At 43.6% G+C, this 72,089-nt stretch overlaps 1 protein-coding gene across 3 annotated transcripts; it reads left to right on the top strand.

Moving 5' to 3' along the window:
• The first annotated feature begins 1,532 nt into the window (after positions 1 to 1,532).
• LOC110493665 lies at positions 1,533 to 39,668 on the top strand. 3 transcript variants are annotated; one of them, XM_036949665.1, is made up of 5 exons: positions 1,533 to 1,663; positions 34,088 to 34,266; positions 37,315 to 37,401; positions 37,535 to 37,870; positions 38,808 to 39,668. In XM_036949665.1, the coding sequence occupies exons 3-5, from the start codon at positions 37,338 to 37,340 to the stop codon at positions 39,182 to 39,184; spliced, it is 777 nt and encodes a 258-aa protein (XP_036805560.1). In that variant the 5' UTR covers positions 1,533 to 1,663; positions 34,088 to 34,266; positions 37,315 to 37,337; the 3' UTR covers positions 39,185 to 39,668. The 3 variants fall into 3 exon arrangements, with proteins under 3 accessions (XP_036805560.1, XP_021423738.1, XP_021423739.1); XM_021568063.2 differs by having other exon boundaries at positions 1,541 to 1,659; positions 34,083 to 34,266; XM_021568064.2 differs by having other exon boundaries at positions 1,541 to 1,659.
• The last annotated feature ends 32,421 nt before the right edge of the window (positions 39,669 to 72,089 follow it).

A 72,089-nucleotide genomic window follows, 5' to 3' on the forward strand; every position in this document is an offset into this window, starting at 1 on the left:
CCATCCGATCAACCAGACACTCTTCTTTAAGAAGTACGCCATGCTCAACCATCCGATCAACCAGACACCCTTCTTTAAGAAGTACGCCATGCTCAACCATCCGATCAACAAGACCATCTTCTTTAAGAAATACCACCACCGCTTTATTCATCCGGGATGCATAAGTAACATTCTAATAGCCTACCTTCTCTCCTACGGCAACCAGAAACTCCTCCACCGTGACAGTAGCTTCAGCAACACACCTAAAGTCGTTCCGAAGTGACAGGGACGGCATCCCCATTCGGGCTGCCATCCCTGCCAAAATCAGGGTACTTTCGATACGAAAAACAAATACTTATTTCTACCACAACAAAAATAATAACCTTAATCATGCACAGAAGAAAACCAAAAAAAGCCACCAAGAAATAGAAAACCAAAAGAAAATTGGGAATATCTAACTCTCCACAACACACGTACTCCTTTGCTCATACAGTTCCCAGCATGCAGAGAGAGAGAGAGAGAGAGAGAGAGAGAGAGAGAGACAGAAAGAGAGAGAGAGAAAGAGGGGAAAAGAGTGAGAGAGAGAGAGTCAGAGAGAGAGAGAGAGAGGAAGAGAGTGAGAGAGAGAGGGGGGAGAGAGAGGGAAGTGGAAAGGGAGTGAAACAGACAGGGACAGAGGAGCATGGCTAAAAGGATTGATAACAAAACGCGGGCCACCGAGGAGAAAGGGAGGGAGGGATTAATAATATATTTTCTTCAGCGTTGAATACTGAGCATTCATCAGTGACTAATAGCTTTGTAAAGCATTATAGAAATTCAGCTCTATAGAAATGCTGTATGACTGACTGACTGATTTGAGCCGGGTTGTGGCATCAATAAATTGTCCTTGTTGAAGCATGACACACTACTGCATTCTTTACACCGGGGTTATAAGGTTTCTCATATTTTCAAGCAGTTGCACAACACTCTATAACAACTATGCCACTAAAGCATGTCTGTGCCCCAAATGGCACCCTGTTCACTGTGTAGTGCACTACTTTTGACCAGAACCCTATGGGTTCAGATCCTTACTATATAGGGATTGAGGACCATTTGGGACGCATCCATGTTTTTACTAGACCACTGAAAGAAAAGCGTCTATGTGGCCCTCAGTGAAGCAGATCGATAGTTTATTTTAAATATTTAGGGACCCATAATGCTCCTGGCAATAACAGAAGCTTACTTCAGCTCACTGAGTTGCTATGAGAGGGAATTAGTACACAGACATACACCTATTCTCTACTTATCCTCTGCCGTTCTATCTCTAGGGTGTAGTGATTTCTTGGGGTAATGTGAGAAGTGGAACTCTTCTCCTTAGGCATTATTGCCTGGTCCTAGATCTCAAATGTTTTTTTTCCAATGCCAAACAACACTATACAGCACGAATATGTATATATTTATATACAGGGTATAATCACAAGGAGGGTGACGTAACCAACAGGGGATGTCCACTTTCCAATAGAGAAGTGACTTCGTGTTAAGACGTGGTAGGTGTTAGGCAACTTCCTGTACATGAAAGGGAAACAGGCACCATGGAAAGGGTTACAGGAAATCCCCTATTGAAATAGCAGTTTGTTAAATAAGGAAAGCAAAACTGAGAAGCAATCCGTTCATATTTCACAGGCAGCCAGGCAAGACAAGGTTTGTACGTGGAATGCTACTTTCAATATTAATGAATGGTTCTAACTGTACAGTAGAGCAACAGTAAGATTACTTTTATAGTTGCTGTACTTGGTGTAGTGTGCTGTATGGTCTTAACAATAGCTGAATGTCTGATTGCTAGCAAGAACTGATGATCATCTGTGGATTCATGTTTCAGTGCTGGGGTGAGTGAGAATATGCATTGTTAGGATACTGTTTCCCTGCAGTTATAGATACTTCTATGTCTGCACTGTGTAGCAAAGAGAGAGCAAGAGTATGGTTGCAGAACTCCACTTTCCCAAAATTCTGAGGTTTTCCAGAAATACTTTTGGGAAAGCTACAAAAATGTTGCAAACCCTATTCAACCCTAACCACCAGTGGCGACCTGCTTTTTGAGCCCCACATTTTTAGGAACAAAAAATATATACATACTGTATATACAGTTGAAGTCAGAAGTTTAGATACACTTAGGTTGGAGTCATTAAAACTCGTTTGTCAACCACTCCACAAATTTCTTGTTAACAAACTATACTCTTGGCAAGTCGGTTAGGACACCTACTTTGTGCATGACACAAGTCATTTTTCCAACAATTGTTTAGACAGATTATTTCCCTTATAACTCACTTTATCACAATTCCAGTGGGTCAGTTTACATTTTTGGAGAAATGTCCTCTGGTCTGATGAAACAAAAATAGAACTGTTTGGCCATGATGACCATCGTTATGTTTGGAGGAAAAAGGGGGAGGCTTGCAAGCCGAAGAACACTTGCCCAACCATGAAGCACGGGGGTGGCAGCATCATGTTGTGGGTGTTTTTTGCTGCAGGAGGGACTGGTGCACTTCACAAAATAGATGGCATCATGAGGAAGGATTTGGTCTATTTTCACCAACGCGGTATTGTACACACACCGTTTGTGGCCGGTGTGTGCTTGTTTCGTACAGCTTTGACAGTGCAAATGATAGTAGTTGTGGCGCTTGGCTTGCACGTGCAAATTCAGCACACACAACATTCTATAATAGAATTGTGTTATTTGGCGTGTCAAGTTAAAAGCTTATTTAACGCGTCAAATAGTGATATATGTATCATTTTTGACAAGCAAAGACCCAAACAGCGTTCAATGTGCCTCACCTTAATAATTGGGTCTATTTTCACCTCTTAATTTCGCATACTATTCTAACTTGGTGGTGCACATGTAGCCTTTAACCTGTTTTAGAGAAATGTCAATGAATATTGTAAGAGCTTTCATTGTGTTTATATGCCCCATTTATTGATCCTATAGTTCTAACCTGTTGTACAGAGAGTACACTGTAAAAATGGCCCATGTTCTGAATTCTGTCGCTGTACATTTCAAAAGTGTGAACAACTAGTTATATTGACTACGTCTGTCGTCGCTCGCTCATTAATGTCTTAATCGAAATTACAGATTGCCTCTTATGCCATAGTTTGTACATCTCAATTGTCAGTAGAAACCACATTTGTTTAAGCAAGTCAGCCATATCAGCTATGTTTTTTCTGTAAAGAAAGTAAATGAGGCTGAAATAACTGTTTCGCTGCCAGACAAGGCTCCGCTGATAGCCAGTTGTAACAGTGGTAAGGCGTTGGGACAGCTTTATGTAGGCCCTAACAGTTTGTGGGCACTGTTTGTCACCGTTATAGTGCAATTAATGTATTGTTTAATCTTGTGTTGTGGCTTCCTGGCATGCATCCCACATTTTGTTTTTGTTTGCCCCACCAAGATGTACATGCTAAAATTGCCTTTGCTGTGTTGGTGGTGTATGTTTACATGTTGTGTAGCTTCAGGCCATCATACTGAGCAAAATTGTCAAAGATGGATGTGTTACTTTGTTGCCTTCATCTTCTGCGGTAAACCTTCCCTATAATAACGTACCCTGGTTGCCCAACAGTGATTGAGCCCTCAGGCCATGTGAGTAATGCCATTACAAAACGGCCGCCTCGGCACCCCAGAAAACATGTCCACATTGGCCTAATGCGGGCTAAAATATTGGCCACATGTAGGCTGCCAACATTTCTATTTTATAGAAATGTATTTGAGTTATTAATTACAATTTAATTAAACATCTGTATCAGAAACACAACAAAGTTGTTGCTATCATACATATATTTTTAAAAGAGAAACTTAAGTTTTTCATACGGGTCTTTATAAATAATGGGGCCAATATGCGACATTCAGAATGGTTTCAAACCCACCAAATTATTATTTTTATGCAGTTCCACATACAGTACCAGTCAAAAGGTTTAAGGGTCATTTAAGGGTCGCTCATTTAAGGGTTTGTCTTTTATTTTTTACTATTTTCTACATTGTAGAATAATAGTGAAGACATCAAAACTATGAAATAACACATATGGAATCATGTAGTAACCAAAAAAGTGTTACACAAATCAAAATATATTTTAGATTATTCAAAGTAGCCACCGTTTGCCTTGATGACAGCTTTGCAGCTTTTGACACAATGCCCACTTAACCTGGAAGCCAGCCGCACCAATGTGTCAGAGGAAACACCGTACGCCTGGCGACCGTATCAGCGTGTACTGCTCCCGCCCCCCACAGGAGTCACTAGTGCGGGATGGGACAAGGACATCCCTGCCGGCCAAACCCTCCCCTAACCCGGACGGTGCTGGGCCAATTGTGCACCGCCCCATGGGTCTCCCGGTATTGGCCGGCTGCAACAGAGCCTGGACTCTGACTCAGAATCTCTAGAACAATTTCAAAGATTTTACTGAGTTACAGTTCATATGAGGAAATCAGTCAGTTGAAATCAATTCCGTAGGCCCTAATCTATGGATTTCACATGACTGGGAATACAGATATGCATCTGTATTTGTGTTCGTTGTCCGTAGTGTATGCCTGCCCATACACGTGGTCTGCGGTTGTGAGGCCGGTTGGACATACTGCCAAATTCTCTAAAACTATGTTGGAGGCGGCTTATAGTAGAGAAATTCACATTAAATTCCCTGGTAACAACTCAGGTGGACATTACTGCAGTCAGCATGCCAATTGCATGCTCCCTCAAAACTGCTGTGGCATTGTGTTGTGTGACAAACTGCACATTTTAGAGTTGCCTTTATGGTAGAAAATGACAAGATCATGTTTTAATACTGTTTATGCATCGAATAAGGTTTCTCAGGACTCCCTCATCTGTGTCTGTGTGAACTGAGCTGGGTTCTGGGATTTAGGCTAGCAACTGATTCCATAGATTGAATTGGTGTTAGTGTACTGTGAGGTCCCAGGGAGGAGATGGCTCTGGTATGGGCAGCTGAAAAGAAGAACCTTGTCTTAGGGGCCAAACTCTGCTTTATATACAATTAGAACAGTTTTCACAGCAAATGCTATCTGGCTGGGAGATATTCCTTTCTCACATACAAAACCTCACCTTTGACCCATTCCACACATCTGTAGTTTGCCATGTACTCAGACGGATGTGCTTAGTCTATAAAGGCTGTATCCCAACTCTGCTCATTGGGTTACAACCTTTTTAGCAGATGTTATTGCCAGTGTAGCGAAATGCTTGCATTCCTAGCCCCAACAGTGCATTTCGTGCAGGACACGAAATGTTACATAGTTACACTGCATTTTGAAGATCTCTATACAAATAACTGTCTGACAGCTAGATCCAGGATTCTTACAAGGTTCAATGTCTAATTTAACTGATTAATGCTAAATATATGATATAACGACAACTTACACTGCCATAAATGCAAGGACTGAAAAGTTATGTTTTATGTCACACGATTTTGGACAAATCCGTCAAAACACCAACCATGATAAAGGGTTTTAAACTAACTTGTAAATTTTATTGAGTTTAGCTATGTCGTGTCTTTGGCTATGTCGTGTCTTTGGATTAAGTGATATGACATGCTCTTCTATAAAATCCTTTCTCTGTAATTAATATTACCTGATTGAGCTAATCATGTAAATGTAATTAACTAGATAGTCGGGGCACCACAAAATTATATTGATAGAGCAGTTATCTTCCGAATAAACTCTTAAAGACCTAGTAATATTTTACATCAATAGCAGTCAATATTAATCTTCATCTTAATTCAGTCTCATCTGAAAGTTGTAAATTCTTGGTTATCTTCACGAACCCTGGCTAACAAGTTGAATCAGCAATACAAAATTGGGTTAAATTGTTTATTTACTAAATACCTAACTAATCACACAGAATTACATATACACAGAATGAACCATACATTGATTACAAATTATGTCATAAAGGAAAACGTCTCTAGCGGACGGAACAGATATGACAGCTGGTTACCCAAAGAAAGTGGGTTGGGTTTGAGTGAAAGAGCGGGAAGACTGAAGAACAAAGGGAGAAGCGATGTCTCTATCGGGCCGTAGGCAGATACTCTATCTTAAATACAGAATCTTATGCATTCTGAATTACCGCCCATTTGGAAAAGGAGAATGCAATAAATATTTACTCTGAGCTGCGCTTGTAGGTTGGTCGTAGATGCTGGTCGTGTTGGCCAACAGAGATATTCATGTCCTCGGAAGAATGTCTCTGGTGGTAAATTGGATATGTTGTATTAACGTCGTTGTGTGGTAGACGGAATACTCTGTTCGTCATTTCCTAGCCCACATTTACAGTGGCCTCTACTAACTCAACAGCTAGGAGGTATCACTTCTGTAGCGAATAAGAGTGCAAAGTTCATACCATTCACAACCAAAGCTCACGCTGAGGTTGGCTTCATTCTGTAGTTATTATCTGAACCCTTCTGACATCGGATCGTCATTCTAATGTACCCGGAACAGAAAGTTATATTGTCGTCAAGGCTTTATATAGGAAGGGAGAGGAGGGCGTGTTTCATAGAGTCAAGAGAGAGGGAAGAGAGAAAGGTATTTATGGGGGGGAGGGGGGGGGGGGTCATAAACCTTACCCACAGGCCAACGTCATGACAGCTATAATACCCCCTTATATCTTAATAATGACTTTGGCATTATTACAGCTGTAACAAGTTGTCCATAGTAGAAAATCCTCACAGGCACACTAGTTTATAGAAATTTCACACACACCTTTTAAAGACTTCATCAGCATTGTACAGAAAAATTGGGCATCGCACAACAGAGAACTTAAACTGGAATGACACACTCAGTAATGGTTGCACAAAAGTAATGTGTACAAACCACGCCTCCAAATATTATAATGAGGCCCTGCCTCTAGCTGGGCTTGGTGTGGGCTATCCGGAGCTGGACTTGCAGGCTAGGCAGTGTTGGCATTATGTGGGATTTCTGTGGACTAGTCTGTGTTGGGCAGGCATGGACTTGGTGTGGGCAAGCCCTTGCCCACCGAATACCCACATGGGGTCAATAGGGTCATGTTTGCTGGGACAGTACACAGTTTCCAAGTTCATACATGAAATTGGTATCTCACACTGTGCCAAAGTTGTAAAAAAGAGGAATCGAGAGGAGAATTCAAAAAGTTGGGCAGTGTGTGCACCCTTTATCTGTCATTGTCGGTAAATAGACAGATTAGGCAGGTTGAAACAGGGCAAAGGGAAAGCGGTATTATTGTTGAATTAGCCAATCCTCCGTTTGTGCTCTGTAAAGTACTGTGAAGTAGGCATGATCTTCTTGGAATGTACAAGAGACTCCCTGCAGCTGCATCCTTCCTTAACCAGACACTATAGTATAAGGGAAACAGGAAAGGACAGGAAAGGACAGGAAAGGACAGGAAAGGAAAGGGGAGGGGAAGGTAGCACTTAAACAAGCAAAATTCCTCCAAATATGTATATACAGTATCATTCAAAAGTTGGACGCACCTACTCATTGAAGGGTTTTTCTTTATTTTTTCTATTGTAGAATAATATAGAGGATATCAAAACATATGGAATCATGTAGTAACCAAAAAAAGTGTTAAACAAATCCAAATATATTTTAGATTCTAGATTCTTAAAAGTACTCACCCTTTGCCTTGACAGCTTTGCACGCTCTTGCTATTCTCTCAACCAGCTTCACCTGGAATGCTTTCTAACAGTCTTGAAGGAGTTCCCACAGATGCTGGGCACCTGAGGATAGGTGATTGTGGAGATCAGGTTTATCAGATGCAGCATTCCATCACTCTCCTTCTTGGTCAAATAGCCCTTACACAGCCTGGAGGTGTGTTTTGGGTCATTGTCCTGTTGAAAAACAAATTATAGTCCCACTAACGCAAACCAGATGGGATGGAATATCTCAGCAAAATGCTGTGGTAGCCATGCTGGTTAAGTGTGCCTTGAATTCTAAATAAATCACTGACAGTGTCACCAGCAAAACCCCCCCACACCATCACACATCCTCCTCCACGTTTCACTGTGGGAACAACACATGCAGAGATCATCCATTCACCTACTCTGCATCTCTCAAAGACACTGCGATTGGAACAAAAAATCCCAAATGTGTACTCATCAGACCAAAGGAGAGCTTTCCACCGGGTCTAATTTCTATTTCTCATCTTTCTTGGCCAAAGCAAGTCTATTCTTATTATTGGTGTCCTTTAGTAGTGGTTTCTTTGCACCAATTTGACCATGAAGGCCTGATTCACACAGGTTCCTCTGAACAGTTGATGTTGAGATGTGTCTGTTACTTGAACTCTGAAGTATTTATTTGGGCTCCAATCTGAGGTACAGTTAACTCTAATGAACTGGGATGGAAAAATTACGTATTTACCAGATTTGTTTGATGTTAATAGTTAGCCATTAATACTTAACACATAGGAAGATATTTCTGTCCTGCTTATGCTGTGCTTTTATTGTCTCCAATCTAGTTCCCTGCAGCTAATCTGGGAGTATGGTCACTAGAGATGGCTTGAGATGACAAATGAGTTTGACTGTATTGCATAGACACAAATGTGTTTAACTAGAGATAGCTAAGGAGTAGAACAATCTCTCGTTGTCTCAAAATTATCCTTGCAACTGGGAAACTAAGCCAGGGTGGGGTTAAGACAACCACCCCGTGCAGATAACGACTGGATGAACCCAGAGTGGCAAATGATGCCCCAATCTGCATGAGGGGTGGAACCAACCATGACTAAGCATTCTTTGTGTCAGCTATATAAATAACTCTGCATTTGTGTACATACTGTTGGGTTGACTAGTTTTGTTATTGCGAAAATTAATCAATATTAAATACAGATGATTGTCTGAAGAAATTACAAAGTCTCTCTCAGTATGAATTTCACAGACAAAACTTATCGTCTACAGCAGAGGTAACTCTGGGTCTTATAGCGCTTGATTGTTTTTGCGACTGCACTTGAAGAAACTTTTTTTTTAAAATCCTTATTGATTGACCTTCATGTCTTAAAAGTAATGGACTGTTGTTTCTCTTCATATTTAAGCTGTTCTGCCATAATATGGACTTGGTCTTTTAACTAATAGGGCTATCTACTGTATGCCAACCCTACCTTGTCACAACACAACTGATTGGCTCAAATGCGTTAAGAAGGAAAGAAATTCCACAAATGAACCTTTAACAAGGCACCCCTGTTATTAGGAATGCATTCCATGTCACTACCTCATGGGGCTGATTGAGAGAATGCTAAGAGTTTGCAAAGCTGTCATCAAGGCAAAGGGTGGCTACTTTGAATGATGACATTTAATACACTTGTTGGTTACTACATGATTCAATGTGTTTTTTCATAGTTTTGATATCTTCACTATTATTCCAAATGTCGAAAATATATCCTGGAATAAGTAGGTGTGTCCAAACTTTTGACTAATACTGGATATACAGTTGAAGTCGGAAGTTTACTTACACCTTAGCCAAATACATTTAAACTCAGTTTTTAACAATTCCTGACATTTAATCCTAGTAAAATGTCCCTGCCTTAGGTCAGTTAGGATCACCACTTTATTTTAAGAATGTGAAATGTCAGAATAATAGTAGAGAAAATTATTTATTTCAGCTTTTATTTCTTTCATCACATTCCCAGTGGGTCAGAAGTTTAAATACTCTCGACTAGTATTTGGTAACATTGCCTTTAAATGGTTTAACTTGGGTCAAACATTTCGGGTAGCCTTCCACAAGCTTCCCACAATAAGTTGGGTGAATTTTGGCCCATTCCTCCTGACAGAGCTGGTGTAACTGAGTCAGGTTTGTAGGCCTTGCTCGCACACGCTCTCTCAGTTCTGCCCACAAATCTTCTATGGGATTGAGGTCAGGGCTTTGTGTTGGCCACTCCACTACCTTGACTTTGTTGTCCTTAAGCCATTTTGCCACAACTTTAAGTATGCATTGTCCATTTGGAAGACCCATTTGCGACCAAGCTTTAACTTCCTGACAGATCTTGATGTTTCTTCAATATATCCACAAAAGAAACATCCTCTCACTGTCAATTGTGTTTCTTTTCAGCAAACTTAACATGTGAAAATATTTGTATGAACATAACAAGATTCAACAACTGAGACATAAACTGAACAAGTTCCACAGACATGTTACTAACATAAATGGAATAATGTGTCCCTGAACAAAGCAGGGGTCAAAAAAAAAAGTAAGTTATTATCTGGTGTGGCCACCAGCTGCATTAAGTACTGCAGTGCATCTCCTCCTCATGGACTGCACCAGATTTGCCAGTTCTTACTGTGAGATGTTACCCCACTCTACCACCAAGGCACCTGCAAGTTCCCAGACATTTCTGGGGGGAATGGCCCTAGCCCTCACCCTCTGATCCAACAGGTTATTCGCTGGCCATGGCAGAACACTGGCATTCCTGTCTTGCAGGAAATCACGCACAACGAGCAGTATGGCTGGTGGCATTGTCATGCTGGAGGGTCATGTCAGGATGAGCATGCAGGAAGGGTACCACATGAGGAAAGAGGATGTCTTCCCTGTAATGCAGAGTTTAGATTGTTTGCAATGACAACAGGCTCAGTCCGATGATGCTGTGACACACCGCCACAGACCATGACGGACCCTCCACCTCGAAATCGATCCCGCTCCAGAGTACAGGCCTCGGTGTATCGCTCAGTCCTTCGACGATAAACGTGAATCCGACCATCACCCCAGGTGAGAGAAAACCTTGTCATCTTGTCAGTGAAGAGCACTTTTTGCCAGTCCTGTCTGGTCCAGCAACAGTGTGTTTGTTCCCATAGGCGATGTTGTTGCCGGTGATATCTGGTGAGGGCCTGCCTTACAACAGGTCTACAAGCCCTCAGTCCAGCCTTTCCCATCCTATTGCGGACAGTCGGAGCACTGATGGAGGGATTGTGCGTTCCTGGTGTAACTCGGGCAGTTGTTGTTGCCATCCTGTACCTGTCCCGCAGGTGTGATGTTTGGATATACTGATCTGGTGCAGGTGTTGTTACACGTGGTCTTCCACTGCGAGGATGATCAGCTGTCCGTCCTGTCTCCCTGTAATGCTGTGTTAGGCGTCTCACAGTACGGACATTGCAATTTATTGCCCTGGCCACATCTGCAGTCCTCATGCCTCCTTGCAGCATGCCTAAGGCACGTTCACGCAGATGAGCAGGGACCCTGGGCATCTTTCTTTTGGTGTTTTTCAGAGTCAGTAGAAAGTCCTCTTTAGTGTCCTAAGTTTTCTTAACTGTGACCTTAATTGCCTACCGTCTGTAAGCTAATAGTGTCTTAATGACCGTTCCACAGGTGCATGTTCATTAATTGTTTATGGTTCATTGAACAAGCATGGGAAACAGTGTTTAAACCCTTTAAAATGAAGATCTGTGTCACGACTTCTGCCGAAGTCTGTTCATCTCCTTGTTCGGGCGGTCGATGTCACCGGTCTTCTAGCCATCGCCGATCCATTTTTCATGTTCCATTTGTTTTGTCTTGTTTTCACACTCACCTTCAATTCCCTAAATTACATGTTGTATATTTTCCCTCTGTTTTCCCCCATGTCCTTGTCAGGAATTGTTTGTTGTATGTATTGGTGCCAAGTATGTTATGGTGTGCGACGGGTTTTTACCCACTTTCTTAATTTTGTATGTTGGTTTTCGGAGTTTGTAAGCATTTATTAAATAACTCCGTTTATACTAATTTCGTTCTCCTGCGCCTGACTTCCCTGCCACCACCATTACAATCTGTGAAATTATTTTGATTTTTACGAATTATCTTTGAAAGACAGGGTCCTGAAAAAGGGCTGTTTTCTTTTTTTGCGGAGTTTATATTGTAGAAGTATGCACATGGTGAAATACACACGTACACACACTCAGTTCCCATATACAATTACCTGAAGTGCAGTGCAGGCTTGGTAAATGGATATGTTCCATTTGTTTGAGCACAGCATGCGACTGTTGAGCCTCTCTGGGATAGGTTACATAGATCTGTATGTCTGTCTCTCATTCTCTGATGATATCTACGTTCAAGCCTCTCCAAACATAAACCTACAGTTTGCAGAGGTTTGTGGTATTTCTAATATCAACCCAGCAGCAGCCTGTTGGTGTTTATCTCACCTCAGCCGTGTGAATAGCTCAGTGGATGGCCTTGGCAGCCGCCCAACGCAAAGCTCTGTTGATGTGTGTTCCTCCGACTGTCACCTCAAGCTTTGCTCAGCAACAAACCTCGTTCTGACAGGGAGACAAACCCCACTGGCTGCTGTTGAACTAGTTGAAGCCCGTTTCTGACAGGTTGTGAAAGTCAATTAGACACTTTGAGGTTGTTCAAAGCAGGAGGTTGTTCAAAGCAGGAAAGATAAATTGAGCGTGTGGAACGACAGTGACAGAATGTTTCAGGTTTCATTTTCGATACCTATTGAAAAGGATGTTTAATTTACTCCACCTACTTCCTAAGAACTACATCTAAGACAATAGAACAGTTACCAGATAAAGAGTGTGTGCTTTGGCTTGTGTCTAGGAGAGGGAAAACTTCCTCTAGGCCACTTACGTTTCACGATCTAGGCCAAGACGTTTCACGATGCTAGTATCTAAGCCAAAGTAGATCATTTTATAGATAGGCTTACAATTTCATATTGAAGCTTATCATGAAAGGGCACCCTTGTAACTGTGTGCCTAATGTAGCAAAATGTTTTCCTTGGGGTAAGTTGAGCCATTGGTTGAGCCAACGACAAGTTGAGTAAAAAGTGTTTCCTTTCCAGGTGTAATGCAAGACATTATCACTGGGATATGACGTAACAACAGGGCCTGGCCTATGTTATGTTAAAAAAAAGTACAACGTTTTTGTTACTGCAGGTGTTAAGCCTCTGCTAAAAGATGCTTAAAAGACACAAAAAAAAGCAATTGTGATTGTTTTGAATTGTGTTTGGGAAATTAAGATAGACATGGTTTTAAAAAGGTGAGTGGTAATATTTAATTCAGTACATACATTTTTTTTTTTACTTATCCCCATACCCTGGAGAAGTTGTGCCAAGAGACCACTTCTTTTTTGTTTTCAAAACGAATGTTTATATGAATTCTTGTTATTTCCATGGATACACAACACCTTGAAATATATGTAGATATCTGTTAGAAAAAATACTATATTTACCTTGATGGAATGATGCTGAATGTAAAATTGGTTCAACTTACCCCACTCTCCCCTATGTACAGTAGGAGATATATTAGGATGAACTATGCCAAGAATATAGTACATACAGTGAGTAAACAACAGTATATAAACAGAATGTGAGGTGACCAGTGTTCAATGAACATATACTTGGGGCAGTAGTTTAAAGGTGCAGGGCTGAGTACCGGGCAAGTGATGGCTTTTCAACAGTCTGTCTGAACTGTCCAATCCATTAGAGTGAACGAGTACACACTTTGTTGAAGGGTAAATATGTTTGTTTTTTAACTAGGCAAGTCAGTTAAGAACAAATTCTTATTTTCAATGACAGCTTAGGAACATTGGGTTCTGCCCCTTGTTCAGGGGCAGAGCAACAGATTTTTACCTTGTCGGCTCAGGGATTTGACCTCGCAACCTTTCGGTTAGTAGTCCAATGCTCTAACCACTAGGCTACCTGTCACCCCTGCAGACTGCAGCCAACTATCAGACTGCAGCCAACAAGATGCACCACGCATCAACGTGTCACGGGTTTTACTTTCCCCCTTCAGGAACCCATCTGAGCTCAAAACAAGAACAACACGCTTTTAAACCCCAGTGGAGTGCCGTTGTCATCGATTAGGGTGTAATATGTTTGTCCTGGCGTATTTGTTTTGGTTGCCTACACCAGGGAGATATTCATAGATAATAAACAACACTGCTGATGAAAGCAGCCAGCCGCTCTCCTGGGCGATGGCTTCAGTCTCAGGGTCACAAATGGTGTGGGAACATTGATGGAGCAGGGAGGCCATTTTCTCATCAGCAGCATCCCTGGGAGGAAACAGCTTATCCTAATGTGATGTTCTCTCTAATGGACAAGTTCATCAATCCTGAAGGGTAATAGTTTTATTAGGTGCTATGAAATGGGCTAACGAGCTGCCCGGCACTTTGTTAAAAGGAATCTTGCGTGCGAGGTGACATTGTCACCTTGCCTCACCGCCGTAACGAGCTACTTTGCAGTGGTGACTTGAGGAGATGATCAGAGCGGCGTGTTGGTGGAGTGAGTAGTGGTGAAAGTCATTTGCGGGTGGCTGGCTTGGGGAGTCTTTGAGAGAGGCGACACTTGGTCGCTATTCAATCACAGTTGGTATCCAGGTTTCCAGAAAAAGTTGAAACCATTGTTCTTTAACAAAATTAGACTCAATTGTATATCAAAGAAATAAGACAGTGTAGACCCCACTCCAGACACAAACATTGACCAAACACCAACACCTAATCGGACTGTTTGCTTTTCTTGGCAAAGAAAACAAATCTGTGTTGTCTGTGGTGATACAGTACTTTGATACAGAGAAGAAGTGAGGTATATCTGCTCCTGTCTGCTGTAATCAATAGAGGAACTGTCTGTCTCACTAGTCCTCGGTCATGTCTACACTTGACACTTACATGTGACTTCTGCTATCAGAATCAAAGATCGCATTGAAAAGACTGGTCTAGACGCACAAAAGTCGCTTTGTTGTCTGATTGATCAGATCTGGAATGCATTGGGTACAGATTTCTCCTCTGTCTGGATGCAGTCATGCTACTAAAAGCGCATACAGTGGGCAACGTCATCAGCACCCCTCCCACAATTCTCAGGAAATTAGTTTTGGGGCCCGAGAGGCTCATTTTCATCATAACGTTGGAGGAAATACATTCTTAGCCTGTGAGGAACATGTCTGCTGGCCTGAAATGCAAACCCGTTTGCAATCCCTGCTAGCTTGATACAGAGGTTAGCTAGCTAGTTAGCTACAGTAGTAAGCTACTGCCATCAGTTGTGTTATCATATTTAGCCCATTCCAGTTTGTAGAATGCATACTGGCATTTGAATATAGTGCGGGACAAGGGAATCCGGACACGGTAGACACATTTAGATGTAGACGCATGATGCGTTCGGAATGCCATGATCAGAATACTAAAGCTGAATGAACGGTTAAGTCTAGACTTTGTTCTTTTGAAAGTAAAAGTGAAAGCCTTCTGCGGTCACTCTGTAGTGTAGACTCTGCCAGCTCTGCACATCTTCACGTTCCCTCTGAGTCGCCCTTTCTCCTCCCTAACAACATCTGCAGGGGTGAAATCAGAGTGTTGCGAACAGAACGCCTCGAGGAGTATCATGGAGGACTGTTCACTTTACTGCACCATTTGGCCATATTCTATGGGTGAGATCATGGCTTGTGTCTGAAATGGCAGTCATCTTCCCAGGTTAGTAATTTGTAGATCGTGTGTGATGCCAGCAAACAAGCATCGACACAGATTGCGGACACTGATTCAAATGAATTGCGAAATGATATTTGTAATTGGGAGTAAGGTTTACGTCAATAGCTCTCATTCCTGCCAAATTGTCACGGTACCTTAAGAAGATGGCTTATGAATCCGAGAGGGTACGTCATATATATATATATATATATATATATATAGAAGAAACGGACTAGGACGGACTGTAAGATTCAGGACTGTTGCTGCTACCATGGCACATCTGTCAGAATGCAAATTAAGTGGATGGTTAGAGGTCTCACACACACATACACACAGGGCTTGTAGGTATGCAGGTAGGGTGGGTGGGTTAGGAGTTGTGGCTTGTAAGGCCTTGGAGATTGGATGTGGATAACAAGGATGTGGTGGTCTGGAAACATTAGGAACACAACATAAAAGGTGCAGGCATGACAAAGTACTGCCAGGTGACTATTACAGGAAATGGGACAAACTAAGGAGGCTGCCAGGACAAAATGTAAAAAGGGCATTAGCATTATCAAAGTAAGCACATGCATATACAAAAGAGATAACATAGCGCAAAGGCAGCATATGCACATAGTATCTCCAACAACGTAATAACTAGTCACTTAAAATGGCCGCCCCATGGCATCACCAGGCATGACCCATTACTGGTGCTCAGGTAGAAGCTAATATGGGGGGGTCAGATGAGTGAAAAGGGTAGAGGAGAGGTGATTAAAGGGATTGGGAACAGGTGTGTAGAGAAGGTGCGTGGCCTGGTGTAATTGGAAGCAATTGGAGTCCATGATCCTTCACAACATACTGTATACAAAGTAATAAAATGATCAGTTAGAAAACAGCAGTTTTGAAATTGGCTGTTTTGACTATGGAGATGTCTCCTAGCTGTGACTAAAGTTTTGTGTAGCGCTAAACAGCTGATGAGGGGGTGTAAACTAAAGCATTTTAGAGGAAAAGACATTTCATGGCCAAGGATACTCTTGCCGAATTGTTATAATTATCAAAATCTTATAATTGAGGAGAAATATCCACTTTAGAGCTTGGGCAATAAAAAAATGCTCCACTTTCTCCTATTAGCTCTGAATATGTGAAGTGGACATTGAGTGTTGCTCATCGCCCCCGGGTCAGTCTTTTAGCCGTGGGAGTTTGCTCTGCAATAAATCATAAAACCACCTCCAACCGTCACCTGAACAGCATTTATATCCAGGAACGAAGCCAGAACTAGGGCTATGGCTGTGACCAATATGGATATTGCAACATCAGGGTTGTGGGTTTGAGTTCCACAGGGACCAGTATGAAAAAAAATATGAAAATGTATGAACTCACTACTTTAAGTCGCTCTGGATAAGAGCGTCTGCTAAATGACAAAAATGTAAAATAGTGCACTACTTTTGAGAGCCCTATGGTCAAATAGGGAATTGGGTGCTATTTCCGACACACCTATGTTTGACGCAGACCAGAGGGACAAACATACCAAGCCAGCAGGTAGATTAAACAAAGTGCGGGCAAACACTATGGGCTATAATCCTCTATCTCAGCAAACACTGGCCCTGGGTTTGGGTATGGCTGTGCATCTTAGCAGGTAGCTAACGTTGTTTTTGAGCCAGATTAGCATCCCTGATCCCAACACAATGTGTCCCTGATCCCCTGCGAGCTCATTTTCCGAGGGATAACCCTCCTTCAAACATGAGTTTAACACTGATATCCTTCATCAAAGCTTCACTATGGGGATTATGATGTGTGCGTGTATGCGTGTGCGTGTATGCGTGTGCGTGTGTGTGTGTGTGCTTGCATCCGTGTATGGATGCATGCGTCTGTGATATTCTGTGGGCAAACATGGAAGCCATTTACAATCTAGAGAGGAGACAAAGGACAACAAGCATCTCTGAGATGGCCACTCCTCCATAGGTTAGAAGGGGAGTACAACAACAGAGCTGATTCTGATTAGAGAGAAAGAGGGATGGGGGGGGTGACTTCAGTGGGATGAGTACAGCCTGGTTAGAATCGATGAGTCCTCCTCATATCACGTCAAGGCTGGAGAGACGAAGTGAAGTGGTCACGATGACGCTAATAATATCGCTCTTGGATTTCTCAAGTCTAGTGGCAAAACGTTGAAGTGATAGTTCACTCCAATGTACACCCTCAAAACGTGGTCAAATGTCGAGTCCACATCGCGGACCATTCTGTTTTGGTCCAGCTACGTTTTTCAATTCCAGATGAGAGGGAAAGATCGAATTCGCCTTAATCATATGAAAGTTAAGGCATGTAGCTGTTTCTACACACCAGATGACAGGGGATTTGCACCAATATCAACGTTGGACTGCTTCTGAGGTCTGAAAGAATCTCGCAAACTTCGATTTTGGAGTGAACTATCCACGTTTAACATGTGGTCACCCTCTCCATACGGACAGAATTGTGCAGAGCGACACATCAGTGCATCAAAGGCACAAAATGCCAGCCACCTCTCGGTGAGAGCTATCTTTACTTCCTTGAACTGTCATGATTAGAAAATCAATACAGTGGCATTTCAAACATGAGGCCAAATGCCCTTAGCAATTAGTCAGCTGGTGAAAGAGAGACAGCAATTTGAGCCTGTCACTTTGTCCTAGCGACATTTATTAGACCATTTTTCTTGTCAACAATCATTCCAAAGCTCTCTATAACTATAAGTATATAGGCAATCTGTATAGGCAGATAAGTCTTTTGGCTGCTGTGTTGGCTATGGCTATTGTCCAGCTAATCATCATTTTGAGAGACTGAGGGTTTTGTTATTCTAGTGATGGTCAGCTGTAAATGGTTCGCTGATAACCATTGATGAAACTATTATGATGAGGCCACAGATGGTGGGGTTAACTTAATCGAGCGCCTTTCAGTCCCTTTATGGTCGTACAGCATCTGTAGCGTCGCTATCGGCCCTAGGCTAACTGCTGTGACGATGCTGCTTTAATATCAATCGATATATCCCCTTCCAGTTTCTGACAACGGTGTTAATTCCAATCAGAAATGTGTTAAGTGGAGCGATATGACCTTCAATGACAGCTAGAGACTGAGAATGGATCAATGGTCCCATGGACAGATAACAACGGGAATTTTGCATTGATTATGAAGCTCTATGCATTGTATATCCACAGAAGAATCAAATGTTTACTGAACAAAAATAGAAACGCAACGATTTTACTGAGTTACATTTCATATAAGGAAATCAGTTAATTGACAAATTCTTTAGGCCCTAATCTATGGATTTCACATGACTGGGCAGGGGCACAGCCATTGGTGGGCCTTGAGAGCCAGGCCCAGCCAATCAGTATGAGTTTTTCCCCAAAAAAGGGCTTTATTACAGACAGAAATACTAAATTTCATCCGCTGTCCGGGTGGCTGGTTTAAGTCGATCCCGCAGGTGAAAAAGAAGGATGTGGAGGTCCTGGACTGGCTACACATGGTCTGCGGTTGTGAGGCCGGTTGGACGTACTGCCAAATTCTCTAAAACGACGTTGGAGGCGGCTTATGGTAGAGAAATGAACATTCAATTCTCTGGCAACAGCTCTGGTGGATATTCCTGCAGTCAGCATGCCAATTGCATGCTCTCTCAAAACCTGAGACATCTATGGCATTGTGTTGTATGACACAACTGCACATTTTAGAGTGGCCTTCTATTGCCGCCAGCACAAGGTGCACCTGTGTAATGATCATGCTGTTTAATCAGCTTCTTGTTATGCCACACCTGTCAGATGGAAGGATTATCTTGGCAAATGATAAATGTTCACTAACAGGGATATAAACAAATTAGTGCACAACATTTTAGAGAAATAATATTTTTGTGTGTATGGAACATTTCTGGGATCTTTTATTTCAGTTCCTGAAACATGGTTGCTTTTATATTTTTGTCCAGTATAATATTTAATGAAGTCTAAGGTCAACTGTACGTTACATGGATAGCCATGATTATGATCTTCATTCATATATCAAAAGAAGGATGTAAGTGTAAGTTCAATAGCAAGTGACATGGATAGAACATTTTAAGGATGCCCCCTGTTTGCCAGTTGGCCTCTCCTGTCTAAATGTCTTCACTGGGCTTTCACTGTTCAGTTTAACACCAACCCTTACTGGGACATGTCCCCTTCTCCTCTGTCAGGAAAAGACAGGAAAGTCTGAATCATAAATATTCATAAATATCTCTTATACACTTTCAGGGATTCAGGTCCCCTCGAAAAAAAAGTGACAGACTACTTGATGGAAAGTTGAGTAGACTTTTTTAGATGAAAATAAGAATATAAAACTTCACTAGGTCTTAAAAACAGATCAAAACAAAGAGCCCAATATTAACCTATGGGCATTAGGCAGTGACATCAAGATAGAAACAATATCAAGAGAGGGTTTATGGTCCAAACAACCTAGCAAAGTCATTCAATACCAACATGCAAGAGCTTTTGCCTTAACAAGTTCTGACAAAGACTGCATAATGCAGAAGTACATCGACCCATACTACCATTTTACCACCCCACTTTAATAACAGGAGAAAGATAGTCTTGCTGTATAACAGCACAGGATGATAGAAATGCCACTATCTGACATGACAGAAATAACAAAAGTCATATACTTTTAATGAGATTATGTCCATTCAAGCATGGCCATCAAGTGACAGTCAAATGAGAGGGAGCTCGGGCTAAAACACAGTATTTCCTCATCTACTCAACCCCCCTCTATGTCTGATCTGATTGCAGGCGCCTGTCCGCAGTCTCAGTGCGATCTCTGTCTTTATGCACTGTGGTACAGGCGCTGGGCTGCCTTTACGATAAGTAGCGGTGTAGAGGCGGGTGGCTCGTAAAGCAGATAAATGACCGTCGCAATCAGAGGTTAAGGTGTCCTCAAAGTTTAGGGGCTTAGAGACGGAGAGGCCTACAGTTAGGGCCGATTGGCCCTTGGGGTTGTATGTGGTTGACAAGTGCATTAGTGGTCCGTACAAGCCCTAGAAGCCTAGTCCATTAGACCTGTGTCGCTAATGTATTTGTGTCCCTAGCTGGAGTAAACAAATGCCAAATCTGTCATTTCTCAGTGAAGCGTGCATGCATGCACAAAATGTACAGTATGTGCTTCTACGTACAGTGTGTCTGTGTTTGCATGCATGTGTGCACACACACACACACACACACACACACACACGTCTCCACAACCACAGTCCCTACTCTCCAGTGAATAAGATATGGACCATGGCGTCAGTGGATTTACATTATTGATCAGGTTTACTTCAGAGATTATTATCCTCTCAATGAAGCATACTGTGCTTTCAGAAAGTATTCACACCCTTTGACTTATTCTACATTTTGTTGTGTTACAGCCTGAATTCAAAACCGTTACAGAGTCCAATGGCTGTGATGGGAGTAAACTGAGGATTGATCAACAACATTGTAGTTACTCCACAATACTATCCTAAATGACAGAGTGGAAAGTAGGAAGCTTGTACAGAATAAAACATATTCCAAAATATGCATCCTGTATGCAATAAGGCACTAAAGTAAAACTGCATAGAATGTGGCAAAGAAATGTACTTTATACCCTGAATACAAAGTGTTACACTACTGGTCAAAAGTTTTAGAACACTTACTCATTCAAGGGTTTTTCTTTATTTTTTACTATTTTCTACATTATGGAATAATAGTGAAGACATCAAAACTATGAAATAACACATAGAATCATGTAGTAACCAAAAAAGTGTTAAACTAATCGAAATATGTTATATTTCAGATTCTTCAAGGTAGCCACCCTTTGCCTTGATGACAGCTTTGCACACTCTAGTCATTCTCTCAACCAGCTTCACCTGGAATGCTTTTCCAACAGTCTTAAAGGAGTTCCCACATATGCTGAGCACTTGTTGGCTGCTTTTCCTTCACTCTGCGGTCCAACTCATCCCAAACCATCTCAATTGGGTTGAGGTTGGGTGATTGTGGAAGCCAGGTCATCTGATGCAGCACTCAATCACCCTCCTTCTTGGTCAAATAGCCCTTACACAGCCTGGTGTGTTGGGTCACTGTCCTATTGAAAAACAAATGATAGTGAGACTAACTGCAAACCAAATGGGATGGCATATCGCAGCAGAATGTTGTGGTAGCCTTGCTGGCTAAGTGTGCCTTGAATTCCAGCAAAGCACCCCCAAACCATCACACCTCCTCCTCCATGTTTCACGGTAGGAACCACACATGTGGAGATCATCCGTTCACCTAATCCACGTCTCAAAAAGAATCAGCGTTTGGAACCATAAATCTCACATTTGGACTCATCAGACCAAAGGACATATTTCCACTGTTCTAATGTCCATTACTCATGTTTCTTGGCCCAAGCAAGTCTCTTCTTATTATTGTTGTCCTTTAGTAGAGGTTTCTTTGCAGCAATCAACCATGAAGGCCTGATACACACAGTCTCATATGAACAGTTGATGTTGAGATGTGTCTGTTACTTGAACTCTGAAGCATTTATTTGGGCTGAAATTTCTGGTGCTGCTAACTCTAATGAACTGACCCCCTGCAGCAGAGGTAACTCGGGGTCTTCCTTTCCTGTGGCGGTCCTCATGAGAGCAAGTTTCATCATAGCGCTAGATGGTTTTTGTGACTGCACTTGAGGAAACTTTCAAAGTTCTTGAATTTTTCCGGATTGACTGGCCTTCATGACAAAGTAATGATGGACTGTCGTTTCTCTTTGTTTATTTGAGCTGTTCTTGCCATAATATGGACTTGGTTTTTTACCAAATAGGGATCTCTTTTTAATACCACCCCTACCTTGTCACAACACAACTGATTGGCTCAAACACATTAAGAAGGAAAGAACTTCCACAAATGAACTTTTAACAAGGCACACCTGTTAATTGAAATGCATTCCAGGTGACTACTGTACCTCATGAAGCTGGTTGAGAGAATGCCCAGATTGTGCAAATCTGTCATCAAGGCAAAGGGTGGCTACTTTGAAGAATCTCAAATGTAAATACATTTAGATTTGTTTGGTTACTACATGATTCCATGTGTTCTTTCATAGTTTTGATGTATTCACTATTGTTCTACAATGTAGAAAATAGTAAATATTAAGAAAAACCCTTGAATGAGTAGGTGTTCTAAAACTTTTGACCAGTAGTGTATGTTTGGGGCAAATCCAACACAACACATCACCGAGTACCACTCTTCATATCTTCAAGCATGGTGGTGGCTGCATCATGTTATGAGTATGTTTGTCATCGGCAAGGACTATGGAGTTTTTTTAGGGGAAAAATAAAGGAATCTTAGAGGAAAACCTGGCTCAGTCTGTTTTCCAACAGACACTGGGTTACTTACCAAGACCAATCACCTGAGTGGCCTAGTTACTGTTTTGGAATAAATCGGCTTGAAAATCTATGGCAAGACTTGAACATTTGGAATAAGTCAAGGGGTATGAATACTTTCTGAAGGCACTGTATATGAATGGACAAAGCCATCAATCAAGTGACACCATTCATATGTGAAGATTCAATAGCACATTGAAGCCAAATTAAGTCGGTTAAAGGTGAACGGCACTCACCTTTTATGAACGTGTTTCTTACGGTGCTCATTACGAAATGCAGCGGCCATTACTGAAGCCCAAACGAGAGTTGTCTTTAGGGTGTGGTATAATGTGGGTGTTTATTGGGTGTGTCTTTGCCATTCAATCACAACAAACAAACAAGGGCAGTAGTGAGTAACGTAGTGACAGCAAGGTAAGCTAGGCTAGCTTTGCTATGGAGAGAAGTTTTGAAGTTGAGGACGTGTTCCTGCTAATTCAGATCTGCTGAATTGAGGACGTGTTCCTGCTAATGATCTGCTAATTCAGTTCTATACAGTATGTCGGCTAAAGCCTTCACAAACCTTGTGTTTAGCCAATCTGACAGCAGCTAGCTAGCTAGCATAGCTTGGGTATAGCCTAGCTAGCTAGCTGATATTTCTGTCAAATCACAGTTATGCTAAGATAGCAAAAAGTACAAGTGTCTGGAATGTGTTTCATGAGACACTCGTTATACAACACCTTACTGCGAAAGTAGCTTGCAACTTGATTATTTATTTTATGGTCATGTAAAGGCATGTTACCGTGGAAATGATATCAACAACTGAAAGTTGAATGACCAGGTCTTCAGTCAACTCAGCTTTCAACATATAACTAGCTAGTTTTGTCTCGTCTCATCTCTCCTTATGTCCACTGTTAGGACAAATCCCAGAACTAGTATTCCAACAGGTGTAGGCTACATGTGGACATTGCACAAACATGGCTATCTTGAAAGTAGCTACATTTATCAACAACAACAAAAATCGATGGGTGTGTTTGTGTTACAAAGACAAACCATGTTCTGATGTAAATAGGCTATCATAGTAATTTGCTTGTAAAGACAGTATGCCTACACTACCTAACAAATGAAAATAAGTTGTGTATAGAGTACAACCACAGAACAAGGAGCATAAAAATCGTTGGTACAACTTCAGCTGTCCCAGAACTAGCATGGCATTCTACACGATGTCTAGTCTAAGGATTTGGCTGTCTAACCACACACTGACATGCACAGCTCCAGCGGGTGAGGAAGTCCCCTTCATCTATGTGATTTATTACAGGTTACAGACAGGTGCAGATAGGTGGCAGGAGGGGTGGAGTGTCTGACATTACATCCTGGATATGACAGTTCAATGAATACAGGCAGATATGAGATGCAGGAAGATGATCTTATCATTGCACCCTGTATGTACTGGCCTAGCTTCCTGCAGGAGGAAGCTTTGACTCGGACAGTAGCCTACAGAGTAATATGAGAAGTGTGTAATTGCTGAACTTGTGTAGATATTCTAAACAAAGTGTTCTGATGACTTTCAAGTGTAATAGTTCCATGTAGAATAAACAATCCTTCACGTAATACTGTAGAAGTGGTGTCCTGCTAATATAACAATGTGCAAATATTACACTTGTCTTTCTTCCATCATTCACAGCCGATACAGATACCTATCAGCATTTTGTTTGGTGGAACATGTTAGTCATCATCCTTTCGTATAGTGTCTCATATAAGACAGTTCCCCCGACCCCATTCAATTCAAAAACAACAAAATACGATGAAAAGTGATAGATGGCTCTTCTATAATTGTAATGCTGAGTGTATCAATCTGTCTTTTAGTCAGGGGACTCCATGACAAACCTATCTTGTCCTTCATCGGTAGAAAAGCTAGGTAAAGTTGATACACACAGCACTATATTATCAATGGTTGTTAGGTGAACTCCAAGACAGACGACTGATTGTATTGTGACGTTGTCACGAGAATTTTCAATCCCAATGATGATAACTAATTAATAATTTAAGCTTTGACCAATCCCCGAGGTTTGTAAGACCCTTGGTTTAATAATTAGGCAAAGACTCAGATTCTGCACAAGGTTTGTTGTTCTTTATTCAGAGAGCTCTAAAGTCAACCAAAATGTGAACAGTCTTTATAACCCCCCCATACACACACAAACAGTAGGTGGGCTGTAACTTTTTCCACAGTTCACTTTCCTCGTTTATCACTATTCTACCAGCCTGGCAGTTCCTCTCCGTTCCTTTCCTCCCTAGATTAGAGGGGCCTTGGCAGGTCCTCTTTTCTGTCGTAAGTTTTTTAGAGTTACAACCAGGTCATGTGTAGTTCAATTGTCCTCTGTGTTTTCTCAACCACACCCTTAACTTGTCTCAACCATACATTATTGGATAATAGTCTAATAATTCTAATACATTTCACATCGTTAATTACGTTTCAGGGTGGAATTCTTTAGTCATTACTTTAAACATATAAATTCCTTTATCAGACGTATAGCCAGATCCAATGTGACCAACCTGATGTGAGACTGGTGCATGGCCACGTACTGCCTCAGCCTTCTGCTCCTGATGGGGTTCCCACGACACTGCTGAACAACAAATCCACCAGGTTATGTATAGCCTGTGAATTAAAATAGATATCATTATTCCAACAATCTAACGGCCTTGAGACAGAAGCTGTTTTTCAATCTCTCTGTTCCAGCTTTGATGCACCTGTATTGACCTTGACTTATTGATGGAAGCGGGGTGAACAGACAGTGGCTCGTGTGGTTATTGTCCTTGATTATCTTTTTTGCCTTCCTGTGACATTGGGTGTTGTAGATGTCACTGTCTGTGTGGTTGGAACATTTCAGTTTGTCGGTGATATGTACACCAAGAAACTTATAACCTTCTCCACTGCTGTCCTGTCGATGTGGATAGGAGGGTGCTCCCTCGTCCACGATCATCTCTTTTGTTTTGATGACATTGAGTGAGAGGTTATTTTCCTGACACCACACTCCGAGGGCCCTCACCTCCTCCCTGTAGGCTGTGTTGTCGTTGTTGGTAATCAAGCCTACCACTGTTGTGTCATCTGAACTTGATGATTGAGTTGGAGGCGTGCATGGCCACGCAGTCGTGGGTGAATAAGGAGTGCAAGAGGGGGCTGAGAACGCACCCTTGTGTGGCCCGAGGGTTGAGGATCAGCGGAATGGAGATGTTGTTTCCTAACTTCACCACCTGGGGGGCGGCCCGTCAGGAAGTCCAGGACCCAGTTGCACAGGGCAGGGTCAAGACCCAGGGACTCAACCTTAATGATGGGTTTGAAGGGTACTATGGTGTTGAATGCTGAGCTGTAGTCAATGAACAGCATTCTTACATAGGTATTCCTCTTGTCCAGATGGGTTAGGGCAGTGTGCAGTGTGATTGCGATTGCATCGTCTGTGGACCTATTGGGGCGGTAAGCAAATTTAAGTGGGTCTAGGGTGACTGGTAGGGTTGAGGTGATATGGTCCTTGACTAGTCTCTCAAAGCACTTCATGATGACAGAAGTGAGTGCTATGGGGCGAGAGTCATTAAGTTCAGTTACCTTAGGTTTCTTGGGAACAGGAACAATGGTGGCTATCTTGAAGCATGTGGGGACAGCAGACTGGGATAGGGATTGACTGAATAGGTCTGTAACCACACCAGCAAGCTGGTCTGCAGCATGCTTTGAGGGAGAGGCTAGGGATGCAGTCTGGGCCGGCAGCCTTGCGAGGGTTAACATGTTTAAATGTTTTACTCACGTTGGCTACGGAGAAGCAGAGCCCACAGTCTTTGGTAGCGGGCCGCGTCAGTGGCACTGTATTGTCCTCAAAGCCTTGTAATCTGTCATTCTCTGTAGATCCTGCCACATAGGTCTCGTGTTTGAGATTCAGGCCAGTGGCCCTGACATCGTTACTATGCAACCAGATGTGTATTGTTCCTTTGCTGTATACTTGCTGACACATATTTATAGCATGTTAGCTAAAAAGACTGGTACTCAGGCTAGACAGGTACCATCCTTTATCTTTGCGCTAGACAATACACAATAGACTTTCACGAGAACAGGCATGTTGTTTTAGCACTAGAAGCAAACGAAGCCCCTGAATGCTAGCTAACGTTCGCTGGTTCTAACCTAGCCCTTGATCCTGACTCCCAGTTCCATTACAGTAAAGGCAGAATGCCGACAGGGTCTGGGTTATCGAGAACGAGTGCTAACCCAAACAACCTGCCTGTTCTCATAAAAGTAGCTCGCTACCTAACTTGCAAATCAGTTTAGGTTAGTTATCAATATCAGGTTAGCTATCAATATCTTTGTTATTTATCAACATCAGGTTAGTTATCAATATCTTTGTCCGAGTTGAAATGAATTGGCTAGCTAGATAACGTTAGCTAGCAGGGATCTTCTTAGCTAGCTAGTTCGAGTTGAAACATTATTGATAGCAAGCTGGTTAACGTTACATCCTATCAAACCTTATCGTCAGGTGTTGCACCTATGCAAATCTTCCTCTCTATGATAATACATAAAATTACACATTAGGGAGAGGGTGGGTATAATTTGTTTAACGTTCCAACAGGAATCTGTTCCAAAAAAGGTTGCCAACAAATAACGTGTACAAAGCTGTATAGCTGTCGAATAAGATGCCAGGTAGGGAGTTGGCTTTCATTAAGTTTTTCACTCACCACGTTTATTCCAAAAAATGTCTGTCCTCACTCTGGTAGCCTATGGACAAACATTAAGAATAAGCTACGTGGTGAGGGTATGCCTATTTGGCAGTAAGCAAGATGAATTGATTGTGCTACTTTGTATGCGTTGTTTGTTGGCAACCTTGTACTTTACAAAGTTGTTGGAACGTTCCATATACCCACCCTTAGGGAGAGGCTATTTATTTAGCTAGATCCCAGTATCATGGCTATCTAGCTAGTTACTCACCACACACCAGTCACAGCTGTCGTGTCGTACGTTTGTTGTATGTAATACATTCTTTGCCATCTTGCGCAACATTGTTGAATGTATTAGAAGTTTGCACCAACTTTATGGAAGCCAATTTTCACTATGCTGAGCAAGTGTCCATGCGTTGCAGACTTGACAACATGTCCACAACACATGGCAGCTGGGGGCGGATCCCACCTTGTTGTCTTTTTGCAAATTGGACATCATTATTGGACATCATTAGCAAAAGTGGGCAAGTATATGTAAGTTATTTTTATTTTTATTAACAACAAATCAATACACAAAGCATATAGATTACAAACAATGGACAATCGAGCTAGGGGGTACAATATCACATTACAATTACACAAGGACCTTAAGGGACATAAGTACATATACTTACAATTCTAACAGCTTTTTTGTTAGAGCATTTAACCGTCTTAAAAAACAGTTCAATTTCTTTTTGTAGGGTATGAAAATGTGTTTTTCTGTTTGTAAATTTACATTTGTGTATATGAAATTTGGCCAAAAGAATAATGAAATTAATTACATAAAAATGTTTCAGCTTATTTCTATTGTATGTAAAGAATCCAAACAGTACATCTCTCCACAATAGTGTCAAATCTTCATAAATGTGTTCAATTATAAACCTACTGATGTCTTGCCACAGTTTTCTTACATGCATACAATGCCAAAAAAGATGCAACACTGTTTCTGGGTGGTCATTACAAAAGGAGCAATTTGAGTTGATGTTTTCCTTAAACTTCTTCATATAGTGGTTGGCAGGATAATATTTATGAATCATTTTAAAGGAAACTTCCTTCATTTTGTTAACAAGTAGGTATGTGTGTGGCACCATCCAAACTTTTTTCCAACAGATATTATCAATAAATCCATTCCAATAAGGCATGACATAAGGTATAGATAGATACAACATCCTGCTGAAACAATGTTCGTATCGCTCTGTTGTTGAATGGACCAAAAGAGAAACAAATCTTTCCTACTGATGAGTCAACAGGGTCAATAGAAGGTAGGCTCTGAGGGTCAGGTCTTGACATGTTCCTGAAAACATAGCAACACCTGAGGGAATGGCATCTAAAACAATTGCAAAATCTTTAGGTGTTACAGGGACCTTGTAAAGTGATAAGAATTCTTTAACTGGGAAAAAAAGACCCTCTGCATTTACCAGTTGGCTCACCAATAGGATATTATTTCGGAACCAATATTCTAAAAACAAAGAGGTATTTTTATACAATATATCCCGATTTATTCCATATATAATATCTGTGTGGAGAAAAATTGTGTTTATAAATGAAGGACCATGACAAGAGAACCTGCAGATGAAAAGCAGAGAGTTTCACTGGAACTTTGTCAATATTATAATTGCCAAACAACATGAAGTTAAGGCCACCAGAAGTAGAGAAGACAGAGAAGACATGATGAGGAATACAATTCCAGATAGAAGTGGGTCTTCTTAGGAATTGTTTTATCCAATTGATCTTCAAAGTATTATTTAAAGTAAAGTAATAAGTCCAGAAAATTCAGTCCGCCATTCTCATAAGTGTTCATTTACAACAGTTTTCCTAATGTAACGGGTACGGTTTCTCCAAAGAAAGTTGAAAAGCATCTGGTCTATCTCCTTGCTTATTTTACCGTCAAGATATAAAGATAGAGCACCATATGTTAGTCTAGAGATACCTTCAGCCTTGGTTATTAGGACTCTACCTTTTAAAGATAAGTCCCTCTGTAGCCATTGACTTAGCTTCTATATGTAAGTAATCCATACCCAACCCATACTCGTCATGACGCACTCACATCCAAATCTCGTTTTTGGACGAGACTGACTTTACTGGTCTTATTTACATTTTGTAGTCAATTTTGACACTATAATTCATGTTTCTGACTCATATCGATGCCACACGGGCCGTTTATAACCAGCGGAGTTGGATCTAGGTGGCAGTTCCCCTTTATTAAGATGGCATCTCATGGAGACATAACCTGCGCCGTTTGAGTTACTCCAGGAAGTGACATTTCAGGCTAGCTCAGTGCTGCCCCCTCATTGAGTAACTCCCATTAGTTACAAAATGATTCTTAGAACTTCTTCTGTGTGTGATTTAAAAAATAATTGGTTCAAGGACATACATCTGGTGTATTAGAAGCAGTTATTGTTGCCATGATTGTCTTTGATTTTGTATTTTATTTACACAAAGATTTATCACGAAGATCGCCATTTGTCTATTCACTATAATGGGAGATCCTATTTTCTGCAAACAATGCTTGCAGTACCCCGGTCACCCTTGAATTTCCATGGTGTCAATGAGAGGGGGCAGAGGTCAAATCAAACTATACGTCATTGTCGTGCACCTCTCAAATTTTGTAACAATGCGGAGGGCTCTGTATAGTTCCACATTGACATGATTGGTTGACGGTACGTGGGGGCAGGAGTTCCTGTATGAACACAAACTTATTTCCTTGACTACTTCCTTCACAATAGCTCTGCGCTGCTCCGCGAAGTGCAAGAAGTAGGAATGCAGACATCGGATTGACCATGCAGCTCCTTTTAGTGGCACTGAGTGCTGCTGTTGCTTACTGTGAGTAAAGGAGCCTGTACAGAACTTTGGGTATATCTCAATAGTGTAAAGTGGCTTCCTCTCCCATTTATCTGCACTAGGATGAAAATACAGCGCAGGCAAGAGCAACATGGTGGGTATTTTTTTGTGTGGAATCTTTCACCAGTGGAGTGGATGAGGGAAAGGAAATGTGGAAAGCAGCTGCTTTAGAGTATTGAGATGCATCTTCTATGAGAGAAAATTAAAGCCATGTGGCCATCTATGAATGTCAGTTCCTCTGTGTTACTTTGTGTAACAGTCGGCCCAGCATGCCCATTCTTCCACCATGTGTCAATGACTCCCATCCAACAGATATAACATTGTCTGTCATTGGGTTATTGTGGTCGCATGAGGGAGTTGAAGTGGAAGAGATAAGGTCTGATGGGATGTCAAATGGCTTTTCATTGGCCTTTTGATGGATACAGGCAGGAGAAAAGTTCCCAATAGTCCTCATTCGTAATGCCTCACACGTGATGACTCACACATGATAACAATGCTACATTTCGATGTTAGATGTTGTGGTGTAGCTAAATGTTAGATGCACAGGAGAGTCCAACCTTGCTGTGACTGGTATGTAGAAGTTGAAACAATGCATTAAATTAAAAAATGAGAATTAATTCCTTGGGTCAAAGTTTATAAGGCTGTGCCAAACCTTGACACATGCAACAGAAATGTTCTGACGAGCTGCTGCAAGCCATAGAATAAACGGCCTATTCATGGGAAAAAGGGGAAAGTCCCAAATGTTCTCATATTCTTTCATTGAAATATAGTACAACCCATTTCCTTTAAATTAGCGTTCCTCTTTGAAGAGTTGTTTTCACACTATTGTTTGAGTTCTTAGATGTTTGAAATCAACTATTTTGTGATGAAAAGGTCAAAAAACACCCCTGAGTACAGTAACCTGCTGAGGAACTACCTTTAGAAAGGGGCATACAACACATATAAATGAGAAATGGTGATAGGTACAACCAACTCTTTCTTGGCTTACCACTCACTCCATCACTTCTCCATGAAACATAAAAAAAATACCCATTTCTTTTCTTGTAGCCTTCCAGGCTTGAGTGGGTAGGGAATGTGGTGGGAGTTGGTCAACATTCCATCTCATTTCGAAGATGCCCCTGTGCCCCTGAAGTGGACAAAGCACTGAGAAAAGCTCCATGGAGAGATGGGGATGGAATGGAGAGGGAGAACAGTTACTCGCTTGCCCTTTAGTTAATGGACTAGGCCTAAAAGCTCCTTCTCCTTTCAACTTCTCAGAGGCAGACCGAGTAAAGAGGTCTGGCAGCTCTGCAGGTCCCATGTAACAGCTCTGTCTGTGTAAGCTAACCATCCCCTTTTATTCTTGCTTTGTCCAGTCCTAAGAGAGAGAGAGAGAGAGAGAGAGAGAGGGAGAGAGAGAAAAGGGACAGACATTAGAAGACCACTTAAGAAATTCAGCCAGAGAGTATGACCAAAAGATCATTCATTGACCTGTCACTGCTCAGAGGAGCTGAGCTGGTCTGGTTTAAGCACAAAACTGTAGAGTTTGGAAAACTGTCCTCCAAACTATTGGTGCCAACTTGGTGCCCATCAGAATTCTACATATCAAACCAAGTTAGCTGAACTTTGCAGAAGATTTGTATAGCTTTGGCTTTAGTCATAATAGTCAGGGCCTAAGGAGTTGAATAACAATTGGTACTTTGGATTGTACTTTTGACTTTGTCCCTTAGGACTCTGGCTCATGATATATGGGAGAAGTGTGATTCATACAGTAAGCTGACCTAGTACAAGCTTAAAACAGCCAGGCAAGGATATCTCCAAAATGCCAAAAGGGGAGAAGGATGAGGCGGAAGGGCATAAAGTATGTGCTTGGTACCGATAGGCCGCTGTCACCTCTGGTCTAGGATTACCACGGAAATGCGATCGTAAATCCACCTGACTAATAACCATGACAACTGCCCAGAGTGCAGAAAGTCATGCCACAGCCTCTCTCCCAGTGTGGAATTAGTGTCAACTTTTGAAAATGTTAACTTAACGACTTTACGAACTACCTCGGCAAAGTCGCATGAGTCACTCGCATTAGAGCCGGATCATTTTAGACACCATTACGGGGACAAAAACTCAAAAGCATTTTGGGATAATCTGGCCCAACAGCAATTAAGTATTGGATGAGTGTCGACAAGCTGTGAAAATAAACTGTAACGCAGTGTGTCGTGCCAGGGCGAGAGAGACAGAGATAGAAAGAGTCACCGCATTCTGTCATTTGCAGGGAGACGGTTGGCTGAAAGTGTGAAATGCAGCGTGGCATTGTTGGCAAAGATTTCCTGTTGTCGGTGGCGACAACACAGTTATTATTAGACTTCATGTTTTATTCAAAGTTGCTCTTAGCACATGGCTTGTTTCCCATCACATAAGGTTGCTGTGCTGGTGGCAGACCAAACAATTGAGCATTAAAATGCAGATGCACTGAGGAATATACACACCTATCAGAGGAGAGGCATCCAAGCAGCACGTTGCTATATCAACACGGCCTAGTGTGGGGTACAGCACAAAAGGTCAGAACACGGCAGAAAATCTCTTCGTCTCACGCTACCACCATGTTCAATCTCAAACGTAAGCACTGGTAGTGGGCTGGTGATGAAGCAGGCAGAGGCTCTCTGTTCTATAGCGGTGTATTGTTTTAGTGGAGATGTAGCCTTCATGTTACTGGAGCCTGCAGCGTCTCCTATATCTTTGTTGTTGGCAGCTACTGCAGTGCTGATGTGGGAGGAGAACTGATGCCCTAGAGCTGAGACAGTCAGCCTGAACACACACGCACACGCACACACACACACACACACACACAGACGAGAGTACACCATATGCAGTACATACACAGACAGAAGAACTGCAGCACACACACACACACACACTTGCACGCACACACCACTTCCACACAGCAGACCACATAGGTCCAACAGAGAGGTCAGCCCTGTGGGTCAGCCATCAGTGAAACCCTGCCAGGCTCCTCTCTCTTTGCTGTTGTCTCCCACCCTGGGGTGTTCCACTAGACGTCATCCACCACTGAGGGGTCAAGGTATAGTCAGAATTCTACATGCATATTGAGTTGCCTCACACCCACAACACTCAAGGGACAGTTTGGGGGACCTGACCTGTTCCCTCAGAGTAGAACTGTCACAGCTTACATACAAGCTCGGCGCAGGAGAAAGGCTTGTCAGGTACAGTGGTTAGTGATTTACTTTGTCCATGGGCGTTTTGTAAACTGACTATCTAAACGGCACTTCGGAGTGATGAGTGTAGGTGTGTGTCACGCTAGCGCAGAGGGTGATCGTTTTTTTTTTTTTAACTCAGGAAACAAAGTGGCATGAACACTCACTAATGAAGTCTTATCTGTCTGACTGTGTGATGATGATAGATGACTCGAGCAAAAAAGGGTTCAAATGTTTTTGAACTTCGCAAACCTTCGAAAAACTTTATAACACACTCTCTGAGATCCTGTTACTGCAGGATCATTTGCAGAACATCTGTGTTTTCACCCTTGTTCTACAACATGAATACATTGATGAGTTACTTGAATATGCTGTCTGTGAGATTAAGATGTCAGTCAAAACACTGTCATAAACTTATAGTACCAAATGTAAAGACACATTCTATCCATTTGACCATGTCTAAGCGATGACGTTGAAAAAGTTAACGCTGAAACCTATCAAGTGAAAGCACTTCCTTATTATGAATGAGCCAATGACGTGAGTGGGAGTGATTTCTGCAACAACACTCTCACCCTTTGATGTTGGCACCCAATCAGAGCAACATCTCCTATTATATGACATTTTCCCTTGACTTATCATTAACCCATCACTCTCTCTGTCACACACACTTTCTCTCACTCTCTTTCAGAACAGCAGCAAGTGGTAGTTATGAGACATACCCTTCTCAGAGATAAGTACAGCAGCCCCACAAAGCCTCCTTACCTTGCTAAAGGAACCTACAAGGAAATGGGAGGATTTATTTGAGAAGTAGCTCAGAAGGACTCAGAAACAGTTACTCAAAGAAGCAAGGGAAAGCACTACTTCACATTGGGGTGAGTCAAGTTTGCTTCTGTATCCGTCAGACCTATCGCAATATAACTTATCTAGCTGTACTTTTAAAGGCCTAGTGCAGTCAAAAAAGTGATTTTTCTGTGTACAAAACACTCTTTCCATGACAAATTGACCAGGTGAATCCAGGTGAAAGGTATGATCCGATATTGATGTTACTTGTTAAATCCACTTCAATCAGTGTAGATGAAGGGGAGGAGACAGGTTAAATAAGGATTTTTAAGCCTTGAGAAAATTTAGACATGGATTGTGTATGTGTGCCATTAAGAGTGTGAATGGGCAAGACAAAGCGCCTTTGAACAGGGTATGGTAGTAGGTGCCAAGCACACCGGTTTGTGTTAAGAACGGCAACGCTGCTGGGTTTTTCACGCTCAACAGTTTCCCAGTCTACCACCCAAAGGACATCCAGCCAACTTGTCAAAACTACGGGGTGGGATGGAGTTTTGGCCTTTCCATGGTGACATCACATTTATCAATAAAACCGCTATTCGTTTTTAAAATAAAATTCGATTTTTGTCAACAAAAATCTATTATAATCGAGACACGGGTGGAATAAATCATGTTTATCTTGAACAAATATAAATGAAACAAGGTTTTCATTACGGTTTATGTGTGGTTGAACTGAACAAATTGGAAAGACTAATTCTACATACAGAATTTTATGGAAATGAGCCCAATTGAATCAAATTAAGGCCGGTCTACACACCACATGAGGGACAGAGTTTTACTGTGTGTGTGTTGCAAATGTATTTCTTGCTCTTGATGTGTACTGTCTTCCTGTCCTTCTTGGGTCCACACACATCCCAGCTCTTCTTCTTGTTGCCACCGGCTGCCATATAGAATGATTAAAACATTTAGTTCAGGAATTTTACTTAACATATCACTAACATACAGTTACAGCAGGCCAAGGTAGGAGAGTCAGACACACACACATGCAACAACATCACTCACACTTACTTCTGTTATTGGAGTTGTTGGGTTCTGTGGGTCGGGTGGATGGGGCACCACCATCCTTCTCCTGAATGTAATAACATTCTGCAGATTCCTACTAGATGGTGTGTAGTTTCACACACTGCAAAGGGTAAAGAGTGCGAGAAAAGCGGGAGACAGGCAGACAGGCAAAGAGACAGACAGGGTATTGATGCTATGCTGAAGAGGAAGACAGAGTGAAGGCACATAGCAAACCTTTTTGTTCCATTTAAAAAAAAAAAAAAAGTTTTCACCTACACACACACTTTTCCACACGTGTATTACCCCCGGGTCCAGTCGACCCAAACACCACATATGTAATGTACAGTACCAGTCAAAAGTTTGGACACACCTACTCATTCAAAGGTTTTTCTTTATTTTACAATTTTCTACGTTGTAGAATTGTCACGCCCTGACCGTAGAGAGCGTTTTATGTCTCTATTTTGGTTTGGTCAGGGTGTGATTTGGGTGGGCAGTCTATGTTCTATGATTTTCTATTTCTATGTGTTTGGCTGGGTGTGGTTCTCAATCAGAGGCAGCTGTCTATCATTGTCTCTGATTGAGAACCATACTTAGTTAGCCTTTTCCCAACTGTGTGTTGTGGGTAATTATTTTTCCGTGTGTGTTTGTGTGCACCTCGGTTGCGTCACGGTCTTTGCTGTTTACCTGTTGTTGTTTTTTTTGGATTGTTTCGGTTTCACTTTCATTAACTGATGTGGAACTACATGCACGGCTGCGCCTTGGTCGATTTATGACAGGGAGTTTGAGGATAGCGAGCGTGACAAGAATAACAGTGAATACATCAAAACTATGAAATAATACAAATGGAATCATGTAGTAACCAATAAAGTGTTAAATAAATCTAAATATATTTTATATTTGAGATTCTTCAAATAGCCACCCTTTGCCTCGATGACAGCTTTGCACACTCTTGGCATTCTCTCAACCATCTTCATGAGGTTGTCACCTGGAATGCATTTGAATTAACAGGTGTGCCTTCTTAAAAGTTAATTTGTGGAATTTATTTCCTTCTTAATGCGTTTGAGCCAATCATTTTTTATTGTGACAAGGTAGGGGTGCTATACAGAAGATAGCCCTATTTGGTAAAAGATCAAGTCCATATTATGGCAAGAACAGCTCAAATAAGCAAAGGGAAATGACAGTCAATTACTTTAAGACATGAAGGTCAGTCAATACAAAACATTTCAATAACTTTGAAAGCTTCCTCAAGTGCAGTCACAAAAACCATCAAGCACTATGGTGAAACTAGCTGTCCTGAGGACCGCCAGAGGAAAGGAAGACCCAGAGTTACCTATGCTGCAGAAGATAAGTTCACTAGAGTTACCAGTCTCAGATTGCAGCACAAATAAATGCTTCACGGAGTTCAAGTAAGACCCATCTCAATATCAACTGTTTAGAGGAGACTGCATGAATCAGGCCTTAATGGTCGAATTGCTGCAACAACAAAAAACACTACTAAAGTACACCAAGCAGAAGAAGAGACTTGCTTGAGCCAAGAAACACGATTAACGGACATTAGACTGGTGGAAATCTGTTCTTTGGTATGATGAGTCCAAATTTTATATTTTTGGTTCCATTTGCCATGTCATTGTGAGACGCAGAGTAGGTGAACGAATGATCTCTGCATGTGTGGTACCCACCGGGAAGCATGGAGGAGGAGGTGTGATGGTGTGGGGGTGCTTTTCTGGTAACACTGTCAGTGATTTATTTATAATTCAAGGCACACTTAACCAGCATGGCTACCACGGCATTCTGCAGCAATATGCCATCCCATCAGGTTTGCGCTTAGAGGGACTATCATTTGTTTTTCAACAGGACAATGACCCAAAACACACCTCCAGGCTGTGTAAGGACTATTTGACGATGTGGGAGAGTGATGTAGTGTTGCATCAGATATGTACTTTTCTTCTAAGGATCCATCAGTTGCATGAATAAGTGCACTGTGTTTGCAACAGGTAAAGGTGAATATCCGGTAGACTGAGTGCGAGGGACATACTGTACTAGTTTAACATGACCAATGTGTAACTTATGTCTCTCTATAGGAGATTAAGTCAGGAGACACAAGATGAACCTATTCACCCAGCAAACTGTGATACTTTGGCTCTGTGTTGCTGTCACGCTCACGACAGGTAAGCAAATCAAGTTGAAACACTTCATAACATCAAATGGAATGGTTTAAGTCAGGAACAAGCATTAGTAGAGCACAGCCATTCCAAGAGAGCTTAGTGAAGAAACTAACTCCAATATCTCCTTAATCCACAGAGCTGGTGAAGCTAAGCACTGATGGCTCTCTGATTGTGCCATGTCACCAGAGTGTTAGCCTCCAATGCAGAATCTCCACTTTCCAGGAGGGGCTGTCAATCAATCATCTGGCCTGGGTCGGGCAGGACGGGAAGTGCCTGTGTGATGTTAACGCGACTGGAGTGATGGGGACCCACCCAGGGAACACACCTAGTGCCATGGAGTGTAGTTATACCCCACAGACACAGCTGACCCTGACTCTGCTGCAGGTACAGCCACTGGAGCAGGGAAATTACTTGTGCAAGCTGCGCTCCAATCAAGGAGTAAAGGAGGTCACCACAACGGTGAAGCTGCAAGGCGAGTGTCCCTTTATTCTCTTTATTTATTTATTTTATTTAAATTTTTACCCCTTTTTCTCCCCAATTTCGCGGTATCCAATTGTTGTAGTAGCTACTATCTTGTCTCATTGCTACGGGCTCGGGAGAGACGAAGGCTGAATGTCATGCGTCCTCCGATACACAACCCAACCAGCTTCTTAACACAGCGCGCATCCAACCCGGAAGCCAGCCGCACCAATGTGTCGGAGGCTACACCGTGCACCTGGCCACCTTGGCTAGCGCGCACTGCGCCCGGCCCGCCACAGGAGTCGCTGGTGCGCGGTAGGGACAAGGAGATCCCTACCGACCAATCCCTCCCTAACCCGGACGACGCTAGGCCAATTGTGCGTCACCCCACGGACCTCCCGGTCGCGGCCGGTTACGACAGAGCCTGGGCGCGAACCCAGGGATCTGATGGCACAGCTGGAGCTGCAGTACAGCGCCCTTAACCACTGCGCCACCCGGGAGGCGCAGTATTACTCATGTAATACTGTCATAACCTAGACATCTGTCAAGCATGTATTCCCGAAGACTTTGACAAGAGGCTGGTGGGAGGAGCTATAGGAGGACTGGCTCATTGTAATGGCTGGAATGGGTTAAATGGAATAGTAGTCACTGTTCCATTAATTCCATTCCAGCAATTACAATGAGCCAGTCCTCCTATAGCTCCTCCCACCAGCCTCCTCTGCAATTGGTATTTTGCACTGTTTGTCAATATTGCATATAGGTCAGTGGTAGCAAATGGACATTGCCTAACCACCAGGAAGTACAAGGCACTTTATAGTGCCTCCACTGAGCAAAATGTATGACTAATGGTGTCAGGGGGCTTACGGAAGCGCATTGCACCATTTCTCAAGAATCCTCCACCTCAGCCATATTCTTGGTGTTTAAAAAAAACTTGCTCTGTTTCCATTCAGAGTGCTACAGGGAGGCCCAGCCCAGCGTCAGTGAGGAGGGCCCAACCTGCACCTTCACTGAGGTCTACCCTGACGGAGAGGTGCACTGGTTCCAGGGACACAACAATGTGACTGGGGACCCTAAAATCAAAACTAAACAAGTGAAGGAAGGAACATTTTTTACAATAACTAGTTCCCTGAATAGAAAGACCATCTCTGGGGAAGGGGCCTACAACTGCTCCCTGTGGATCCCCAGTACCGGAGCCTACCTGACCAGCAGCTTGGTACCAGAGCATGGTGAAGCCAGGGTTGAGGAGCCCAATGCCAACGGGGCAGGGGCCATTGGTCCTGTGTGGAAAACCTTTTTAGTCCTCCTGAGTACTCTCTTCCTCGTGTGATGTCTGAAAACGAACATTAGCAAATGGACCAGGAAGCGCCAGGATCAATTAATACAAATATGGAAGAGCCATTGTGTGAGGTTCCTTTCACGGTCCAAAAGTTTCCTTGGCTGCGTAGAACAAGGAAATGATGTCCAGATGAGAGAGGCTGATAACCTGGTGCAAAACGGGTAGAACTGTCAACCTATTGTGAACGCACCCTTGTTGGTCTGCCAGTGCCAGGTGTATGTGATTGTTCATTAAAAACGGCAAGCAGCAGTAGAAACAATAACAAAGCTTACTTCACCCCCATTTCGGGTAAAAAGCTGATGGATGGGGCTGGAGAAATGTAACCATTTAAAATTCATAGAGAGAGCTTTGGATGCATGGACCCGCAAAACACAAGTCTCAACGTCAACAGTGATGAGGTGACTCCGGGATGCTGGCCTTCAGGCAGACTTCCTTTGTCCAGTGTCTGTTATTTTGCCCATCTTCATATTTTCTTTGTATTGGCCAGTCTGAGATATGGCTTTTTCTTTGCAACTCTGCCTAGAAGGCCAACATCCTGGAGTCGCTTCTTCACTGTTGACGTAGAGACTGGTGTTTTGAGGGTACTATTTAATGAAGCTGCCAGTTGAGGACTTGTGAGGTGTCTGTTTCTCAAACTAGACACTCTAATGTACTTGTCCTCTTGCTCAGTTGTGCACCGGGGCTTCACATTCCTCTTTCTATTCTGGTTAGAGACAGTTTGCGCTGTTCTGTGAAGGGAGTAGTACACAGCGTTGTACGAGATCTTCAGTTTCTTGGCAATTTCTCGCATGGAATAGCCTTCATTTCTCAGAACACGAATAGACTGACGAGTTTCATTAGAAAATGCTTTGTTTCTGGCCATTTTGAGCCTGTAATTGAACCCACAACTGCTGATGCTCCAGATACTCAACTACTCTAAAGAAGGCCAGTTTATTGCTTCTTAAATCAGAACAACAGTTTTCAGCTGTGCTAACATAATTGCAAAAGGGTTTTCTAATGATCAATTATCCTTTTAAAATGATACACTTGGATTAGCTAACACAACGTGCCATTGGAACACAGGAGTGATGGTTGCTGATAATGGGCCTCTACGCCTATGTAGATATTCCATAAAAAATCTGCCGTTTCCAGCTACAATAGTAATTTACAACATTAACAATGTCTACACTGTATGTCTACACTGTATTTCTGATCAATTCTATGTTATTAAAATGGACAAAAAATGTGCTTTTCTTTAAATAACATATATATATATATATATATTGAGGAATGGACCAATGGACCAGACAACATGATATATATATATATATATATTATTTTATCATGTTGTCTGGTCCATTCCATTCCTCAATAGATGGCCTGTCACAAATATATCTTATACTACTTATACTAATATCTTATACTAATTGAGGTGTTCCCCCTCATTAACAGGAACTTTTAGTAGTCTGGTAATTGTGCCGTTTTAGGTGTCCCTAGTCAGCAAGTGTTCAATATACACTGGGTGTACTAAACATTAGGAACATCTGCTCTTTCCATGCCATGGACTGAACAGGTGAAAGCTGTACACACTTATCGATGTCCCTTGTTACATCCACTTCAATCCGTGTAGATGAAGGGGAGGAGACGGGTTAAAGGGTTTTGAAGCTTTGACACGTGGGTGGTGTATGTGTGCCCTTCAGAGGGGGACCGGGCAAGACACAACATTTAGGTGCTTTTGAACAGGGTATGGTAGTAGGTGCCAGGCACACCGGTTTGTATCTAGAAATGCAACGCTGCTGGGGGTTTTCACGCCCAAGTTTCCCGTGTGTATCAAGAATGGTCCACCAACCCAAAGGACATCCAGCCAACTTGACACGACGGTGGAATGCTTTTGACACCTTGTTGAGTCCATGCCCTGATGAATTGAGTCTGTTCTGAGGGCAAAAAGGGAGTGCCACTCAATAGTAGGAAGCTGTTCCTGATGTTTTGTACACAGTATACCGCACAGGTGATTTCTGAGCTGAGCTGGCTGTGTGCATACAATAAATGACCTCGTTTGCATCTTGGATCTAAAACAATAGGTGTTTAGTAGATATAGAATGTAAAATATTTTATAATCAATTACTTCAACTGGACAAAGAAATACAGGGACTACCAGTGGGCAAACTGGATCGCTGTGTTGAATCTGTCTCTTGTTGCCAAATGCTGCTCTCTGCTGGAGTCTATGCTGCAGCAATTGTGGCCAGCTTCACATTCAGTATGAGTGATCAAAATACACAGACTAAATATGAGTTTACTGTAAGAAGGGAAATAGATGCTTTGGGATATACCCCTAAATAAGAACCTCTCCCCATATCTCCTCTGGCCCCTGTGCCACGTTCATGTGCTAGTCGGAACTAGGAAACAAAAAAAATGTCAGATTGCTAACGGGTTGTATTTATACAAGTGCCTGATCATCCGGTTAGCATGTTGAAAATGTCCTTGAACACGCCATTAGTATGGGGTCCAAAGGTTATCTACACACAGTGACCCATCTCACCCTCGTGGGCTAAGTGCATTGTTTCTCATAACCTTTGGGGCAAAACACTTCTTCATCCATTTAAACAAGGTTTTTGGGAGGCTTTTCAAGACTGCCCGCTTTGCTCAAATGGTCCAGTTCAAGTCAACGCTAGACGGGGTCTGGCTGTGCTTTTAGTGAGACAGGTTAAAAATGCCCTCTGTCAAGACTGGAATATTAGGGTCATGCTGTACTGGGAAAGTTCTGTCAATGTCCTGTCAACACACACACACACACACACACTTTATTGTCACTGAGGAACCTAATAGTTCCTCATGAGAGATGCAATGTGTACTCGGTAATAATCATCAGTCCAAACAACCAACGTTTCTATTGGAGAAACTCAGGTAGTTCTGTCCCCGTTTCGTTCTGTTTGCTTCTGTTCAAGAAAGATTTGCAACAGGATCTGCATAATGAACACGCCTCCTGGTCTGTAGGTTTGGCCACAACTCTATATCTATGTGGCGGATGGTTCATATAATGTGAACAGGGTAAGCAGTTGAGTGAAAACATGTACTTTAGACTGATTTCACATGTCAGCTATCAGTGTGATTCTCATATAGACATTAACACTGCATGCTAAAGGTGTCAGAGGTTCCTGCATGTGGTTAACATTTGACAGTCCACCGGATTTAAAAATGTACAGTAAAATAACACTAATCATCATCCAATCCCATTAAGTAACGGATGCTATGAATGTATATTAAGAGCTGTCTGTGTTTTCATTCTCAACTGTCCGATATAGATTTGGTAGCTACCCGAATTCCATGTTCCACATGCAATAAAACTATAAGATATTCAAATAAAGACACTGTCATCATCACAAATCGTCATCATGAAAAATTATTATTTACACTGCTGACTAAACTCCACAGTGAAGGAAGTTTCTGTTGAACTTCATCAACGACGTGGAGCCGAGACTTTGTCAAATCCAGCTCCGATTACATCGATTTGCCCAAAGGTCAATACTTCAAAACATGTCATTATGAAACGCCAACCTCGTACCTATATTTGTCATCTTTGGTTGCTGAAAACAATACTTTTTCAATAAATGTTCAAATACCACCACCAACTGGTTCCTTGTTGAGATTTAATGGGGATGAGCATTTGCACTGAGTTGTGTGCAAACATTCAGTAGCTGTATATGATTAACGTTTATTGAAAAAGTTTGGATTTCAGCAAACTAAGAAAGGCATGCAACTGCAGAGATAAAACATTGGTACACGGTGGGAGTTTCATCATTTAAATGTTTTGAAGAATTTACCTTGGGCGAATAGATGTAGTCAGAGCTAGATTCCACAAAGCCTGATCTCGACTCCACACAGTTGGTGAAGATCATCATAAACTTCCTTCACCATGGAGTGGAGTTTAGTCCACTACTACTAAAATGTTTCTTTGTGGTTAATTTCTGTTCAGAGTAAGAGCAGCATTTCAACCACTTCCCCTTTCCACCAGAAGAGGGGGAGAGTGACACACTAACTATGAGAGATTGTGAGTATCGGTTTGCCTGAGTCAATTCAACCATACACACTATATCAGGACTGCAATCCTCGTACATATAGGGTGCTTACCAAATGGCACCCTATTCTCTAAGGGGCACTTGTGAATATTCAACATATCATCTCTTAGCAGTGATTAGAAAAGGCCTCAGGAGAGATGGAGACTAACATACCGCAGAGGAATAACTTCAGGCAGCGTGTCACACACCCACATAGTAGCTCCCCACCAGTGGTGGCTGGTGGGAGGACCTATAGGAGGACAGGCTCATTGGAATGGCATAAATGGAATGTTATCAAACACATAAAACGTATGGAAACCACGTTTGACTCCGTTCCATTAATTCCATTCCATCAATTACAATGAGCATGTCCTCCTATAGGGTCCTCCCACCAGTCTCCACTGATCCCCACAGTACCATGGGGGGCCTATTCAATTTAAAGAAATGTTTTCTTGAGTGCATGAGAACCCCTTTGATTGAAAAGAGCTCCTGTGGATGCATGTCATCCTACGTTACCATGAAAAACCACCCACTGTGATTTGACACTAGATAACCCCCTTCCTCACTATCTGAAATGTCTTGCTTGTCTTGTTACATCACCACACTAGTGTTTGTTTGAAGATGTACCGGATCCTTCCCTTGAAAACACTACATACCCAAGCCAGCAGAAAGAATTTGGAGGAGTGAAAGAGTTCAGAAGTGAAGTGGTTAGCCATAGCAACTCTGATCTCTGTCTCTAAACACACACACACACTTTTTCTCCGTCACACACACACCCAACCCAGGGAACACAGTGGGGAATGCAGCCCCGGTGCCATGGGGACCAGAAGCCCTCCGATGCCTCTCTGCCACGTGCACGCACACCGAGAGGGGCCGTGTGTTCCTCTCCCTGTCCAATTAGCCAGCCACTGTTTACTCCTCTCAGAGTGGTTTACATTACAGCCTGCTGGTCGATGGTCAGGTGAGCTATCCTATCCACAGCTGGCCATATCAACATGGTGACGAGGGCCATTCTGTCAACACAGGCCTGGGATTTACGTAAAGAACAGGTAAGTGTACGAACAGGTAACGCTAAAATGGCAGTTGGCTTTGGGACTAATAGCCTTGGGAGTAAATAAAAGGGAGAAGAGGCATTGATTTGTTATTATAAATGGGCCTACAATTATCATAACACAGTTTCTCACCAGATTATTTTGGCCTTCAAAGGGCAAAGAAAAAGGAGCCAAAGTTCAATGAAAGGGCATAATGGAAATGGGGAATGTTTTCTGTTGTGAATCTCATAGGGATAGATAGACTTGTGTGTACTCTATGCAGACAGAAGGAGAATTAGATATTCTGTGCTTATATAACGCTATTGCTCTGGAAATCAATAAAGTGAAAACATCGCAGAACGGAGTCGTGCTCGAGCTACTTTGATGTAAACAGTGTTGAGACTCTAGCTCTGCTTGACACCAGAGGTTGCAGTGTAAGAATAGAGAAGAAAATCTTCCATCAAAGCGAAAAGCGTAATTGTACTGAACCCTGCTCTTTTGACAACATTCTCCTTCGTATCGTTTGATATAGTCGAGGACTATCAAGATTGCAGAGGCAAAGTCTTTTTGAAGATAAAGACGCGAGACCAAAACATAAGACTTGTTTACCTGGCACAGATGGCGACATCTCCTCACAACAAGCGGAGCTACCTCGCATCCAGAGCGAGGCCAGAGGAGTAGCGTGCTCTGTTCTAGAATCCCCATGAGCAGTACACGCATGCAATTCTCTTTCCAATTCTCATTTCTGATGGGACAGTGGTTCATTTTACCCATCAGGCACGACAATGTCCGAGCATCATTTAGCTGTACCAAATCAAATCAAATTAATTTATATAGCCCTTCGTACATCAGCTGATATCTCAAAGTGCTGTACAGAAACCCAGCCTAAAACCCCAAACAGCAAGCAATGCAGGTGTAGAAGCAAGGTGGCTAGGAAAAACTCCCTAGAAATGCCAAAACCTAGGAAGAAACCTAGAGAGGAACCAGGCTATGTGGGGTGGCCAGTCCTCTTCTGGCTGTGCCGGGTGGAGATTATAACAGAACATGGCCAAGATGTTCAAATGTTCATAAATGACCAGCATGGTCCAATAATAATAAGGCAGAACAGTTGAAACTGGAGCAGCAGCATGGCCAGGTGGACTGGGGACAGCAAGGAGTCATCATGTCAGGTAGTCCTGAGGCATGGTCCTAGGGCTCAGGTCCTCCGAGAGAGAGAAAGAAAGAGAGAATTAGAGAGAGCACACTTAAATTCACACAGGACACCGAATAGGACAGGAGAAGTACTCCAGATATAACAAACTGACCCTAGCCCCCCGACACATAAACTACTGCAGCATAAATACTGGAGGCTGAGACAGGAGGGGTCAGGAGACACTGTGGCCCCATCCGAGGACACCCCCGGACAGGGCCAAACAGGAAGGATATAACCCCACCCACTTTGCCAAAGCACAGCCCCCACACCACTAGAGGGATATCTTCAACCACCAACTTACCATCCTGAGACAAGGCTGGGTATAGCCCACAAAGATCTCCGCCACGGCACAACCCAAGGGGGGGGGGGGGGGGCGCCAACCCAGACAGGACGACCACATCAGTGACTCAACCCACTCAGGTGACGCACCAAACCCAGGGACGGTGTGAGAGAGCCCCAGTAAGCCAGTGACTCAGCCACTGTAATAGGGTTAGAGGCAGAGAATCCCAGTGGAAAGAGGGGAACCATAGGGCCAGAAACAGGAGTTAGTTAGGACATGCAACAGAAAACATTCAAATACGGGAAACCAAAATGAGCATTTTTTTAAATCGGATCATGTCCAAGTAGTCCCTCCCTGTTGTCTGTATCCTTCCGTTTGGTGCCTAATGAATACCACCCAGAGGGACTGTCGACAATGTTTGGCACAACCTGTTTAACATCCTGAATGTCACCTCAAATCAACACCCAATGGATAGACTTCATCCAGTTTGCTGAGTAGAGTATTGGAAGCTATTTTGTAGATGACATCGCCAAAGTCGAGGATCGGTAGGATAGTCAGTTTTACGAGGGTAAGTTTGGCGGCGTGAGTGAAGGAGGCTTTGTTGCGAAATAGAAAGCCGAATCTAGATTTGATTTTAGATTGGAGATGTTTAATATGAGTCTGGAAGGAGAGTTTACAGTCTAACCAGACACCTAGGTATTTATAGTTGTCCACATATTCTAGGTCGGAACCGTCCAGGGTGGTGATGCTAGTCGGGCGGGAGCGGGCAACGAATGGTTGAAAAGCAAACATTTGTTTTTACTAGCATTTAAGAGCAGTTGGAGGCCACGGAAGGAGTGTTGTACGGCATTGAAGCTCGTTTGGAGTCTAATTAGCACAGTGTCCAAGGAAGGGCCAGAAGTTTACAGAATGGTGTCGTCTGCGTAGAGGTGGATCAGGGAATCGCCCGCAGCAAGAGCGACATCATTGATATATACAGAGAAAAGAGTCGGCCCGAGAATTGAACCCTGTGGTACCCCCATAGAGACTGCCAGAGGTCCGGACAACATGCCCTCCGATTTGACACACTGAACTCTGTCTGCAAAGTAGTTGGTGAACCAGGCAAGGCAGTCATTAGAAAAACCAAGGCTATTGAGTCTGCCGATAAGAATACGGTGATTGACAGAGTCGAAAGCCTCGGCCAGGTCAATGAAGACGGCTGCACAGTACTGTCTTTTATCGATGGCGGTTATGATATCATTTAGTACCTTGAGCGTGGCTGAGGTGCATCCGTGACCGGCTCGGAAACCGGATTGCACAGCGGAGAAGGTACGGTGGGATTCGAAATGGTCAGTGATTTGTTTATTAACTTGGCTTTTGAAGACTTTAGAAAGACAGGGCAGGGTGGATATAGGTTTGTTACAGTTTGGGTCTAGGGTATCACCCCCTTTGAAGAGGGGGATGACCGTGGCAGCTTTCCAATCTTTAGGGAGCTCGGACGATACGAAAGAGAGGTTGAACAGGCTGGTAATAGGAGTTGCAACAATGGCGGCGGATAGTTTTAGAAAGAGAGGGTCCAGATTGTCTAGCCCAGCTGATTTGCACGGGTCCAGGTTTTGCAGCTCTTTCAGAACATCTGCTGTCTGGATTTGGGTGAAGGAGAAGCTGGGGAGGCTTGGGCGAGTAGCTGCGGGGGGGGCGGAGCTGTTGGCCGGGGTTGGAGTAGCCAGAAGGAAGGCATGGCCAGCCGCTGAAAAATGCTTGTTGAAATCTTCGATTATCATGGATTTATCAGTGGTGACCGTGTTACCTAGCCTCAGTGCAGTGGGTAGCTGGGAGGAGGTGCTCTTGTTCTCCATGGACTTTACAGTCCCAAAACGTTTTGGAGTTAGAGCTACAGGATGTGAATTTCTGCTTGAAAAAGCTAGCCTTTGCTTTCCTGACTGACTGCATGTATTGGTTTCTGACTTCTCTGAACAATTGCATATCGCGGGGACTATTCAATGCTATTGCAGTCCGCCACAGGATGTTTTTGTGCTGGTCAAGGGCAGTCAGGTCTGGAGTGAACCAAGGGCTATATCTGTTCTTATTTTTGCATTTTTTTTAACGGGGCATGCTTATCTAAGATGGTGAGGAAATTACTTTTAAAGAATGACCAGGCATCCATCCTCTACTGACGGGATGAGGTCAATATCCTTCCAGGGTACCCGGGCCAGGTCGATTAGAAAGGCCTGCTCGCAGAAGTGTTTTAGGGAGCGTTTGACAGTGATGAGGGGTGGTCAACGGACCCATAGCAGATACAGGCAATGAGGCAGTGATTGCTGAGATCCTGATTGAAAACAGCAGAGGTGTATTTGGAGGGCAAGTTGGTCAGGATAATGTATATGAGGGTGCCCATGTTTACGCATTTAGGATTGGGTTCCTTGATGATTTGTGTGAGATTGAGGGCATCTAGCTTAGATTGTAGGACTGCCGGGTGTTAAGCATATCCCAGTTAAGGTCACCTAACAGAACGAACTCTAAAGCTAGATGGGGGGCGATCAATTCACAAATGGTGTCCAGGGCACAGCTGAGAGCAGAGGGGGGTCGATAGCAGGCGGCAACAGTGATAGACTTATTTCTGGAGAGGTTAATTTTTTTAATTAGAAGTTCAAACTGTTTGGGTATAGACCTGGAAACTATGACAGAACTTTGCAGGCTATCTCTGCAGTAGATTGCAACTCCTCCCCCTTTGTCAGTTCTATCTTGACTGAAAATGTTGTAGATGGGTATGGAAATCTCAGAATTGTTGGTGGCCTTCCTGAGCCAGGATTCAGACACGGCAAGGACATCAGGGTTGGCGGAGTGTACTAAAGCACTGAGTAAAACAAACATTGGGAAGAGGCTTCTGATGTTGACATGCATGAAACCAAGGCTTTTTCGATCACAGAAGTCAACAAATGAGGGTGCCTGGGGACACGCAGGGCCTGGGTTCACCTCCACACCACCCGAGGAACAGAGGAGGAGTAGGATAAGGGTACAGCTAAAGGCTATCAAAACTGGTCACCTAGAGCGTTGGGGACAAGAATAAAAGGAGCCGATTTCTGTGCGTGGTAGAATAGATTCAGGGCATAATGTGCAGACAGGGGTATGGTGAATGCGGGTACAGTGGAGGTAAGTCCAGGCACTGAGTGATGATAAGAGAGGTTCTATCTCTAGATAAGCTGGTTATAATGGGTGAGGTCACCACATGTGTAGGAGGTGGGACAAAGGAGGTATCAGGGGTATGATGAGTGGAACTAGGGGCTCCATTGTGAACTAAATCAATGATAACTAACCTAAACAACAGTATACAAGGCATATTGACATATGAGAGAGACATACAGCGAGGCATAAAGTAATCACAGGTGTTGATTGGGAGAGCTAGCTAAGGCAACAACGGGTGAGACAACAACAGCTAATCAGCACAAACAACAACAGGTAAAATGGCGATGACAGGGCGGAGAGGGTCGGCTAACTACACACAGAGCCTGAGTTCGCGACTGGGGCCGGTTGAAGGCACAGTGGATGGAGTCGTGTCGTGGAGTTGCGGCGGGGCGCCGTGTCGACAAAGGATCCAAGTCAGATGGCAAAAGAGGTATTGTAGTTGTAGTAATTTAGTTTTCTAGCCGGGAGATGCACCTGGCTCACGGCTAACTGGTGCTAACTTCGGGGTAGGGGCGTTAGCCACTATAGCCACTCGGTATCAGCGGTGATCCGGTGCCAATTTCCAGAGCTTACAGCAAGAATCCAGTGGAGTAGTGTGTTCTAGACTTGTTTGGGTGGAGACCGGGTGAACAACTGAGTAGGCCGGGAGGTGAGCCTCAGGGATAGCTTCAGTACTGGGTAACTCGATGGGTGCTAGCTAGCTGTGAAGATCAGGAGTAATGGTCCAGGGATTACGGCAGGAATCCGGCGTTGTAGTGGGGAGACAGTCCGTTACTGGTAGGCTGGCGAGTATTATCCAGTCAAAAAAAAAGGGCTGTGCAGAAGGTAAAGGCCGCTAGCAGTGGCTAACAATGACTAAATAGCTTATAGCTAATTAGCTGGTTAGCTTCTGATGGCTAGGTGGTTCTTGCTATAATAAAAAATAATAGCGGTTCCGTATCACATTGAGTGAGGCAGGTTACCGGAAGGTATAATTGAACTAAAATGGAGAAGAGATTGAAAATAAAATTGAAATATATACAAAAAGACGAAAAATACAAAAGTACACGAGAGGATGAAAAAAACATGTCTGCACTGCTACGCCATCTTGGAATCCAATGGAGGAGTACCTGGGCTATCAAATCGGGCCGGGAAATGTGAAGCCTCAAGAATAAAAATCACTGCCATTAGGGAATGGCCGGTGCCTCGAACCAAGAGGCAGGTGAAGTCGTTCCTGGAGTTAGCAGGCTACTACAGTTGATTTGTACCTAACAAGCTTGCAATAGCTTCTCCCCTCACAGACCCAATGAAGGCACGACTACCCCAGACGGATGGACGGAGGACACACAAGTGGCGTTCCAGGCCTTGAAGGTCCATCTATGTTCGCACCCGGTACTCGTCAACCCTGACTTCTCAAAACACCTCCTGGTCCGGACAGACGCGTTTGACACAGGGGTAGGGGCCGTCTTGTCCCAAGAGCAGTAAGGCAAGGAGCACCCAATCATGTATGTCAGCAGGAAGCTCCTCCCGAGGGAAAAGAAGTACTCGATTGTCGAGAAGGAGTGCCTCGACGTGAAGTGGGCACTGGACACTGTCAAATATTACCTCCTCGGGAGGAAGTTCACCCTGATCACTGACCATGCCCCCCTTGTGTGGATGGCAAGAGGTAATGACACGAATGAACGTGTCACCTGGTGATTCCTGTCCTTACAGCTATTCTCTTTCTCTGTCATCCACAGATCGGGGCTCCAGCATGGCAATGCGAACGCCCTCTCCAGGAGGGATGCAAACTTAGCCCTGAACACGCCTCCCTCCTGTAGGGCAAAGGGGGGGAGGGGGGTATCCCGAGAGGTCTACCCCGGGGTGTACTCCCTCTGCTGGGAGTACACGGGCTGGGCACCCCAACACCGATGGCTCCAATTAGAGTTAATTAGGGGAACGTGCCAACCAGCCAGAGAGGCCACATAAAAGGAGCACTGTGGCACACCAAGGGGGAGAACCGAGAGACCGATACAGAGCAGAAGCTGAGAAGGACCAAGCCAAACCTACGTGATTTCGTTGTTCTGTTTATTTTATTGCCTAGTAAAGTTGTGTTTGTTGACTAGAACCTCCCTGTTTCTGTGTTCATCTCCGCACGCTCAACCCAACACCCCACGGTTTACCTCACAGTTCTTACACAAAAGGGCATTATCATCATTTTCACAATTTCTGAGTGTTATTTTAACCTCATAGTGTGGGAATATATATATATTTTTCAAACAAGAAAAATCCAGTTTTGACTGCATTGCCCCTTTAAGATTGACGCAATTGAGATAACGATAATCAATTGTTTGACTAGTGACAATATAGTGCATTAGCTCTAGTATAGTTCTATGATTGTGTTATTATATTGGAGTTTCTTATCTACGGTGACTGACATGTCAACACCACAGCGTGCCTGCCTTGCAACGTGTTATGATTCATTTCTGCAGCAGCTGGGCACACATGGCATAATTCAGGTTAAATGCCAGGCTGAAGGATGCCCATCATGCCAGTAGGCCAACACCAGTAGTGTCCACACTGTCCACACACTAAAACACAGACAAAGTAGACTAAACACTGTGTCCACAATAACACAAGCACACCAACACAGTAACACTCCCATGAGTGCAAGTAGGGCAACACCAGTATACACAGTGTTCACACAGACACTACCACTAACATCACTAATAGTTACACTAACACTAACCTACTTACACAGTAACACACTGGAACACAGAAGAACAGAATCCACTGCAGTTTACTGGGTTGATATTGGATGGGTTGACAGCTGTCCAGTGTGTATGACTCTCTGCAATTCCGGGTCATAAACATATGAAAATGGGAGCAAGACATCATTCAAATCCGTTTTTAGATTGGAAAAAAAAAAACGTTATCTTGTGCAAGGAAATATGCATTTTTAAATGAAAGGATTTCCATCTGTTGTCCTTGGATACAGACCAAATTGTCATATACTCAAACCTTCTATGAGAGAATCATATCCAAATCCCTGTTTATAAGTCAAGCTGTAGCATACCACGTGTACCTCCATCTGCTAATGCACTGAACGATTCTGTCTTTTCTGTTGTCTCTCAAACGGTTTTGATCCATGCGATACAGATCACTGGAGGTTGGTGGCACCTTCATTTGGGAGAACTGGCTCGTGGTGATGACTGGAGAAGAATCAGGGGAATGGTCTCATACTGTACATGAAACACATGGTTTACAGGTTTTTTTCTGGCCATTATCATGAGCCGCTCTCCTCTCAGCAGCCTCCGCTGATACAGGTATGTGATTTAATATAAATAATGAAGAAGCTTATTGCGTGATTGTGCAGAATGCACATGGCAATGACTGAGGCTTTCTCGATTGCACCAATAAACAGCAAGCCTCATGGTTACAAAACTTCTAGATCATCTTGCCTCAACAATTCCTAGTTCCAAGAAAAATTGGCCAAACTATGAAGAATCTACAGTAATGTATGTCTGTGGCTTTCTGCTCCTTCAAATTAAAGACCCAACCGCCATCCTCATCTTGTGGGCAGATGAGTCAATAGTCCTGCCGGTGCTGGCTTGAATGGGGACATGTGGTCAATGTATACACAGAGTACACAGAGAATAGGCCTGCAGATGGATCTCATTAGGGAAGACCCCCACACCTTTCCCATGCACCACTTCTTCGGCCATTTCCTCCTCGTTAAAGGGGGAGGCGGTTAAGTAACCTATGTTGCTGTGTTTATGTAACGCCTGGCAACCCAGCCCTCCTCCCCCACCCTCACATTCTAGGTTGTCTTGAGAGCATATTCTTCCGGTATTGTTGTATTGATACACCAGTCTCCGCCTGAGTGCTCTACAGCACAGCACAGCACAGCACAGCACAGAGAGAGAAGAGAGAGAGAGAGAGAGAGAGAGAGAGAGAGAGAGAGAGAGAGAGATTCTCAAACTCTGAGTACTCCAATGGTTGCATAATTGTGTTCCAGCCCAGCACCAATGCACATGATTCAATTAATCAAAGGTTTGAATATTAATTGAGTAGTAGAATCGGGCGTGATATTACTGGTATATTGCTGGGTGGCAGGTAGCCTAGCTGTTGGGCCAGTAACCGAAGAGTAGCTGGTTTGAATCCCTGAGCCGACTAGGTGAAAAATCTGTCAATGTGCCCCTGAGCAAAGCACTTAACCCTAATTGCTTCTGTAAATCGCTCTGGATAAGTGTCTACTAAAATGTAAATGTAACTAAAAAGGTGCAACTCTGGGGACACAGCAAGGCTGGAATTGAAATGATCTGCATTAGATGGTAATGATGTGTTCATACGTTGTCGGTGCAGCATTTGAGGGAATAACCTATTGGTTGGGTTACCCCTTTGCTGTGATGTGTGTTTTATATGGTGTGTCTTATCTTATCTGGCAGGCTACACTCTAGGCAGTCTCTTCTGCTGATGTGTGTGGGTCTGGTAGTGGTACTCTCTCTATCCTACTCTTTTCCTTTAGGCAGGGTTAATATCTGCCTGGCGCCCAAACAAAATCCTTGTCTTTACCTCTCTCCAACAATACCGCTACATTGTTAGTCAAGTGTTGATAGTCACTAGTCTATTTCTGTACTACAATAGAGTCGACAGTATTAGACTGGGTATCTGTATAGCACTTTGTGACAACTGCTAATGTAAAAAGTGCTTTATAAAATACATTTGATTGGTTGAGTATACTGCTCTCCAGCGAGTGTTCAATTTGGAACCCTCAAAAAAAAAATTCAGGTCTGTTGACCGCAAACTTGAACTTGAAAATTCTGTGCAACTTCCAGCACATGTTTATTGTGAACAGTGAGGGTGTACCTGCTTTAAGTTCAAGTTTCAAGTCCAAGTAGGTTCCTGTGGCTAGTAAAGTAAAGAAAAACGTTGACAGTGTTAACCAACAGGGAAAACTCTATAAAGTTGAGTGAAGTTCAATCTCGTGCTTCTCTTAGTGGTCTGATTAGTTCTTCTGTGCAGATCTGCTTGGCAGTCTCAGGCTACTGTGCGCCCATTGGAAGCAACTACCTGTTATGTACCCAGAACACGGACATCGTCTGTTCCTTTTGACACTGGGTTTGTGGAAACACAGGCACATTAAGCCTTCCGACTGTCTGCAATCCCAGACTAAAAAACGCACAATGCATTTGGAAAGAGAGACGGCACGAGCCAGCAAGGCGCCTAGAACCCAAATCTGGTTAAATAAATATTCCCACCGGACCAATGAGAACCAATCTAAATATTGATTTATCATTTCGGTTGTTGTCTCCTGTTCCAAATATGTACCGGACCGGGCGCAGTGTCAATGCAAATCGCCCTCCTCAAAGTCACATATCAAAAGTTGACATGAGACAATATTGGTTTGGGTATGAGATTAATCCACGGCTTTAGGGAGACGGTATAACAAACATCAGTCGTGAGTCCTCGTTTGATCCATGGAAAGAGTGAACAGCTGAGAGAACAGCTGACGGTCTGTTTCTCAAGCCTTTGTCTCAACTGTTGTTGTTTTTTTATTATCTCACGTGCTGACCGAGAATAAGTATGCATAAGCATTGTACAGCAAAAGTAACATTTTAAAAATCAATAAATGTGTTATTCCAAAAGGTGTTATTATAAAATACACTGCTCAAAAAAATAAAGGGAACACTTATACAACACAATGTAACTCCAAGTCAATCACACTTCTGTGAAATCAAACTGTCCACTTAGGAAGCAACACTGATTGACAATACATTTCACATGCTGTTGTGCAAATGGAATAGACAACAGGTGGAAATTATAGGCAATTAGCAAGACACCCCCAATAAAGGAGTGGTTCTACAGGTTGGGACCACAGACCACTTCTCAGTTCCTATGCTTCCTGGCTGATGTTTTGGTCACTTTTGAATGCTGGCGGTGCTTTCACTCTAGTGAAAGTCTACAACCCACACAAGTGGCTCAGGTAGTGCAGTTCATCCAGGATGGCACATCAATGCGAGATGTGGCAAGAAGGTTTGCTGTGTCTGTCAGCGTAGTGCCCAGAGCATGGAGGCGCTACCAGGAGACAGGACAGTACATCAGGAGACGTGGAGGAGGCCGTAGGAGGGCAACAACCCAGCAGCAGGACCGCTACTTCCGCCTTTGTATAAGGAGGAGCAGGAGGAGCACTGCCAGAGCCCAGCAGGCCACAAATGTGCATGTGTCTGCTCAAACGGTCAGAAACAGACTCCATGAGGGTAGTATGAGGGCCCGACGTCCACAGGTGGGGGTTGTGCTTACAGCCCAACACCGTGCAGGATGTTTGGCATTTGCCAGAGAACACCAAGATTGGAAAATTCGCCACTCTTCGCAGATGAAAGCAGGTTCACACTGAGCACATGTGACAGTCTGGAGACGCCGTGGAGAACGTTCTGCTGCCTGCAACATCCTCCAGCATGACTGGTTTGGCTGTGGGTCAGTCATGGTGTGGGGTGGCATTTCTTTCCTCCATGTGCTCGCCAGAGGTAGCCTGACTGCCATTAGGTACCGAGATGAGATCCTCAGACCCCTTGTGAGACCATATGCTGGTGTGGTTGGCCCTGTGTTCCTCCTAATTCAAGACAATGCTAGACCTCATGTGGCTGGAGTGTTTCAGCAGTTCCTGCAAGAGGAAGGCATTGATGCTATGGACTGGCCGCCCGTTCCCCAGACCTGAATCCAATTGAGCACATCTGGGACATCATGTCTCGCTCCATCCACCAATGCCACATTGCACCACAGACTGTCCAGGAGTTGGCGGATGCATTAGTCCAGGTCTGGGAGGAGATCCCTCAGGAGACCATCTGCCACCTCATCAGGAGCATGTCCAGGCGTTGTAGGGAGGTCATACAGGCACGTGGAGGCCACACACACTACTGAGCCTCGTTTTGACTTGTTTTAAGGACATTACATCAAAGTTGGATCAGCCTGTAGTGTGGTTTTCCACTTTAATTTTGAGTGTGACTCCAAATCCAGACCTCCATGGGTTGATACATTTGATTTCCATTGATAATTTTGGTGTGATTTTGTTGTCAGCACATTCAACTATGTAAAGAAAAAAGTATTTAATAAGAATATTTCATTCATTCAGATCTAGGATGTGTTATTTTAATGTTCCCTTTATTTGTTTGAGCAGTGTAATATTGATGGCTGAGCACAGACTGGATTCAAACAGACATCATAGATGGATGTTGATAATACTAGAACTAAGGGTTGAGTAGCTATCGCTTCAGCTTGTTTATTCATTAACTGTAGCACAGTACCGGGCATTGTACTGGAAGTTAAAACGCAGGCACACATTCAGGAAAATGAAGGACTGCTTAATCCTGCATTAGTTGAAGCCTGACATGGATAGATACATTGGGTGTTTTTCAAGTGGCACCCTATTCCCTGTGTAGTGCACTACTTTTGACCAGGGCCCATAGGGAATAGGATGCCATTTAGGACCATCAATGTCCTGAAAGGACTCAAAGCAACAAGCCCCAGTTGATTTGAACGAATAAGGACATGCAGTGCCATTGGGAACATTCAGCCTGCAGGTTGGGCGACAGCTAAGGACAGCTAAAGGAGAACTGGGGGGGGTTTCTGGTTATTGGGTCACAATGACCGTCTTCAAAAAACATTTGAGGCACAATCAATCAATCAGCACCCCACTGCTCTTTCCCAAAATAGTTTGAAGGAATCAGATTGAATTAGAGAAAGGCCTCGGATAGGAGGGCATACTCAAAAGAGAACTCAGCAGTGCTCGCTATTGAGTTTTATTGACAGTTGATGTTCAGCTCAGCAGTCCAATGTGACTGATGCTTTAGAACATGCACAGTGATGGTGGGTGGATAGGGGTGTGCGAGTACATGTGTACATGTAACAGGGTGTATTCCGTTCTGCCCCGAGCAGAAATCGAACCAGCAACCTTCTGCACAACAACACACTACTCAAAGCCAATTGCTTAGCCAAGAGAGCAAGATACCTGTTCATCACTTTTTGAGCGACAGTTGGCTTTCGAGCACGGGGAAGGTGGCTTTAGATCACATGAACACATGCACTACCAGCTCATACCTACCTACCACACCCCTCATGACTTGTTCTTTCTACGTGAGAGTCATGAACATAATTAATGTTGTATGTTTACTAACCCTAAAACCAGAGGTCAACAGGTGTCAACCACAGGAGGTTGGTGGCACCTTATTTGGAGAGGATGGAATCATGGTAATGGCTGGAGCTGAATTAGTGAAATGGTATCAAATACATCAAACAAAAATGAAACAAATAAAAACATGTGGTTTCAGCCACCTGACTGGCGCAGTGATCGAAGGCATTGCATCGCAGTGCTGGCTGTACCACTAGAGTTTCTGGGTTCAAGAACCAGGATTTGTCGCGACCCGGAGACCAATGGGGCAGTGGACAATTGGCCCAGCGTCGTCTGGGTTAGGGGAGGGTTTGGCCCGGCAGGGATTTCCCTGTCTCATCGTGTTCTAGCGACTCCTGTGGCAGGCTGGGCGCTGACACGGTCCCAGGTGCATGGTGTTTCCTCCAACACATTGGTGCGGCTGGCTTCTGGGTTAAGTGGGCATTGTGTTGTGTCAAGAAGCAGTGCGGCTTGGTTGCGTTGTGTTTCGGAGGACACACGGCTCTCGACCTCTTCGCCTCTCCCGAGTCCATACGGGAGTTGCAGCGATGAGACAAGACTGTAACTACCAATTGGATACCACGAAATTAGGGAGAAAAAGGGGTAAAAGTATGATGCCATTCCATTCGCTCTGTTCCTAGCAATTTTATGAGCCGTCCTCTCCTCAACAGCCTCCACTGTGGTCAACCCACACATGCTGATGGCCTTTCACCCTGGAGGAGGGGTGGGGTGGATGATTGGTATGGACCTGTTTCAATACTCCATACACTCAATCTCCCTTGCATGCCATTGAGGACAGGTGGTAGAAGGGGAACAGGTGCAGCTACTGTAGATGGGCACGGTAGAGTGGTGGCAGAGGCTTTTGTCTGACTCTTGGGCTGATGACAGATGTGCAGTGTTTTGGCACAAGAGAAGGGCAGGACAGACGCACTATGAACCTCACCTCAGACTCACCCCTGACTTAAACACAGGTTAGTCCCGCAGGGATTACAAACAAGCAGTACTATTACAACTGCCTAAAACTGTAGACATCATTAAGACGCCATTAGGCAGCGATAACATGAATGTGGATGGAAGGTGATGAACTGCACAATGTGCCTCAGGTTCTGTATCTCGGCCCAACCTTGGCATTGTAACCTCCTCTTAATGAAGGTTAGTCCCATGAAGCTCAGCTGGTAGAGCATGGCGCTTGCAGCGCCATGGGTTGTGGGTTTGATTCCCATGGGGGACCGGTATGTAAAATGGATGAAAATGTATCCGCCCACTACTGACTCAAATGTAAATGAGCCGTCAACTGGCTGGAGGTAGAAATTGCCCCTAACCACATGTCTAAAAAGCCCTCTAATGGAGATCACTGCTCTCACTGCAGCACAACAACCAGGCAATTACATGCAATTCTGGTAATAACATGATGTGATGGCACAGCACGAGCAGCAAATATACAGAACAAATAAATGATACTCATTTGCAAAACCATGCTGCTTTCAAAGGTCAAGTAAGGGAGGAGGACGTGAAGCACAAGGGTTATTCACTAGTCCATTTTCAGAGTGATGCCTCGGTCAGCTATGCTCTGCACATAGAAACAGTGCTGTTTACCCTGCCTCTGCTCTCTGTTCAATCATAATTTGAGCTAATGAAGGGATTGTGCTCCAGGTTAACACAAGCGCTCTCTCTCTGGCCAGATGGGTTTGTGTTTCACTCTGCCAATCCACTTGCCCGTTTAAGGAGCTGGCTTGGGTCTCCTGGCATCGCCATGGAGACTGGCGAGAGAGGTGAGATGAAAGGATAAAGGAGGGAGAGTGGGGTCAGTAGTGCCAAATGTTGTGTCAAAGCCTGTATCAAAACACACATTGACTTGGACACTATGAGCACAACCAGGACCGTGATGTGAACACTTTTCAAATCAAATCAAATGTTATTTGTCACATGCGCCGAATACAACAGGTGTACGTAGGTAGACCTTACAGTGAAATACTGAATAAAACAGGTGTAGGTAGACCTTACAGTGAAATGCTGAATACAACAGGTGTAGGTAGACCTTACAGTGAAATGCTGAATACAACAGGTGTAGGTAGACCTTACAGTGAAATGCTGAATACAACAGGTGTAGGTAGACCTTACAGTGAAATGCTGAATACAACAGGTGTAGGTAGACCTTACAGTGAAATGATGAATACAACAGGTGTAGGTAGACCTTACAGTGAAATGCTGAATACAACAGGTGTAGGTAGACCTTACAGTGAAATGCTGAATACAACAGGTGTAGGTAGACCTTACAGTGAAATGATGAATACAACAGGTGTAGGTAGACCTAACAGTGAAATGCTGAATACAACAGGTGTAGGTAGACCTTACAGTGAAATGCCGAATACAACAGGTGTAGGTAGACCTTACAGTGAAATGCTGAATACAACAGGTGTAGGTAGACCTTACAGTGAAATGCTGAATACAACAGGTGTAGGTAGACCTTACAGTGAAATGCTGAATACAACAGGTGTAGGTAGACCTTACAGTGAAATGCTGAATACAACAGGTGTAGGTAGACCTTACAGTGAAATGCTGAATACAACAGGTGTAGGTAGACCTTACAGTGAAATGCTGAATACAGCAGGTGTAGGTAGACCTTACAGTGAAATGATGAATACAACAGGTGTAGGTAGACCTTACAGTGAAATGCTGAATACAACAGGTGTAGGTAGACCTTGCAGTGAAATGCTGAATACAACAGGTGTAGGTAGACCAACAGGGGAAATGCTGAATACAACAGGTGTAGGTAGACCTTACAGTGAAATGCTGAATACAACAGGTGTAGGTAGACCTTACAGTGAAATGCTGAATACAACAGGTGTAGGTAGACCTTACAGTGAAATGCTGAATACAACAGGTGTAGGTAGACCTTACAGTGAAATGCTGAATACAACAGGTGTAGGTAGACCTTACAGTGAAATGCTGAATACAACAGGTGTAGGTAGACCTTACAGTGAAATGCTGAATACAACAGGTGTAGGTAGACCTTACAGTGAAATGCTGAATACAACAGGTGTAGGTAGACCTTACAGTGAAATGCTGAATACAACAGGTGTAGGTAGACCTTACAGTGAAATGCTGAATACAACAGGTGTAGGTAGACCTTACAGTGAAATGCTGAATACAACAGGTGTAGGTAGACCTTACAGTGAAATGCTGAATACAACAGGTGTAGGTAGACCTTACAGTGAAATGCTGAATACAACAGGTGTAGGTAGACCTTACAGTGAAATGCTGAATACAACAGGTGTAGGTAGACCTTACAGTGAAATGCTGAATACAACAGGTGTAGGTAGACCTTGCAGTGAAATGCTTGCTGACAATCCCCTAAACCAACAATGCAGTTTTAAGAAAAAGAGTGATAAGTATTTACTCAAATAAACTGAAGTAAAAAATAAATAATATAAAAGAATGAGAAAAATAGAAACTGAAGAGCTGCAGTAAAATAACAATAGTGAGGCTGTATACAGGGGGTACCGGTACAGAGACAATGTGCAGGGGCACCGGTTAGACAAGGTCATTGAGGTAATATGTACGTGTAGGTAGAGGTAAAGTGACTATGCATGGATAATAAACAGAGAGTAGCAGCAGTGTAAAAATGGGGGGTGTGGTGGGGACAATGCAAATAGTCAGGGTAGCCATTTGATTAGCTGTTCAGGAGCCTTATGGTTTGGGGGTAGAAGCTGTTAAGAAGCCTTTTGGACCTCGACTTGGCGCTCCGGCACCGCTTGCCGTGTGGTAGCAGAGTGAACAGTCTATGACTAGGGTGGCTAGGGAGTCTTTGGCAATTTTTTGTGCCTTCCAGATTTCCAGGTCAAAAATATCGTTGTTCTTGCACTGCAATTATGTTTGAATGTCTGTGCAATGTTTTAGTTTTACCCAAAGACAATTGTCTAATTGGCTGTGTTTTTACACAAAACATGATTCAAGGGCCTCCCGAGTAGCGCAGCGGGCTAAAGCACGGCATCGCCGTGCTTGAGGCGTCACTACAGACACGGGTTCGATCCCGGGCTGTGTATTAGCCGGCTGCGACTCGGGAAACTCATGAGGCGGCGCACAATTGGCCCAGCGTCGTCTGGGTTAGGGGAGGGTTTGGCCGGCCGGGATGTCCTTGTCCCATCACGCACTAGTGACTCCTGTGGCGGGCCTAGCACAGGTATGCTGGCACGGTCGCCAGTTGTACGGTGTTTCCACCGACACATTGGTGCGGCTGGTTTCCGGGTTAAGCGAGCAGTGTGTCAAGAAGCAGTGTGGCTTGGCAGGGTTGCGTTTCAGAGGAAGCATGACTCTCGACCTTCGCCTCTCCTTAGTCCGTATGGGAGTTGCAGCGATGGGACAAGACTGTAACTACCAATTGGATATCACAAAAAAACATACTATAGCAAACAGTGGGGAATAACAATCCTGCATTTGCAAGTCTGACACACGACCTCAATCCCATTAATCAATTTATTGGATGTATGCCATGGGGTGCTTTCCAATGACTATGTAGCTACAATATAGCTGGAATTGGCTATTTCTGAATCCACAATTAAAAGATCCTCTGGTCAAGGACAGACAGAGAGCTATTCAAAGTCAACCGACATTCTGTTTGAAACTCTTCAACAGTATCTAAAAGCCACTGTATAACTCAATCATTCCACAAAGCTGCCATTCTAGCCCACATTTTCCTTTGAGTCTTCAGCAGAGAGTTTAAATGGGATTTATCTTTGAAGGTGTCTCCTATTTGTCTCAATTCATCCCTGACCTATCGGGTATGGGTTATTTGTTATAATAAACTGGATGGTTCGAGCCCTGAATGCTGATTGGCAGACAGTCGTGGTATACCATGGGTATAACAAAACATGTATTTTTACTGCTCTAATTACATTGGTAACCACTTTATAATAGCAATAAGGCACCCCGGAGGTTTGTGGTTTATGGCCAATATACCATGGCTAAGGGCTGTATCCATCCACTCCAGATTCGTCTGTCGGACTGCCAGATGGTGAAGCGTGATTCATCACTCCAGAGAACGCGTTTCCACTGCTCCAGAGTCCAATGGCAGCGAGCTTTACAGCACTCCAGCCAACGCTTGGCATTGCGCATGGAGATCTTAGGCTTGTGTGCGGCTGCTCGGCCATGGAAACCCATTTCATGAATCACTTGTGCTGACGTTGCTTCCAGAGGCAGTTTGGAACTCTGTAGTGAATGTTGCAACCGAGGTCAGACGATTTTTACGCGCTACGCGCTTCAGGACTCGCGGCCCACTTCGCGGCTGAGCCATTGTTGCTCCAGAATGTTTCGACTTCACAATAACAGCACTTACAGTTGACCGGGGCTGCTCAAGCAGGGCAGAAATTTGACAAACTGACTTGTTGGAAAGACATCACTGAGCTCTTCAGTAAAGCCATTCTACTGCCAATGTTTGTCTATGGAGATTGCGTGGCTGTGTGCTCGGTTTTATACACCCATCGGCAACAGGTGTGGCTGAAATAGCCGAATCCACTCATTTGAAGGGGTGTCCACATACTTTTGTACATATAGTGCAAATATTGGCTATGCGGCTGAGAATCAGTCGGATTGTTTATAACTCATCAAATCAATTGTCGTCGCCCAGTGACACCTGCTTTTGTCATAGAGACACGCTTTATATTCTCGTGCAGAGGTTTGGCGTGTGTGTGTGCCCGCGCATGCTCACGTTCTTGTGCTTACGTGAAGTAGGTGACATTCTGTGTTTGTGTTGTATTGGAAAGGGGCTGTCCTTGCAGGGCAGGACAATGCAAGGAAGCCACCGTCTGTCTGTATTGGCAGCAGCTGTAAGGACCAAACGGACCATCTTCGCCACTGTAATCATGTGGAGTAGTACAATAGATTTAATTACTATCGAAGGAGGATGGGGGGGGGAAATTGCAGACAAACACACACACATTCACACATACACACACACACACACAAATACTGTCTTATGAAACAGTCTCTCTGTAATTGGACAAATGGATCTCACGCTCATCTCTGTCATTACCGCATGAGAGATGTGGCGGTGTTATGGTAATTCACCACTCACCAGTCTAATTATAGAGAGGCTTGCTATACTAAGCTGTGGACTTTGACAGTGGTGTGTACAGTGGTGGATAAAGTACCCAATTGACATACTTGAGTAAATGTAAAGATACATTAAATAGAAAAGTACTCAAGTAAACGTGATAGCCACCCACTAAAATACTGCTTGAGTAAAACTCTAAAAGTATTTAGTTTTAAATATACTTAAGTATCAAATGTAAATGTAATTGCTAAATATACTTAAGTATTGAAAGTAAAAGTATAAATCATTTCAAATTCCCTATTTTAAGCAAACCAGATGGCACCATTTAAAAATATATATATTTACAGATAACCAAGGGCAAACTCCAACACTCAGACATAATTTACAAAAGAAGCTTTTGTGTTTAGTGAGTCCGATCAGAGGCAGTAGATGACCAGGGATGTTCTCTTGATAAGTGCATGAATTGGACCATTTTCTTGTCCTGCTAGCCATTCAAAATGTAACGTGTACTTTTGAGTGTCAAGGAAAATGTAAATTATTTTCTTCAGGAATGTAGTGAAGTAAAAGTAAAAGTTGTCCAAAATTAGAAATAGTAAAGTGAAGGACAGATACGAACAAAAACTACTTAAGTAGTACTACACCACTTGGTGTGTGTGTGTGTGTGGAATATCCTGCTCCTTGGATCAGAGCCTGTTGAATTTGGATTGGGCCAAAGTCGTAAGAACCTCAAGTAGGGCACGAGGGCCCTCTCCACAGAGAGAGAAACAGAAAGGAAGGCACTACGAGGAAGGTAGGGCACGAAGGCCCACTACAGAGGGAAAGACAGAAAGTAAGGCACTACGAGGAAGGTAGGGCACGAGGGCCCACTACAGAGGGAAAGACAGAAAGTAAGGCACTACGAGGAAGGTAGGGCACACAAGGGCCCACTACAGAGGGAAAGACAGAAAGTAAGGCACTACGAGGAAGGTAGGGCACGAGGGCCCACTACAGAGGGAAACACAGAAAGTAAGGCACTACGAGGAAGGTAGGGCACGAGGGCCCACTACAGAGGGAAAGACAGAAAGTAAGGCACTATGAGGAAGGTAGGGCACGAGGGCCCACTACAGAGGGAAAGACAGAAAGTAAGGCACTACGAGGAAGGTAGGGCACAAGGGCCCACTACAGAGGGAAAGACAGAAAGTAAGGCACTATGAGGAAGGTAGGGCACGAGGGCCCACTACAGAGGGAAAGACAGAAAGTAAGGCACTACGAGGAAGGTAGGGCACACAAGGGCCCACTACAGAGGGAAAGACAGAAAGTAAGGCACTATGAGGAAGGTAGGGCACGAGGGCCCACTACAGAGGGAAAGACAGAAAGTAAGGCACTACGAGGAAGGTAGGGCACACAAGGGCCCACTACAGAGGGAAAGACAGAAAGTAAGGCACTACGAGGAAGGTAGGGCACACAAGGGCCCACTACAGAGGGAAAGACAGAAAGTAAGGCACTACGAGGAAGGTAGGGCACACAAGGGCCCACTACAGAGGGAAAGACAGAAAGTAAGGCACTACGAGGAAGGTAGGGCACGAGGGCCCACTACAGAGGGAAAGACAGAAAGTAAGGCACTACGAGGAAGGTAGTGCACGAGGGCCCACTACAGAGGGAAATACAGAAAGTAAGGCACTATGAGGAAGGTAGGGCACACAAGGGCCCACTACAGAGGGAAAGACAGAAAGTAAGGCACTACGAGGAAGGTAGGGCACGAGGGCCCACTACAGAGGGAAATACAGAAAGTAAGGCACTATGAGGAAGGTAGGGCACACAAGGGCCCACTACAGAGGGAAATACAGAAAGTAAGGCACTACGAGGAAGGTAGGGCACGAGGGCCCACTACAGAGGGAAAGACAGAAAGTAAGGCACTACGAGGAAGGTAGGGCACGAGGGCCCACTACAGAGGGAAAGACAGAAAGTAAGGCACTATGAGGAAGGTAGGGCACACAAGGGCCCACTACAGAGGGAAAGACAGAAAGTAAGGCACTATGAGGAAGGTAGGGCACGAGGGCCCACTACAGAGGGAAAGACAGAAAGTAAGGCACTATGAGGAAGGTAGGGCACACAAGGGCCCACTACAGAGGGAAAGACAGAAAGTAAGGCACTACGAGGAAGGTAGGGCACGAGGGCCCACTACAGAGGGAAAGACAGAAAGTAAGGCACTATGAGGAAGGTAGGGCACACAAGGGCCCACTACAGAGGGAAAGACAGAAAGTAAGGCACTATGAGGAAGGTAGGGCACGAGGGCCCACTACAGAGGGAAATACAGAAAGTAAGGCACTACGAGGAAGGTAGGGCACACAAGGGCCCACTACAGAGGGAAATACAGAAAGTAAGGCACTATGAGGAAGGTAGGGCACGAGGGCCCACTACAGAGGGAAATACAGAAAGTAAGGCACTACGAGGAAGGTAGGGCACACAAGGGCCCACTACAGAGGGAAAGACAGAAAGTAAGGCACTATGAGGAAGGTAGGGCACGAGGGGCCACTACAGAGGGAAAGACAGAAAGTAAGGCACTACGAGGAAGGTAGGGCACGAGGGCCCACTACAGAGGGAAAGACAGAAAGTAAGGCACTACGAGGAAGGTAGGGCACGAGGGCCCACTACAGAGGGAAAGACAGAAAGTAAGGCACTATGAGGAAGGTAGGGCACACAAGGGCCCACTACAGAGGGAAAGACAGAAAGTAAGGCACTATGAGGAAGGTAGGGCACACAAGGGCCCACTACAGAGGGAAAGACAGAAAGTAAGGCACTATGAGGAAGGTAGGGCACACGAGGGCCCACTACAGAGGGAAAGACAGAAATGGGCCAAAGACATCCACCTATTAACCATGGATATGCTGCTGTCATTCCCTCCCTTTATTTCTCTCTCCCTCTTTCTTTTACTCCTGTGCTCATGCAATAAACCATAATACTTGGGTAGCAATTAGATATATTTTAGATATTTACGTAGAAATGATATGGTAGAATGGTAATTACACAGTGATAACCTATTAATTACTTGTTTGTTTATTTAAGCTTCACTAAAACAGAAGAAAACATTTAAATGTTAAGATTTAATCCACGGCCTCTTCACGACTAATAGTCATTAGGCCTATACTGTACATCATCAGGTCCCACTGTATTTGAAGTGCATCTTATGAAGGCTTCATAAAGCATTTATATAGACTTCATAAGCACTGCATAAATGGGTCACAAATCATCTAGAACCGTATTTCATGCTCTTTAAAATATTAATAAATGCGAGCAAATAAATGATTATGTCACACAGTTATGCCACATAGTGAATCTTTCTAGAGCCCGATATATGGTTGCAGATGATTGTAGTGCTTATTGTTGTGCTTATGAAGCCTATATATAAATAAAGCGGGACCCATCATCATATAGTCACTACATAGTCACTTGTTAGATACTACTGCATTGTTGGAGCTAGGAGCACCCGCAATTACATCTGCTAAATATGTCTATGTGACCAATACAGTTTGATTTGATTTGATTAGTCATGTGTTAATTATTTTGAGGTAGAAGCTTTGTTATCATTCATATCCAGTCTTAATGCAAACCTGTATTGAGTGATGCACAGTTATAGGGGCGGCAGGCTAGCCTAGTGGTTAGAGCGTTGGACTAGTAACCGGAAGGTTGCAAGTTCAAACTCCCGAGCTGACAAGGTACAACTGTCGTTCTGCCCCTGAACAGGCAGTTAACCCACTGTTCCTAGGCCGTCATTGAAAATAAGAATTTGTTCTTAACTGACTTGCCTAGTTAAATAAAGGTAAAAAAAATGTGGTTCCCCCCTCTATCTGTTCGAAGGAGAGTGAGACAGAGGGGGATATACAAATCTAATCAAAGTTTATTGGTTACGTACACAGTTTAGCAGATGTTATAGCGGGTTCTGTGAAACGCTCATGTTACTTGCTCCTAACAATGCAGTAAAATGTCAATCAGGTAAACAGATATTCATAAATGATTACAAAAAAGTACTGACAAAATAGACAGAGGGGGGGGGGGGGGGGGGGAGTGAAGGGAACGTGATGACGAATTTCTGAGTTACCATGGGTTTCTCGCTAAGACATTCCAGGGTTATCAGAGCCAGAGGAAAGAAAAGTGGTTCATGTATTCATATGTGATATGCACACGGATGCTCTCCTGTTGATCAGTGCTAGGGCCGCGACTGAAATGGCATCCTGTTGCCACGTCGGACACACCCCTGGCCTTCTGATGGTGCTGTCGTCAGGGATCAATAGATGCTTTCAGGGGATACGGGAACGAAAGGAGGATGCATTCCGTCAGTAAAGAAAAGGGGGATTTATTCATTCATTTCATCTTGTAGAATACCTGACTGGTTTGTCTATTTATTTCATGACGGAGCATGCAGAAATGAAGTCCACTAGAGAAGGGAGATAACATGGTAATTGGTAATTGGTTAACGGAGAACTAAGTTGCAGTGATTATATCCACAGGGGTTACCTTTTCCTGTATATTTACTTCATTCTGGCATTGTATACACTGCTGGTATAAAATGCTCACACAAACTATACTAGATTATGTATGCTGTCATGACTGTCCTGATCAGGTCGGGTTACAGGAGACCACAACCCTACAGATTATTATCATTGAGCAGCCTGAACGGTCCACGCGGAGAATCCACAGAGACCTTCCCCACGTAATTACATCATTATATTCTGACCCGTAAGAGCGGCGGTTTGGGGCAAGGCAAGGGTTAGAATAAGCATAGCTGAAAAATTCACCCAAATGTATATTTATCTCGTGTACTTTCTCTTTTTCTCTCTCTTTTAAATCCCCATTTTGGGTAACACGCGCCATAGTGTGTTGGCCCGTTATACCAAGTTCTAATCAATAGCCTAGAATGTGTTTTTGTGTATGTGTACCTTTTATCATCATTTTAGCTTTCTAGTAAATAAATACTCAACTAAGATTGGTGTGGTACGAACTCATTGGTGAGACCCGGGTCCGTGCAGATTCCCGGATTATGCGACGTTCAGAACGAGGTTGTAGAGGTAACTGATTAATTAGCGGCTGTTGTAAAATCGATATTCTGAAATTGTTTGAGTTAATTTGGGAAATAGAAACGTATTTTCCCATGGTGCCCCAGGTTAATGAGTTAATAATTGCTTGATTCAGTTAATCACGCAATTAGAAACTTTTAATCATTCGATGAGCAACAGTCGTCACATTAACTAATACAACGTCACGACAATGCATTGCAGCAAGCTTCCAAGCCTCCATCAAAGACTTGCACTTGATGACAACAACAAGGGACTTGTTAGTGGTTTTAGATTAGGTATTAATTACAGCTATAAGCAGCAGGGAGTGTTCCATTGTGTCCTAAAGTAGTGCACTACTTTTGACCAGGGCCCTATGTTTAAAGGGAATACTGTGCCATTTGGGACGTAACCCGGGACTCAAACCCATACATGAAGTTAGCCCTGTGTCACAGCAGGCAGCTGAGTTATCACTTCCCCTGGCTCCTTCTGATGTCTCTACACCACCATGTTCACACCCAGATCACGTTCCCCTGAACCAATTGAAATGCAATCCATTCACAGGTTTTAGCCGGCTCCTCTGTCTCTTTACAAATTTGATCTACAAATTCCACAGACACCTCTACTTTCTTCCAAAGGATGCCTTCTGAGCGCAAAGTTAGGAAAGTTAATTCCAGGGCCAGCTCACAAGTGGATGTACAGCTATTACTGTAGTCTCTCAGATTGATTTCCATCTGTGTATTATGTCCTGTGTATTGGCACATGGGGCCTGATTGCTTCTATTTTCCTGGGGAACAAATGGAGGGACATGAGGGATAGGACCTTCATTGTCACAGGGATCTGCTGTGGCTTTTTGCCGATCACTGAAATGCCATACTGAAGCTCTTCATCACGTTGTGACAGGTGGAGTGACAGGTGTGATTGGAGAATGAGTGAAGGGCTGATGAAGAGGATTGTAATAAACACGGAACTAGAATGATTCTGTTTCTATGGTAATAACTCTGAACGGGATGTAGGGAGAGACACAGCAAGACACAGCACACAGTTGGCTAATTTAACTTTAATTTGTGGTAGGTGCTCACAGAGACAGGTGTGATTGATGAATAAGTAAAGGGCTGATAAAGAGGACTGTAAGAACTTTGAGATGGCGGTGGGCTGGACCGCAACAGAGCAAACAGTTGTCTAATTCAATCTGCCAGGCATTTTTCCCTCCTAGGCCTTAACCACATGATGGAGATAAGTCTCACAAAGCCATGATCGGAGCCACAGTGGAGAGTAATGTTGGTGAGAGGGAGGAGGGAGACAGATACTGTGTGTAGGCGAGGGGAAGTAGGTAGTGGAGGTAGATGGAAGGGGGGGGGGATTTTCTGGGGCTGTGAGGTAGATAGATAGATAGATAGATAGAGAGATAGATAGATAGATGACAGTGTGTTTTATCTGGTACCCAGCAAGGTGCCTGTTAACGCTCTTCCCCCGCTGTGAGGACACAGGCGCTGGTCGGCCAACCCTGTGGGGAGTGCAGAAAATCGTTTTGGATGTTTAATCTCTTTGTACGCTTGGTTTAAGGCGTGCTGTTGGTGAACCTTCGTTGTCAAAGACGATACGTTTCATAAGAGAATATGTGGTGTGACTTGAGTCTTACATACAATCAATGGTCAGTATTCTGCCATCTACCTCACCTCTTTTGGGTTAGATCATTGGTTGCCAATTGCGTCATTTAGAATGCATTTACCTATGTTTTACCTATGCATTTACCTAATTGACCTATTTACTTTAATCTAATTTGTGAAGCCAATGCACGTATTTACAGTGCAATTCCATACAGCTGCATTGTAAACTATGGGAACATTTAAAATGGGTCAAGAAGGGATCAAATTGTACTTCATCCCAATCTTTCTGATTTTTATTCCTTCCTGACAAGTTATTCAATGGCACAAAGTCTGCCTCATGTGAAAGCCAATTGAGTGTTGAATACTGAGTGTAAGGGAACATTTAGTCAGCAGCAGGCTTTCATTAGCATGCATTGCTCTGGGACTTGGATGACTAGTCAAGCTGCTTTCTGGGTAAGAGGACACATCTGCTACACCTGGCATCCTCTTACCAAGTCTTCTGTCAGTGTGCCACCTACACACACACACACACGCACGTGCACACACACACACGCAACCTTGGCACACCTCTACATTCAAGGTGCACAAACTGTGGTTGGACTCGTCTATTCAGACAAGACCATGGCAAAGAAGCCCTTTATGTGAGTGAAACCATTGGCACGTGGCGCGTTGAGAGTAATGATGACGAGACAAGGCTCCTGGCTGTGTCTTTTGGTTCAACTCCAGGACTTTCAGTGGGATTGGATAAGGCTCTGGGCTATTGGAGAAGAACAATGGAGGAGGAACGAAGGCAATAGAATAGTGCAGTGTTCAGAGAAACGCAACCGTAGACGTCTTAACAGTCATCGGACAAGTCACAAATCCAACTTCGACGGTGACCTGCTAACCTCACAGTGGTTCAGCTCGTGGTTCAGTGGACCAGACTAAGTCCAGACTAAGACCACCACAGTACGACCAGAGCGAAAGAGACAGAGCAGCATAGATTAGCATACACACACTACCCATATTTTATAGATGCTGCGCGAGCCTGAGTCACAAGAACTGACGTTAGTTCCCGAAGCGGCAGAGGGTTGTGTGTGTGGGCAACATGTGACCATGCCAATGTAATTCCTTAGCACGTGGGTGTCTGGAGGCCACAGTTTCCCAGGCCTGTGCCCAGCCTCTCCCGACCTACCTGTCAGATAATATACATATGCAGGACCGTGTGGGACGGCTAATTCGAAAGGATAGCTCCCTTCAACTCAAAGCAGGGTAATATCGAAATCTGCATTTTCATTTGGGAACACACAATTTCCCAATGACTTGTTTTCTAGAAAATATGCGCCAGATACTGATTCATCTAGACAGGAGGGTTTTGATTGAAAGGTAGGGTGAGATGGTTCAACATACCCACTGGGCACAGAAGTCAATTCAACGTCTATTTCCATGTTGGTTCCACGGCATTTGAAATGACGTAGGAACAACGTCGATTCAACCTTTGTGGCGGTATTGAGAGTGGTTTCACGGTTCTCTGCCCTTGTACATGGCGTTCTTATTGTTGTGGCCCTTTTTCTGGCCAGCAGGGAGTTTTGGGAGTCAGGAGTCAGGGATGCAGAGAACACATTGCAGCAGTTATTTATGTATTTTATTTTATTTGTTAGGATTAGTCTTGCTTTTAGTGGATCTTTACAGAGAATTACAGAACTGGGGCCAGCACACACACGCACACACACACACACACACATCTTTTTTTAAATACATATACGAAACTCCCTTGATGAATTTTTATGTGCATGCCAATTGTGATCACTTTCCCCCATAAGTACGACAATCTGACTGGTATGATTAATACGTTACAGTGTGAAGGACAACATATAATCCTGACATCTGTTCACTGAGAAAAACATATATTAATACACTACAATGACAATGGACTGCAAGAGTAACTCTATTCAAATGTCTCCTTTGACCGACTATTATATTACTTCAATTCGTTATCAGTAAACGGCCATCTATTGTATGTATGTCTATTGGTGGTTCTGACTGCATAAAGGACTCCTGACAGCCTCGCCAAAATGCCTCAAGCGTTTGTGGGTCAAGCACCTGTCAGTTTAAAAGCAAACTGACAACGCTGTGCTGAAATACATCAGACTGTATGGTCATGGTAGAGTATAGAGGGGAAGGATACTGGAGACTGGAGATTGTATTGTCTGAGGTGATGTCAAACTGTGCATGAGCAGCAAACAAAGGAGAATTTCTGAGTCTTCTGAGAGCGGCCGGAGGATTGTATTCTTCCTTACAATCAGGTTAGGAGGACAGTGTTCAAGCATACCCACAATGGGGGGAGGCCTACTGCAGAAAAAAAAAACATTGTTCTTGCACCTTTCATGAGGTAATC

The sequence above is a fragment of the Oncorhynchus mykiss genome, chromosome 17 (genome assembly GCF_013265735.2).
Source record: "Oncorhynchus mykiss isolate Arlee chromosome 17, USDA_OmykA_1.1, whole genome shotgun sequence".
NCBI lineage: Eukaryota > Metazoa > Chordata > Actinopteri > Salmoniformes > Salmonidae > Oncorhynchus > Oncorhynchus mykiss.

What these genes read in the sequence shown, in the direction of transcription:
- LOC110493665 (XM_036949665.1), top strand. Translation starts at nt 37,338, where the DNA reads ATGAACCTATTCACCCAGCAAACTGTGATACTTTGGCTCTGTGTTGCT. An exon ending in TGCTGTCACGCTCACGACAG is followed by an intron (nt 37,402 to 37,534) that starts GTAAGCAAATCA and finishes CTTAATCCACAG; the next exon opens with AGCTGGTGAAGCTAAGCACT. An exon ending in CACAACGGTGAAGCTGCAAG is followed by an intron (nt 37,871 to 38,807) that starts GCGAGTGTCCCT and finishes GTTTCCATTCAG; the next exon opens with AGTGCTACAGGGAGGCCCAG.